Consider the following 72,089-nt stretch of genomic DNA (forward strand, 5'->3'; position numbering starts at 1 on the left):
AAGGAAAAGTAGGAATAAAAAGAAAATCTGTGTGTGGAAGTGATGGTGTGATAGAAGTGGATCATTTCCCTAGAACTTTAGTTTGAGAGCCGTCAGCTATGGTAACAAATTTATGTGAGAGACAAGGACAAACTGATTGCAGTAGATTTTTGTTACATGTGAGATGCTCGAAGGCCCTTGAGTCAATTATCCAGGATGAAGACGAGGTAGATAGCATACCTGAATCGGTGGTGGCAACATCAATTGAGGAGGAACTTGGAGCATAACCCATCAGTGTTTTCATTTTTTTGGAATAAATCATACTCATCATCGGTAAGGGTTTTCTTTTCTGTTGATATAGTAGCCTGGTCCTCCTTTGTATCACTTATTAAGGCTTGATTAGCCTTTGTCCAATCCGATTTTTCATGGACTTTATAACATGTCTCTATAGTGTGGCTATATCTTCCACAATAGGTGCATTCCTTGTAATAACACATATCTATAGTGTGGCCATATCTCCCACACTTAGTACATTCTTTGTCATATGTTCTAACTGAATTTCCTTCCACCTCTTCCTCATCCTCCTCTATTATTTATGCCACGGTCGGATGATGTTCCCCTATTCTCGGAGTACATAGCGTACTTCAGTAGTAGAAGAAGAAACATCTAGAATACGGAGTAATGTGACACATACATCATCAAAAGTGGGAATAGCAGAAGCGCAAAGAAGTTGACTTTTATCAACTTCGAGATACAGTTTAATGTTTACAAGGCATGTGGCAGTGACTAAGACTTCTTTCTGTTTATCTTGGACAGAGACATTTGTGGAGGTAGGTTGAGCTATTTTCCATTCTTGAAGAAGGCCTCTAAAGCGAGCCAAATATTCATGGATATTTTCTCCTTGTTTAGTGTTAAGCATTCTTTGGAGAATATCATATGGCCTGAGTAAATTATCAGAGCTAGAATACAGCTTAACACATGTCTTCCAAATTTGTTTAGTAGTATCAAGATGAATAACATTGTTGGAGACAGGTTCTTCCATGTTGTTGATAAACCAACTAAAAACCAAAGTATCATTTTTAACCACTTGTTATAAAAAATATCCTCCTCAACAATAGGTGGTCCACGGTTGGTGAGTTGACCAAGAAGGTCTTTTGTTATAAGAAACCTATGCACCGATGTGGACCAGCTCATGAAATTTGATACCCCTCGCATGGGTATATCACTCTTGTGACTCATTTTTCTTAAGCCATAATAGGCAATTCAATTTAAAAAAAATCTCCAATAAAATACTAATAAAAAAACCGAGTAGAGTTCTTCAACCAACTCGGTTAATGGAGATGCTTAACATAGAAACTAAGTAGTCATATTTATGAAATTCAATGAATAACCTATCATAATAGGCTCAATACCAATCTTCTTTATCAAGGAATCTTGTTCCCACATAATTATAAATTTTTATGCATAAATCTCTACATAAACTGGTCTTGGTAAAAATAAATTTCCAAACCGATAAAACTGCCTTGGTAACTTCTTCTGATCCAAGGTGCATATATTTCCATAATCTTATAAGATGAAGACAACCATAAAAATATCTCTAAACCATCTTCTAATATCCGAAAACCAAGAGTATGAATCAATAATATAACAAACAAAGAAACTTATCTCATGAGCTTCAATCTTGCTTCATAAAGAGTCTTCTATGAGCAGTTTTGATCATACCTTCTTAGAGCATTCTTTTGGCGTGGGGATCCTAAATTTGATGCTCTGATACCATGTTGAATTTAGGACCCCTTTACTGATATCTAGAGCAAGGTGAGAGGGAAAAAGAAAAGGAAAGGGAGAGAGATCTCTCGGGTAGAGAAGAGAGAAGAAAAAAAAGGAAGAAAAAGTTTACGCCAAAGAAGAACTCTTCACGAGAGAGAAATGGAGAACTACTTCACTTTGATAATTTATTTTCGAGTACAACCACCTCTATTTATAAGTAGAGGAATGTAGTAGTGTCCAATTACAATTAAACTACCTTCTCCTAATTCAAACTATAACTCTTAAAGATAAGTCTATCATAACAAAATAACTCAACATAATTAGAAGACTAACATAACTCAAGCTAAACCTTTTCTATGAGTACGTGACCATAGGATAAATATGCCAGCTTTTGGTCATCTTTGTGGGTCCCACTTGATCTTCCACCTCATGTGATAAGAATACCAGTTTGTGGTATCCTTGTGGGTCCCACTTGATCTTCAAATCTTCCAACTCATTCCAGTTCGTGCTTCTTATCTTCCAACTCCTGGTAGCTGATGTGATGACTCCTCTTGGCATCTCACATTCTCATGGTGAGTCCCACCAACTTGGTGGGTCCCACATTGTAACACATTTGACCAACAACATGCTTGTAACTGATTGAGAACACATTTCTCTCCAATGCTGTCAGTTCAGAACCTATAAGGCAATTGCTCATCATGTCTACCACATCAGTAGTAGAAAAAAGTATAAAAGTGATAATTAAAATCAAAGCTTCATAAAACAAAGATCGTTGGTCCTATCTGAACACAAAATTTATTCATTTGAATGAAAGAATATATAGTATAAACAAATAAATGAAGACACAAATAAATAACGAGCTCCCAACGCTTCACCCTATGACCAGATTCTATTATCTCCTCTACAACGGGTAGTCTCAGCAACACCACCCAATGTCTCCTACAGTATATTACAATGACTCAAAGAGGTCCAACCATGATTTGGCAAAGAAAAATATCCAGAGGAATAAAATTATGGCATACAAGGAGATAAAAGTTGTGTCTACGGTTTCTAGTAGAAAGAGACGATTTTTTAAAAAAAAAAGGCTCAAGAAAGAGAACCAAAGTTAAGAGAATTGGATTGTTTTTTTACAAAAAAATAGAAACTTAATGGATAACCATGACCTAGCATCTCTAAACCCAAAAAATTATCTAAGGGAGAGTAGCATCTCCGGTTTCGTATCTTCCAGTTGTGTAGACTAACATGTGCTTGCTTGAAGGAGGCCATGGCTTGCGGGCTGAGAGCGGCCTGGGGTAGAGGAGTCAGCGTTGAGGCCGAAATATCGGAAGAGAACGTTCCCCATTCTAGTAACTTTTACATGGATGTTTAGTTAAACAAGGAAGGAATGACAAATGATGAAGGCGAGTAAGAGGTGAGGGTCAATGAGGCTAGAGAATGATGATTGCTTGTGAAGGTGAAGGGAATGAGAGGAAACGATGAATTTCCATGAATAGAAAAATAAACCCTTCGCCATTGATCAAGTGAATGTGTTGATTGAATGGTGGAGGTTTCATTTTTGTATCTTTTGAACCTTAAGACATTTCATATCTGATCAGCCCTATATATAATCCAATATGAAAAGCCATTTGGTGTGAAACATGCGAAACACTATCTCAACCCTTTTCATGTTTCACACCAAATAACCTTTCGTATTGGATCAACTATGATATATATATATATATATATATATATATATATATAGATAGATAGATAGATAGATAGATAGATAGATAGATAGAGAGAGAGAGAGAGAGAGAGAGAGAGAGAGAGAGAGAGAGAGAGAGGTTTTCTTTGTATTGATTATAATGCTTCAAGCTTATTTCTGCATTTTACCTTCCTATTTTTATTTTATTTCAAGTGATTCAATCGTAAAAATCTAATATTAAATTTAATTTTATTATAACTACTCATGTTTATTTTCTATGCGACATGAACTGGTCTATGTTGTTTTCATGCGTTCTGTAATGAGGATCAAATTGATGTCATGAACGGATACTGATGGAAATTCTTGCCTGGTTATGACTCAAAAAAGAAGCTATGATAATCATTGGTTGCATGCTCCTAATTAAAGTGGGAATTGAATTCCAAGAGAACCAATAATGTAATTACAAGTTTCTTCATCTTTTATTTCACTCGTGACACTATTCTATTTGTCGCCCATCTTTCCTTGGTTTGAGTCGGAGATTCAGAGTTGTCTCCATGCAAGTTTAACTAAACACATTGTTTGCATAGTTTCCATCCTTAGTAGAGATTAACACTATAAAATAACTCATCTCTTTGTAACATCCTACATGGAACACAACATTTTATATTCTAATTCTCATCGGCAAGGACGTTTCCTCACATACTTTGGTTTATCGATTGCCAGATCTTTGATTCACCAACTCTCCCGTGAAAGAAGCTCCTATCTATTTATTTATTTATTTTGAAGCATGGCATGACACCCCCATAAATGGCCTAAGACCTTCCATGGTGAAGGACTACCTTTGCTTTGTGTTATGCAACCATGTAGACTTTGGTGCATAGATGTTCAATCTAATGTCGAGGGTAGTACATACATTTAGAGCTAATGGGTGTTGGCAAGGGCCGATATGATTTGTTTTACCTTCTTGATATTTTGTTATGAATAGTCTATAGAGTGATATGAGTCTTGCTATTTGATAAATAGAAATCTGAATTGTGTCTTATCTCCCAAAACCGAATCTCCCGAGTAAAAAGCCAGATCAACCTAAGTTTTGTATGGAGGTGAATCACCGAACATTCTCATCCAGTCAAAAAATCGTTCGCTTTTTACTCCAATCGGTTGATCTCCCTTTTTTCGTTCTTCCTCCGAATCAACCTTCGCACCAGTTCCGATGGGAATGGCACCTTGACAAGCAGAATGTCTTTCTGTCGTTTCTCGTTTCGAATGTCAAATCATACGTAGGGTTTTCTTAATGACTGAAGGAGCTGAAGAATGCACTTCTTTCGAGGGTTTAAGAGCGACGACGACGATGGCGGGTTGCTCTCGACGCCCAAGGTGAAACACAAGAGCGTCGATAACCTGTTCGTTAATTTTCTTGCGAGAAGCATCAGCAAGAGGAATACCTCCTCTCCTGAGCGTGTACCGCGGAAGAATAATGAGTTCGATAAGCCGAGTATCCTCTCCCGAAGTAGAAGCACCACCAAGGGTCTCGAGTCCATTGTCGACCGTCTTGCTCGGAGCCGGAGCACTGCCAAGAGAAGCAGCGATGAGGTGGAGAGCAAATCCAGTAGGAGCAAAAGCACCAACAAGAGGATCGACTGGTTTGGTGGTGATGGGGGTTCGTCCCGAAGCAAAAGCACTGCCCCCGTGAAGAACGATGCGGCTACTGATGGTGGCTCGTCGAGAAGCAGCAGCACTAGACGGACTGATGCGGTTAACGACGGTGGTTCCTCTCGAAGTAAAAGCACCACAAAGAGAACAAACGACACGAGCAATGACAGCGCCTCTAACCGGAGCAAAAGCACGACCAGGCGGATCGATGCTGCTCTCGATGGCGGGTCCTCACGCAGCAAAAGCACCACCAGGAGGTCCGAACCTCAGCTGCAAGAAACATTGTCGCGGAGCACCAGTAGGAGATCACCCATACCCATCATGTTTTCGAACTCGACTGGCCGAGGGAAGCCCCCAGCCATGGAGAACACACTCGAATGCACTTTGGAAGAGCTCCTCTTTGGCTGCGTCAAGAAAGTCGTCATTGCCAGAGACATTCTGTCTTCTAATGGGTACGTCACTAAAATCAGTCCCCGGTCGAATTCCATTGATCATTTCATCCCCTCTATTCCGTTACCTGAATCATCTCTGGTCCTTAGGGATCGCCTCGCCGGGGTAACATTGTTTGATCTATTCTCAGAGGTATGACTTAATTGTCTGTTTTTCTTGACAGGTTGCTCATCCAAGAGGAAGAAACTTTGAAAATCAAAGTAAGGCCAGGGTGGCGGCATGGCACAAGAATCACCTTCGAAGGGAAAGAAGACGAGCGGCTAGGAACAGTGCCAGCAGACGTAATCTTCTCCATCGGCGAAGCTCGACACAAGCTGTACATGAGAGATGGAGACGACTTGGTGATGTCCATAGAAATCCCTCTAGTGAAAGCACTCGCAGGTTGCAATCTCCCCATTCCTCTTCTCGGTGGAGAGAAGATTAACTGCAAGATTGATGAGATTATCACCCCAGGGTACGAGAAGATCATAAAAGAACAAGGAATGCCGACTATAAAAGACAGGGAGAGCAGAGGAGACTTGAGGATCAAGTTCCATGTGGCTTTCCCCGGGAACTTGACTAGGCGACAGCGGTCGGATCTGTTTAGTCTTCTTAAGGATAGTTGTTAATTGATAAATATTTATTTTTTAAATTATTTTGTTTTACTCGTTTTTCTCCCCATATTTATCTTATAAGGTTTCTGTTCAGATAAAGCCTTGAGGAAATATACACAGTTTCATGCCAAATTTCATACTTGTCTGATCTATCAAACCTTTATGATCTTGAGGTTAACATAACAATGGGAAATGAGCAAACTTGACATAGAAAGGATGAAATCTCAAATGTTCAATGCCGAGACTATATGACTTGAAGTGATATTATTTTATCCAAATCCCTTAGTAGGTATTACTACAAAAGTAATTGATTCATATATAAAAGGACAAAATTATAGAGCCTGTTGTTGCGGTAGGGGAGAGTTCAATAGAAACCTCAATTTTCTCTAAAAGAAAGGCCTGGTTATATTTGTTGAGTTTCTGGAAAAGAAAAAAACTTCACTAACTTATTGTAATCTGAGTACATGAGTCGCTACTTATAATGGAGGAAAATAGTAGAGTCGAATTAAAATTAAACTATCTTTGTCCCAATTATACTCAAAGTTTAACACTTAGAGATAAGTCCAAGCATAATTAACCCACTGAACATAAATAGAAGATTAAAATAACTAAAACTCTTCTGTGAGACCTCCATCTATAATAATTTTAGCTATGTAAGACTTCTTATTGTGAGAGTCATGTAAGGCTCTTCTGTATTTTCTTTTCAACAGTCCCCCTCAAGTTGAAGTTTACAACTTGCAATGAAAAAGATTTTTGGTCTTCAATTTTCTTTTGCTAAAAAAAATTCTTCATAAATACAAAAACTTCATCTTTTGTGCTTCCCTTTTCTTGAATATTTTAATCACATAAACATTACCACTTCATGTGGAATAAAATACCTCTTTCTTATACTTCTTCTTGTACTTCTTCCCCTCAAGCGTATCGATGTAATCTCAGTTTGAAAATTTTATAATTGTATTTCTTATCTCCTCCATCAAGGTATCCCGAGGATAAGAACTCAATCAGATACAAACTCTCAAAAAATAAGATAAATGATGTTTGCATAAACTGGACAAAGAAAGGATGAAATCTCTAATGTTCAATGCTGAGATTATATGACCAAGAGTGATATTATTTTATCCAACTACCTTAGTAGGCATTACTAGTATAGTGATTGATTCCTATATAAAAAGAAGAAATTATAGAGTTTGTTGTTGCGGTAGGGGAGAGTTCAATAGAAACCTCACTTTTCTTTATAAAAATTGATAAATTTTGAATTATTGGGCAATGGGAGAGAGTTTTACTTCACCTAGAAAATATTCATTCTCACATTGGCATACGGATGAGTGAAATTGAATAGTTCATAAAAAAGGTAAGTGACAACGATGTCATAATCGATTTAACCTTATATTTGGATTAAAAAAAATCAAGTTTGTCGATCCAGATCATTTTCCATACATTCACACCAATGCAAGAATAATTTCTTTAGAGTAAATAAATAAATTATTGTAAAACGAACTCCTACTTTTTAAGTGATTTATTTTGTTTGTGTATTGTTCCTACCTAAGTATTTCCATTACAAAAATCGGACATTTAAATGTTCAATTTTGTCATTACTCCAAATTTTGTATAAGGATGAAATTTTAAAAATGGAAGTACATTTCATTGTTAAAAAAAAAATAGAGACAACGAATCTCCATTCATCATTAAATAAGTTAATTACAAGCTAAAAATAAATTAGTGACAAGTTAAATTTTTATCAGAAAGACTAAGGGTAAGTTAATTTTCTTGTTTTTAAAACGTTCTTCAAATTGAATTTCTTTTAGCAAGAAAATTATTCCATCATTAAAAAAAAATTTAATTTTTTTTTTTAGTTATTTTTATTTTTCTTATAAATAGATAATAAAATTTAAAATTATTAAAATTATTTACATGAGCAACACACTTAACAACATTCAATCAAAATAAAAAACTTAAACATGGTGGTGCAAAAAACATATCAATATTAAAATTACAAGTAAATTATTATAAAAATAGAAAATATATAACCTTTGGATTTTTTATCTCATAAAAATTACCTCTTCATGTGGAATAAAATACCTCTTTCTTGTACTTCTTCTTGTACTTCTTCCCCTCAAGCGGATTGGTGTAATCTCAGTTTAAAAAAATATATAGTATTTATTATCTCCTCTATCAAGGTTTCCTGAAGATAAGAACTCAATCAAATACACACTCTCAAAAAATAAGATAAATGATGTATGTATAAATTGGACAAAGAAAGGATGAAATCTCTTATGTTCAATGCTGAGACTATATGACTAAAAGTGATATTATTTTGTCCAACTCCCTTAGTAGGTATTACTACAAAAGTAATTGATTCATAAATAAAAGGACGAAACTATAGAGCCTATAGTTGCGGTAGGGGAGAGTTCCATAGAAACCTCAATTTTTCTCTAAAAGAATTGGCAAAATATGAATTATTGGGCAATTTGAGAGAGTTATACTTCACCTAGACATTATTCACTCTCACATTGACATACAAATGAGTGAAATTGAATATTTCATTAAAAAAAGGTCTGGTTATACCTGTTGAATTTTTGAAAAAGAAAAAAAATCACTAACTTATTGTAATCTGAGTAATTAAACAATTGAATATAAATAGAAGACTCACATAACTAAAACACATTTGAACTAAAACTCTTATGTGAGACCTCCATCTATAATAATTTTAGCTATGTAAGACTTCTTATTATGAGAGTCATATAAGACTCTTCTATATTTGCTCTTCAACAGTCCCCCTCAAGTTGAAGTTTACAACTTGCGATGAAAAAGATTATTGGTCTTCAATTTTATTTTCTGAAAAAAAATTCTTCATAGATGCAAAAAAATTTCTTTCGTGATCCTCCTTTCTTGAATATTTTGATCACATAAAAATTACCACAACATGTGGAATAAAATTCCTCTTTCTTGTACTTCTTCCCCTCAAGGTGGAAGGTATCGGTGTAATCATAGTTTGAAAAAAAAATATAACTGTATTTATTATCTCCTCCATCAAGGTGTCCAGAGGATAAGAACTCAATCGGACATAGACTCTCAAAAAATAAGATGAGTGATATATGTAGAAACTTGACAAAGAAAGGATGAAATCTTTAATGTTCAATGCCGAGACTATCTGACTAAAAGTGATATTATTTTATCCAATTGCCTTAGTAATTATTACTACAAAAGTAATTGGTTCCTATATAAAAAGAAGAAATTATAGAGTCTAGTATTGCGGTAGGGGGAGAGTTCAATAGAAACCTCACTTTTCTCTAAAAAAATTAACAAAATATGAATTACTGGGCAATGGGAGAGAGTTTTACTTCACCTAGAAAATATTCACTCTGACATTGGCATACATATGGGTGAAATTGAATAGTTCATAAAAAAGGTAAGTTACAATAAGGTGGCAAGATGTCATAATTGATTTAAACTTATATTTGGATTAAAAAAACCAAGTTTGTCCATCCAGAACATTTTCCATACATTAATAGAATACTCTCTTTAGAGTAAATAAATAAATAATTCTAAAATGAAATTCCACTCTATAAGTGGTTTATTTTGTTTGTGTATTGTTCCTACCTAAGTACTTCCAGTACAAAAATCGGACATTTGAATGCCCAATTTTGTCATTACTCCAAATTTTTTTTAAGGATGAAAATTTAAATATGGTAATAAATTTCATTTAAAAAAAATAGAGACAACGAATCTCCATCCATCATTAAATAAGTTAATTAAAGCTAAAATTAAATTAGTGACAAGTTAAATTTTTATCAGAAAGACTAATATTTTTTTGTTGTTAAAACGTTCTTCAAATTGAATTTCTTTAGCAACAAAATTATTCCATCATTAAAAAATTTATTTTTATTTTTATTTTATTTTATTTCTCTAGTAAATAGATTATAATAATTTAAAATTATTTAAATGAGCAACACACTTAATAACATTCTATCAAAATAAAAAACTAAACATGGTGGATCAAAAAACATATTAATATTAAAATTATAAGTAAATTATTATAAAATAGAGAACATATATAGCCTTTGCATGTTTTTGAGGGCGAGCTCTTGCCCAAAAAATACTTGAGGCAAAAAATTAACATTCGAGTCAAATTTTGACTAGATGACCCAAAGAAGCTTAAGAATTTTGCTAATTCAAACTCAAGGACAGATGTCAAATACTTACAGAGAAATCTATTTCTTGCTCAAAGTGCTTCTTCAATTTCTAATGAGAATCCAAATATTTGAGTTGTAAAGAATTTTCTACTATGGTTTCAAACTTAAAAGATTAGACCTAGTTCAGACACATAAGTCATCTCACCATTTAAAACACAATATTATTTTTAATTTAATCCTTGCTCTAGGTTCATAAATGCAAAATTCATCATTCAACCATAGACCTACTTGGTTTTTGAAGATAGATGGCAACCAACTACACATGCACGAGATTACTACAAACAATAATATGCACTATCTTGTCGTTCCCCAGGATTTTCTTTTTTCATGGGAATTGTTGATTGCCTACAGGTTTCATCAATGGTTCTTCATCGTACTAAGTGACGTTATAAGGAAAAAGTGAATTAAAAAAATTCTTGTCAGCAAAAAAAGCATGAAGGACTCCCACCACACAAGAGAGTTAAGACTGACTCTAGTCCCTATAGGCAATAATAGGAAAAGGTCTTGTCAATAGGACAAAGAAAGCACCAGTTCATTTCCTCTTGCGTATCTAGACAATAATTATGTATTCTCTAGGAGTGAGGACACATGGTACAATTTCATCATAAAGACTTCATATGGTTTGAAATAAGCTCCTACAATATGGTATGGTAGGCTGAGTTTATTTTTTATTATGTTAAATTTCTAGAAAAGATAAATAATTCATTGACTTGATTCTAGCTGAGTACAATGAACTTCTATTTATATTAGAGGAAACATGGATAATCAAATTATAGTTAAACTACCCATATCCTAGTTACACCCAAAAGTCAAACACTTAAAGATAAGTCTCGAAGTATTTAAACAATTGAACAAGAATGAAAGACTAACAAAAAATAAAACTCCTCTAAGTAAAACATTTTTGTGAGACACCCTCCCATGAGATTCCTGAAAGATCCTGCCATATTAATTATTATTTTGTGATATTTCTTTTTATGAGAGTCATGTTAGACACTTTCATACCTATTCTTCAATACTCTCTCTCAAGCTGCAGTTCATAACTTCAGCTTGCATGGAAAAAGATTCTTGGTCTTCAATCTTCTTTTGCTAAACAAATTTCATAGATGCAAAACTTTCATCTTTTGTTGTCCCCCTTGATTATTCTTGTCACATAGAATAAAATACTTATTTCTTTGTGCTTCTTCTACAGTACAACAAAACTCCATACACTAGTCAAACGGTCATAGTCTGAACAAAACTCTGCTCAATTTCAAAGGTTGATAAAAGGCCTAATTTTAGGCATAAAAAGAGATTACTCACTTTTTAAAGGTAGCACAAACAAAAATCACCTATTGGGTGAAGAATAAAAGGCTTGACTCAAGCTGAATGTTAGTCACACTCCTATACTTTATAATTAGAGGGACATTAATTTGAAGTAACAAAATATTGATAAATCGAAGAACTACTAGAGGGACACATAATTCGGGTAGAATGAAGCGATAATGCAACACTCTACTACCAAAACTTACCCTTAAAAATATGGATAGGAAGCAACAATGCAACAATCCACTTTGAAATATGTTTCTAAAGTATAAAATAAGGATTTGCTTATCAAATGAATAATGAGAGTGAACCTTTTTTTTTTTTGAAAAAAGTAGGGAAAACTATAATGGTAGAACTGTAAAAAATAACAAACAAGTTTAACCAAGTATGACTTTAAAGAAATTTCTGGTGGGAAGCATAATTTTTTGAGATTATAATATGAAAGATATGTAACCGATTTGGACAAGCAAGCCCACACTTAGAGGATACCCTGAGCCAAATTGCCTTGTGCGATCTCTCCTCAAAACTAAAGTTAGTAATTTTACTAGAAACGGGTATGAGAACACATAGACCGTTCTAATTTTGTTGGTTTGAACCATATAATTTCAAGTCTAACTCAAAGTCAGAGTTGGATCCGAACTCGAACCTAGAGTCGGACCTAAAGGCGGACCCGAACTTGGACCCAAGTCTCCTCCCCAATGTCATCTATATGGGCCAAATCTGATTAAGGAAGTCTAGACAGGATGCCTCCCCTTTCCGTTGCCGATTCTACCTTTAAGCCTTTTCTCCTTGTCCCCGGGAACACCCAACTGGAAGAAGCCCATGATGAATCCACTCCATAGTATGATTGAACTCTTGCACACCTGGAATTCAGGGACCATGCCATGTCCAAGAAACCTACAAGCATCTTTTTCGTCATAGGCCTCGTGATACTCCTTTGCTTCTCTTTTGACAATCGTTCAAGTTCAACCTCCTTTTTGGCTGAGTTGACCGGGGCAGATTTTGCAGTAGGACTAGGAGTGGCATGTTAGGAATTAGACTCCCTAATTTCAAACTAACAAAAACAATAATAATAAACACAAAGGAAAGAAAAAACACAACAAGATTTATATAGGTTCGCCTCTAGGTGAGACTACGTCCTGTCTTTCGCCGTTGCAGTAATCCAATATGAAGATGAAATAGTTTACAAGAAAAATTGCACACTTACAAGTGTTTCTCTCTAGTGAAGAATTTTTTTTATCAAAAGAAAATTGAAGACCAAGAATCCTTTTTATTGCAAGCTGAAGTTATAAACAACAGTTTGAGGGGGAGTGTTGAAGAGCAAGAATGAAAGAGTCTTACAAGACTCCCACAGTAAGAAGTTTCACAGAGATAGAATTAATATGGTGGAATCTTACATGAGTCTCACAGGAGGAGGTCTCACAAAAGAATCTCAGTTAAAGGTTTTTAGTTATGTTAGTCTTTTATTTATGTTCAGTTGTTTAAGTATACTAGGACTTATCTTTAAGTGTTAGACTTTGAGTGTAATCAGGACAATGGTAGTTTAATTGTAATTGAATTCTACTTTTTTTTCTATTATAAATAGAGGCTCATATACTCAAATTACATCAAGTTATTAAAATTTTCTTTTTTCCAGAAATTCAACAATTTTGAAAAGACTAAATGGCATCTCAAGATAAATTTCTCCTTCCCAAAGGACAATCCAAAAATTGTCCTCTTTATTTCAATAACTATGGATATTGGAAGGTAAGAATAAAATTCTTCCTTCAATCTATGGTGTTGACGTAGTTTGGGTGGTATTCTATGTGATTATGAGAGTGAGTGGCATAAGTTGTAAATTGTAGTTAGTTAAGTTGTACTTTTTAATTTTATTTTTATGTATTAGGGCATCCATGCCCCACTTATATAAATAAAAAAGAGAAGGGGAAGAGTTCATTCATGTGCTCTCTCTTAACCCCTAAAGTTTCTCTCCTCAACTTGTGCTCTTGCCTTCTCCTTCTCAACTTCTCTTCTCTTCTTCCTTCTTTTGTCTTCATCTTCTCAAACCAAGTTATCCATGGATTAAACCCTAGAATTCTACATGGTATCAGAGCTAGAATTCTAGTGTTTAAAGTAAAGTTGATAAAGTTATGAATGTTTAGTGAAAAGGAAACTCAATTTGACCTTCAAGCAACAAAAGGTTCGACTAGTTTTGAAGAGGAGCAAAAGGTTGAATTCAATTCAACAAATTCTCTCCATAATAAAAAAAAGTTTCACATTATGAGGGACTCAATTAAAGTTTTTGACAGTCATAAAGTTGATTTTACTCAAGCCTAATCACCCCCCTCAAAATTCGTTTTTTTTCTTCAAAAATAACTTTTTTTTGGTCATTCACACGAGTTTCCTTCATTCCTTGTTAGTTTGACTTAATTTTTATGCTAAAAATTCCTCCTTAGGAATTCTAAAAGTCCTCTTGAAGCTCTCCTTAAGTTCTGGTTTGTCGAAGGAGTGCTTGCTCAATTAAGTGTTTAAAATCCTAAGTTAGGGTTTGAAGAATAGTTTTGGAAAATATTCACTAGTTATAGTTTATATTTGATTGCTTTCTTACCAGCACCTAGTTCATTTTTTCCTTTTTTAATCTCCATTGGTTATTGAATGATTAGAATTTTGGTTTACAATCTCAAGCAGCAAACAAAAAAATAAATAAATAAATGGATCATGCTTGTGTGATCTATTGGTTGGTTTCTTTGCTTGTTACTTGTTGATTTTGATCACTTGAAATTACATAGTTTTGCATTCCACAACTTAAAATATTTGTTACTTTTGATAAAGTCTTATTGTCTTTCCTCCTAAGTTAGCCTAAGGTGTTGGTTTTCTTGAAGAAAAAAGTATCTTTTGTAAGTCATAATGTCTGAATTGTCCAATACTTTTTCACCCTCTATATATGTTGATTTCAACAAAGGTGATCGCTTGAGGATTACTACGATTTCACTTAAAGGCTTGAGGAATTACTTGTCTTGGTCCCAATGTGTGAAACATTTTCTGATTACTAGAGACCTTGTTGAGTATATAACTCAACCACCTATGCATGTGGATCAGCCTACTTACCATAACGGGTAGAGGGAAGACACACTAGTTATTAACTGGTTGATTAATAGTATGGAGGAACATGTGATAAACAATATGGTGCATGTAGAGACAGCCTAAACAATCTGGGACAAACGTTTTGAATTATATTCTACACCTGATAGTCTACGAAAGATTTATGATATTTTTTAGGAGATGTGAAACACAAAGTATAAAACAATCTTTATAAGTACTTTGCGAGATTCAAAGGGCTGCTACAAGAGTGGAAGGTTACAAAATCATATGAATTTGAGGTTGCCACATAGGAAAAGTAAGGCAAAACCTGGTCTTAACTACATGTCTTGCTAATCTACCACCCTACTCGGATGTTGCCAAGTCATAGGTACTTAACTATGCTAAAAAACCTTCTTTTAATAATGTATGTGCAACCATGCTACGAATTCCAATTAAGGAGTCCGATAGTCAACTAGAACAAGTGGAAAACTCAGCTATGTTCTCCCAAGGGAGTGTGAACCATGGTTCTGTTAGAGGTAAAGGAAGAGGTTGAGGTGATAATGCTCCTACCTTTAAGACTGGTGGTTTGCAAAGGAAGTGTACCCTTTGTTGTGACAACAACCATCTAATTGAAAATTTTTGGAACCTACATGGCAAACCATCTTACTTCAAGGTTAATCAAGCATCAACCTCTACTACATCTACTAATTGTGAAGCTGCCTCAAAGTCCTCCAGAGGAAGATTGACTCTATTAGAAGAGGATCATAAATTATTTCAGAAGATTAAAAGTATGATGGCTGCTCCCCAAAGCAACACAACCGCCACAATTGCTACTACTGGTACATATTCCTTTCTCTCATACTCTAGTATTTTACCTTGGATCATTGACTCTGGATGATTCTCGAGAGTTACATGGTTATATTTGATGAACGATAGGGCTAAGGAATTTCCTATTTTCACCTCCATTTGTGCTATGGTGAAAAATCAGTTTAAAAATAAGGTCAAAATCTTTTGGTTTGATAACGCAAAATAAAACCTTTCAAATTTTTTAAAAGGAAAAAAGGTTCATTCATCAATCATCTTGTGTTTATACACCTTAACAAATTGGTGTTTCCGAAAGAAAATATCAACATCTTGTAGAAGTTGGCCGAGCTATTATATTGTCTATGAATGTTCCCAAATGTTATTGACCTCATGCAGTCCTTACTGCTTGTTTTTTTATTAACTGTATGCCCTCTTGTGTGCTCAAATGTGCCACCCCGTTCTCCAAATTGTTTCCTAATTTAGTTGTTTTCCAGTTGGCACCTAGGGTATTTGGGTGCACATCTTTTGTTCATCACTTGGGGCCTCCCCCAGGGAAATTCCTTCCGCAGGCTGTTAAGTGCATTTTCTTCTGGTATTCCAATGATAAAAAAAAAGCTATGTGTGTTACTCCCCATCCTTGAAGAAATCATTCATCTTATTCGATGTTTCCTTTTTTGAGCATTAACCTTTTTTTTTTGCTAGCTCTCATCCTGGGTTCTCATCATCTAAAGGGATACCAAAGCCACTTATTCTAGTGGATTATGATTTTCAAACTGTGGACCAGCCTTCTGAAGACCCTCGCTCTACACCCATTGATTAGTCACCTGTGGAGTCTTCAGATGATCCCGAGGTATGTTCTCCTCCTTCATCTCCAGTAGTTTATAGACCTCCTTATGATACTAGGGCTGTTGCTCTTTCCAAAGAGCCCTACTCCACTACTGTTAGACTTCCATCCACTTCACACCCTATCTCTCATTATGTTTCCACTCACCATTTGTCTTCGAGTTGTGTTTGTCCCCATTATCTTCTTCCACCAATCCTACCTAGTATGAGGAAGCTTTCACTACTCTAAGGGGAAATCTGCAATGATGAAGAGATTTAGGCTATGTACCACAATTACACTTGGTATTTGGCCACTGTTTGGCCAGGAAAAAAGGCAATCGGGTACAAATGGGTTTTCTCCCTAAAGTATAATCCAGATGGTTCTGTTGTTAGATACAGGGCCCAGTTGGTTGCTAAAGGTTATACTCAGTCTTGTGGTGTTGATTATGATGAAACCTTTTCTCCTATTGCCAAGATGAACTCAGTTAGAGTTCTTATTTCTCTAGCAGCCAATTTTAAATAGGAGTTACATCAGTTAGATGTCAAGAATGCTTCCTTAAATGACACTCTCTAAGGAAGTCTACATGTGCCAATCACTTAGTTTTGTGGTTAAGGGGGAGAAAGTATGTCGATTGAATAAAGCAATATTTGGGTTGAAATAATCTCTGCAAAGTTGGTTTGATGAATTTACCATTGGGGTTAAAAAAAATATGGTTTAAGAGGTGTGAAATTGATCACTCAGTGTTTACCAAACATTCCACTAAAGACAACATTATTATGGCAGTATATGTGGATGATATTGTTATGACAGGTAGTGTCCTTAGTGGCATTCAACTAGTAAAGCAGGACCTTAATAAGGAGTTCCAAACCATGGACCTTGGGCTTCGCAAGTACTTCTTTAGGATTGAAACTCTTCAGTCTAGACATGGTATAATCCTAGCACAAAGGAAGTATATACTTGATTTGTTGAAGGAGAACGGGAAGCTTGGATGCAAGCCTATAGAGACACTTATGGAACGTAATGTTAAGTTATGTGCAGGAATTAGTAGTGATATTGATGTTGGTCAGTTTCAACAATTAGTTGGAAATTGATCTATTTCACTGTCACAAGACCAGATATTTCCTATTTAGTTAGTGTTATCTCAATCGCATTGGGAATCATTGGAAATAATCATTTGATATCTCATGAAAAATCCAAATCAAGGGTTGCTATATAAATGTTATGGTCATGCAAAAATTGAAGGCTTTGTTGATGTTGACTAGGTTAGGTCCCCTGATGACAGAAAAACCACCTCTAGTTACAAAACAGTTGTTGGGGGCTAGCTAGTCACCTGGAGAAGAAAAAAAAACAAAATGTAATGGCTAGATCGAGTGCAGAAGCAGAATATCGAGCTATGCTATTTGCAATAAGTGAATTGTAATGGTTAAAACCATGCTTGACTATGATTGGGTTCCGAATAACCAATCCTATATAACTTCACAGTGACAATCAAGCAGTTATCTATATTGCGACCAATCAAGTGTTTCATGAGAGAACCAAGCAAATTGAGATAGACTGTTATTTCATATGTGAAAAACTTCAACCCAGAATAGTATCTTTGAAATATATCCATTCAAAGAATAAATTGGCAGACATCTTCATGAAGTCTATTGTTGCAAAGTCACTCACAGATACCTGTTCCAAGCTAGAATATTTGATGTTTTCTCTATAGCTTGACCAAGACTATTGAAGTAGTTTGAGTGGTATTCTATATAATTATGAGAGTGACTGGCTTAAGCTATAATTAGTAATTAGTTTAAGTGTTGTATTAGGGCATCCATGCACCTCCTATATAAATAAGAATTTAATTCTTACCTTCCAATATCCATAATTTGTTCCATTGAACAAAGGAGGTTGATTGACATATCGTCTTTCGCGAAGAAGCAATTTATCTTGACATGGCATTTAAGCTTTTTCAAAATCAAGTAGAATTTGATTTCAATTAAGTGCTTGGCTTGCTATGATACAAATTGTTGGCTCAAATGGCTTCTTAAGAGGTGAGTGGATTGATAATTTCAAATTAAAACTATAGGTAAGACGTGTAAATAAAAATTATGCAATATCTCAATTTTCACACACCATATGGGACAAAAGAATTTTTGTTATCGATGTTCCCTTAATGGTATTCACCACCCAAGAACCCTTGTTTGGGAAATTCCACTATTTTAAAGCTCTAATAGCTAGAATTCACACGACAACTCTCTTTAAGCTACAGGTAGCTCAATACACGTTTTTTTACAAACTCAATCTCTCCAAGAGATTGGCTGGATTCTATCTCTAGCTAGGCCTTTCGATATAGATTGAATAGGTTCTAGGCGAACCTTTCACAAATTGAATATAAAAAAAGGAAGACTCATACCCGAAACTTGGAGAGTACCTTCTCCTTGAGAGATCCAAGCTTCCACTTTTTTTCAGCACCAAGTAAAGTGTTTGGGAGCTTGTCTATGATGATATTCAAGGAATATGTAGAGGAAAAGGACTTGAAAATACAATTGGGTATCACTCTTTCACTTAAAGAACACTTTTGAGAAGCATTGCAAGATTGAGAATAAAGGCTCCATTAGCCAATAAATTCTCATTTATTTCTCTATGTGTGGTTTGGTGGGGTATTTATAACTTTCCCAAGCCAAACTAGCTTTTTTTTATCTGTTTGCAAAAATCAGACCATTGATTGATGGATCTTAATGGCTCTTTTGTGTTAGGACGTGACTTATTGATTGATGGATTAATCGATCAATATGTTACCATTGGTCCTGAAAAGTTAAATTGATTTATCATTTCCAAGGTATAATCGATCGATCAAAATTCCCTCTAGCTATGCAATACAAGTATGCTCGATCAATGAACTTCCTCTGATCAACCATGCTTTGTGTCCTTGATTAGCAAAATTCTGCATGTCAATCAATCATGCTTTATAATAGAACCTGCTCTGATACCATATTAAATTTCTAGAAAAGAAAAAGAATTCATTGACTTTATTATAAATGAGTATAATGAGTATCTATTTATAATAGATGAAACAAGTAAAATCATATTACAATTAAATTACCCATCTCCCAGTTACACCAAAAGTCTAACACTTAATGATAAACCCTAACACAATTAAATAATTTAACATAAATAGAACATTGACATAACTAAAACACCTTGCACTTGGACTCTTCATTGAGACTTCATCCTATGGGACTCATGTAAGACTCCATGATATTAATTTTCGATCTGTGAGATTTCTTGTTGTGAAAGTCATGTCAAACTCTTTCATACTTGTTCTTCAACAAATTTCAATGTAATTAACAAGTCAAGGTATGCAAATTTAGAGGATTTCAAAGTCCAAGTTCAATTTGTAAAATCTAGTAAAGATTTGAAAATATTGGCTCAACTAGGGGTGGCATCGAACCTAGCCGGTTCGTGAGTGGCTGGGTTATGTTCGATTTATTTGGATCTCGGACCGAGTTTGAGATCCAGATAAGGCTCGTTTGAGTTAACGCGCTGAGCTCGACAGAACCATGGTTCGATTTGAAAGTTCGCGAGCCAACTCGTTAATGGGCTCGAGAGTCGGGAGTGAGGATTCTTCCTCCCCTCGTCCCCCCCCCCCCCCCCCCCCCCCCCGCCTCTATGCGCGAAGACGATTTCGCACATGCGAGATCATAAGCAAGTGAAAAAAGACTCTTTCTTGAACTCCGGTTGTCCCTTCCTCATGACTTTTGCAGAAATTGAAAAGACATTTTAATAAAAATACGCTTCTAGGGACCATTAATGGTTTTTTCTTATTAAAAAAATCATATAATTTTCTAAGTAAGATTTTTCAACCAAGATAGGCTAGAAAACCGTATTAAAATTTTTTTAATAAGTGTTTGATAGTTGATGCTGTAATACTTTTAGAATTAGGCAATTTTCATAGCAATTTTGTGTTTGATATTTTATTTGATTAAAAATTTATCGATAAGTATAGTAATATATTAGATTGATTATTAATTTTTATTTATTTCCCTAGAAAAGGCAATAAGAGGTCCATTTTACTTTCCTAAGAAAATTTTAAATATTTCTTGTAATTTTCTAGTAAGTCACTAATAGTAATAGGATTTTATTTAAATCTTTTTTGGAAATATGTATCCTAGGAAAAATATTTCTAGTTTTTCCTAGAATATGAGTTTTTAACAAGGGGCACTAAGGAGGCCATAGTAAATTTATGGCCAGATTCAAAAATTACAAAATAAGCTAGACAATATTTGGGGTAAAAAAGATTAATATTGGTGCGTTCGAATCCATTATTGAGATTCAATCCTGAACCTCCCCTATAATTTTTTTTTAATGTATGCATAATTTTATATATAATTTATTTGACATATATTTTATATTGAGTATTAAATATAGGCTAAGCTCTAACTCGGCTAGAGCTCGAGCTCAAACTCGGTTAAAATTCTTAGGCTTGAGCTCGATTACAATTTTAGGCTCGAAGCTAGGGTCCGCTCAAGCTCAAGTTCGAAATATTTAAATAAAGCTTGGCTCAAGCATAGGAAGGTTTGAGCTCAGCTCGATTCCATGTCACCCTTATGCCAAATTTTAAGTAGAGGTCATGCCCGATTTTATGTAGATGTCATGCCCAATTTTATGTAAAATGTATGCATAATTTTATATAAAATTTATTTGACATATATTTTTTGAAAAATTTTATGTGTATGTTGGAGCTCGAACTCGAGACATGTATTTTTTGAAAAGTTTTAAATGAATATTGAAGCTCGAGCTCGGTTAAAATTATTGGGTTCAAGCTCGATAAAAATTTTAGGCTCAAGGCTGGGCTGGGCTCGAGCTCGAGTTCGAAATATTTAAATCAAGTTCGGCTCGAACATAGGTAGGTTCGAACTCGGCTCAGCTCAATGCCACCCTTAGGCTCAACTGAAAAAAAAAAAATCACAAAGAAGTAGTAGATTTTAAAATGATAGGTCAGAGTTATTTTTTGAACTTTACTAATCAAATTAAAGTCGAAGTCACAAGTGTGTCCTTAAATTTACAAGTAAAATGATGGATTTTAAAATAACGGTTTGATTTGTGCTAAGCCCAAAAAATCACAACTTGATCAATATTGTCAAACATGAAAATAGAAGTTCAAACACTCACTATTAGAGTAGAAATTGATTTGAAAATCAATGGACAACACTTCCAACATGAAAAATTAAGCTAAGATAACCAAAGATTTAAAAGTAATAGCTCTTTTGAAAACTATGACAAATTGATCTTCAAATCCCCAAGTTGACCTCCAAAGATGATTTGAAAATGTGGTGATGGTTTGGGAAATAGGTCTTGGCTAGTGTAGCAAGCTTCATCGATCACAAATAAGACAAAATTTTAATTAAATAGATTGAGACCCAACATTCTAAAAAATTAGTCCTTTTAGTACAATAGGGAACTTTTTTCTCCATTAAAAAAACCAATGAATATAATGCTAAAAAATTATGATAAGACACATAAAAAATTTTCTAATTTTTTATTTTTTGTGGTATGGTCACTTAAAAGTGACATGATTTGTTGCTACTAAATCTGAATCAAAGCTTGAAAGGTCGACTCTGCACTTTTTGGGCTCACTTTGTTTGAATAACAAATCTTGTTCAAACGAACTTTTCTTCTTCCACAACAATATCTTGTTCTTGCTTTCTCATTTTACAACTTTTTGATCAACTTGTTTGATGAACTTGTCTTCTAGGAGCTTCGAAGTTTGAAACTATCTTGATCAACATAGCTTGTTCAATCAACCTTCAATTCCTTGTTGAAACCTAAATTTATTCAAACAACTAACTTTGTTCAAGCAACTTCCTTGGTCAGTTCTTGTTCGATTAACATTAATTTGCTTAAACAACTTATCTCCAGTATTTTCATTTGAAATTTCTTTTTCTAACAGTGAAATGCTTCTTAGGCCAAATAATAATTTGATAATCTATTCATCATCTTTCTCTAGAACATGACTAGGTTCAACAATCTTTATCCACCAAAGTTATCAACATTGTTTATGAGGACTCTTTAACATATGGCCCAGCGGTTCATGGCCTACCAAATCGTCTGTAGCACATTCGTTGTCCGTCCGTGAAGTTCCGCTCGACTCAGAAGCGAGAACGAAATACTTCAGATGGGGCTGTTCTCTTTGCCGGCTCTGGGCGGCAACGCCTGCCACTGCTCCGTAGCCTCCGTTTCCCCGACAAACCCTCTAAATAATTGTAAAAAATGCTTCCCTGCTCCCAGGCAAGGACCCTTCACTTACACGAGAAGAAGCCTTGCACTTCCATTAGTCCTCTTCACTTTCTCCACTCCAACGCTTTTCTCCCTTGCTGCGCCTCCCTCTCCTCCTGAAAATTCGGCGGCTGGTTGCTGTTTGGAATTGTACACTGACCGAAAGGAGGGATTCTCTCTCCTCAGACCTTCGGCTTGGATCAAGGTCCTCTAGTATCTATCCTCACTTTATAAAATTTGGGTTTTTCTTCACCAGAGTTAAGTTTTAGTTTTTTTTTCTTAAATTTTGTTTTCAGGTTGATAAGGCGGGGGCCACGGTTCTGTTCGAGGAGCTCACTGGGCGAGGCAACAACATTGGGGTGGTTGTCATCCCCGTCCGTCTCACGTCTCTTGGCGAATTTGGTAGTCCGGAATTCGTTGCTGACAAGCTCATTCAAGCGGAAAAACGCAAGGTATTTTTTTCCTTTGTTGGTCATTCGTTCAGGGATATAATACAATTTCTATTTGCCTGCATGTGGCAACTGTAGGTGAACTAAACACTGGTTTATTGAAATTTTGAAATAGTTTTACTACCGTTAATGGATAATGGTGATTTATATACTAACAAACGTACCAATCCGTGTCGAAAATTAAAGGGCGATTTAAGTTCTGAAGAAAGAAGTATAATTCTGTTGTTTTCATGCATTTCCCATCTCCCCATTTATTTGATCAGTATTTGAAATTGTCGGAACTGTGGAAGGTGGAGCTGACTTACAGTTTTAGGAAAAGTTTTGCTTTTCCGTGTGACATTTAAGCTGTGTTAAGCTTGAGAAAGCCTAAGAAAGTATATCACTCCTGAATGAGGTCTTAACATTTGAGTTGCTTATAGTAACTATTGGTCTTTGGTGTACTTGAAAAGTTGGGATGGAAAGTGAAATCCTCAAGTAACCAATAGTCACTCAGATGCTGAGTGAAAACTTGCAATCCCTAGTAGAGTTGCAAGTTCTTAGACTTGCAATGCGTAGTGTGCACAAAAATTGGAATGTTGGGGTGTAATTTACTTCACTGAGGAAAGTAAATCACCCTGTTTTTCACAAAGGTATGAAATGTGAAATTCCACCTCTTGTATATTTTACTTTTTATCTCAGGTGCTGTTTTTAAAATAAAAAGATCCGAAAAATAGAGGTTAAACCCTCTGCCATCGGCAGCAGGAGGTCTTTCCTTCTTTTACTTTTGACCTCTCTTCAGTAAAAGGTCCTCCTGCCATCATCTTCATTACCTTTTGTGCAGAGAGCACTGGTAGGGGGACCTCCTCCTCCCCCCTTCTAGTCTCCCTCTTATTGGAAGAAATAGGTAAGGGAGGAAGAGAAGGTTCTCCCCCCCAACCCCTGAGCATTGCTTTTGGCACTGAAAGCGGCGGCAGGGATGATTGTGGGGGGGTATTTAATCCTTGACTTAAAGTTGTAAATTATCATATATTTGATATTTTAAAGTATTTATGTTAAATTAAAAATAAAATAAATACTTAGAAGTGTTTTATGTTTAAATTAGTTTTACATTGTCTTATCATATGAGGCATTTTAAGTTATATTTACAAAGAATAGGATTAATGTTTAAGGAAATCTGACACTAGTTTTTCTAACCAAAACTGGTTCCAAATCCAAATATTTAAGAAGTTAATTAGGAAACTGTGTATATCTTCAAAAATTTTCAGTCTCAAGTTTCTGGACAACATCCAAGATTTGATTGGTCAAATGAAGAAGGGACATGAGTTACCATCTGCTACTGTTTAAGCTTTGATCTCTTTCTTGTGTATGATGAGTTCAAGGAATAATGCATTTCAATATGGCTTCCTTATTAAATCCTTGGGGAGTTAGCTTATATGCTTAAGGGTGCTAAAGATAAAGAAGTAAAATCTGCCCCTATTAATGCTTGGTTACTTCGGAGACATCTGATAAAATGGGAACGATACAGAGAAGATTAGCATGGCCCCTGCACATGGATGACACGCACAAATTGAGAAATGCTTTGTTACTTCTTTGGCTCCTCAGTAAAGGAATTCATTCAAGTTGTACTTTTGAACTGATAATGCCTGGTTGCTTCTTTGGCTCCGCAAAACCATTCAGTTAGGTTGTGCTTTGGATCTTATAAATTCTGTTATTTTTATAGGAGAGTACGAAAAATGCTGAGGTGGTATCCTCTTCAGAAAGATCAGGTGCAGGAGGATTGCAAGTCTATGAATTTGAGTACAAAGTAGACAGTAGCAGGGGAGGCATGAAAAGGGTTTTCTCTGCTGCTTTCGTCATGTCTAGCCGGCTCTATCTCCTCAACATTTCCTATTCTGACCGTCCAGAGAACCCCATTGACTCCCAAACTAGATCCATATTGGAGGAAGTGCTTCACTCATTTGATGTAGCCACTTCATCAATGTAAGACAGGTTGGTAACTCTCATTCTTGGGCATATCATGTTAGTACAGGCAAATTTCAAATTTTTGCACTTTAGAGCTTATCATATCAAGTGCATCTCATCCACAAGCTGAGGAACTGAAAACAAAGCTGAGATAGGCATCTCATTGGGTTCATATGATCCTAAGGTACAGCACTAGAATGAAGCAGAGTTCAGAGATAGTCATCTTACTGCTGATCATGAAACCTAAATTGCTTCTGCATAATTGCCTTGAGGTTGCCATTGTTGTCATCAAGAAGTATCTAAAATAACGAATACTGCAATATAGTGCCATTGTTGTCATTAAAACCAAAGTTAGTAAGTCTTTACCCAATTAATATTTTCTTGATTTTTTTCAAATATTAACCATGCAAGATTACAATTGCAGAGGAACGGAGCACAAGTTAGGTCTAACAGAACAAATGTGTCGTCTGTATAACATGTTAAAGTTGGAGGAAGACTAGAATCGAAAAAAATCCGAAACATCAAATCCGATTCCGACCTGATCACCGTTCTCACGATCCTATCCCTGTCTCGTCCCCCTTAAACCCGATTTAAACCCGATTTAAACCCGATTTAACCTCGTCTTTGTAAGCTTGTGATAATGGCGAGTAATATATCAATTGGTGGCCAACTAAGGAAGCACAAATCAAGCTAATTACTTCACACTCAATTTTATAACAATATAAAATGACAAATTGGCCTTTTTTCTTTGTTGAAAATACAAATTTGAATCAAATATTAGTCATTCACTATTTAAAATGACAAAAACTGCCATTTAATAAATTTTAATTAAATAAAATAGAATATTTCTATCAACTACTCTTTCTTTATTTATCTGAATAAAAAATACCATTTTAAGTTTATTTAGCCTTCTTTTAAGGTGTTTCATCACCCATTTTCCCTTATAAAATCAATAAAAGTCTTCAATTTATTTTTAATAATTCATTTATTCTTGGGTAAATAGGAAAATGGGTATCAATTGACTAAAATGAAATTAAAAAAATTAAAAAAATCACAAAAAAAAAAAAGTGTAAATTTACCTAAAACCCATTAGAAATTATTGTAGGAATCAATTTCGACATATGTTATTTCCCATCTATGATAACAATACAAAAAATACAATTTACAAATGATTTCTCTTCTTCCTTGAAGGCCACATTGTTCTTGCAGTGACCAGTCCCTTGAGGACCCCAGAAGCGGGTTTCTGGTTCTAAAGGCACCAGGATTTGTTATTTTTTCAAGATCGACATTACTGTCTGAATCACTTGAGCTGCCAGGAGCACAGTCCCAACTAGAACAGAAATGGCTGGCCATGGACTCACAAAAAACTTTTGCTTCGTGTGCAGAAGCAACTTCCTCAACATCGTTCGGCGGTTCCTCAAGTTTATCTCGTATTGCTCGTTAAGCTGCTGTTGAACACCATAAGACCAGCTGCTCTTATTCATGGTAACATACTGGGACAGATCGCCGAAGATCCCAGTCACATCCCTTTCACTTCCGACTGCTATTTCGATGGCTCCTATGGACAGCAGAAACCTGCCATCATCTTCCGAGTTTATGAGTCCAGTCATGAAGCAGAGGTAGGAGTCGACAAAGTCGCCGGCTCCGTCGTGGTGCCGCTCGAAGGCCATGAAGTTGAGGAACATAGAGAAGGAGTTACGATCAATGAGAAGAAGAGGAAGATGAAGGACTCCGTTTCTTAACTGGAGATGCTTCAGGCAGCTGTTTGGGCCCTTTTGCAGGTTGATTCCTGCGCGCTTAAGCTCAAGTGCTGGTAGAGTTACATGCTTCGTGTGGCTTGTAGGGTTGGATCCTCTGAAGCAGGGGAAGAGGTCCTTGGTCAATCTTAGTCGCCTGGATGGCCTTTGCTGGGTGGGAAGTCCTGGGGCTGCCCCCCCTAGCATTCTCTTACGAACAACGTCTAGAACATGGAGGGCATTTCCCAAGCTAACATGTGGCAGGTTATTCACTAGATGTGGTTCAAGAATCGTAGTTAGTATGAGATCCGCTATGTCTTCATCCTTCTGCCCATTTCATATCCATGATTTAGCACTTACACATCAAATTTATTTGCCTTAAATAAATTGATAAATTTTTTAAATATTTATCAAAAAATATTTTTTACATAAAATATAATCAAATATGAATGTACACATAAAATTATCTTTTGAAATAAATATCTCTACGAAGATCATCGAGATTTTTATCGGTCGATATCGTGATACTATGCTAAATAGACCAAGCTAGTATTGGGTCTAGTTTCTTCCAATCACACAAAAATTATATGACACCTACTCAGTGGGAAGATAGGTTTCTTTGTTCTATCTTCCCATGTGATTGAAATAGACTAACCCTATTTTTAGCACTCAAAAGAGACTTAATGAGATTCATATGTCCATGGTCTAGAGTAAGGGTTACTCTCCACTAGTAACATGGGGAATGTAAATGAGAAGATAACATTTTTTGCCCTTTTTTGGTTCTTTAGCAAGAGGTCTCATCATGGACCTTAAAGAGGGGGAAGGGGTACATCTCCCTTCCTATTTTGTTTATTTTAATTTTGAGTTAATGGTGCTCTCTCCCTTCTCTCCCTTTCCCCCAAGGTAGAATTGATGGACACATGGTTTCCCCCCTCAAATCTGAATTACATTTGAACAACCTTGTTGTTCGGATGTCTGAACAACAAGTAAATATGTGACACATAGTCACACTTTCTCGCAAAGATGGAATGTAGTGAAAACTCTTGTGACTATGTGTCCCTTTTTCATTACACATAGTCACACTTTAAAACTTTACGTATAAATGTAGCGTGCTTATAATATTATCCCTTGTTTGGATATTTGAAGTTAGGTCTAGGTCTATCCTATAATGAGTAATTGGAATTAGGTGGTCTATATCTATGAATGTGGGGATCAATGTGGGGCTACTTTTAACACTCTACCTCACATGTAGACCTATTTTTAGGACCCCTATACAACAAATTTTAGGATGACTGAGCACGCATATGTACCCACTATGATACCACATTGAAGTTAAGTCCATATCCATCCCAAGAGACTAGGGGTCTGTTTGGAATACCTAGAAAAGAGAAGAATTTGACCATTATTATTCCCAAAAATAGTTGGTGAAAATGAGATAATGAACAAATTCCCCTTTTCACTAATTATTTTTGGGAATAATAATGGTAATTTTTTTTTTCTTTTCCATGGGGTTCCAAACAGAACCTAGAAGTTTTGAAGACTCCTTTTCAAACTGATTTACACCACTATCTTTCTTATTTTGGATGAGTTTGCGACTTTTCTTAAAATCGATATCCATCAAAGGTGTTCAATATCTCTCTAACCTAATTATAAAGGGACAGAATTTTTAAAAGGGGTTCCCAATCAAAGTCTGAAACAAGCTAAGCTGATTGATCACAAGAATGAATCCCATTCACTTGACCATTAGTCCTACTTCGGTGACAAATTAATGATCTAGGTGGGATTTTGCATTTTGTTCTTCTATCTTAGCAGAGTTCATCCTAGTTTAAAATGGAGAGAGAGCAATGGTCTGTGTTCATCAACTAAATCTCTAACTTTCCTAACCCCACTGATTGAACATCTGACCTAATGCAGATCATCTGCTATATGGCAACGAAAGAAAAACATTGAAATCATTAAAACAAAGACAGAATGGCTAAGAAAATCTAACCTGGAGTGTACTCGTTGCCACCTCTAATAACTTCTTCAAAACCAGAAAAGGGAGTTGATTTTCAATCATCATCAAGTCTCTCTTGAGATCAGACATTATAGTGCTCCGTCTAGAAATCCCAAAAACCGGATCATTATCTGCGTACTTGCCAGTAGGAGGTCTGAGGATCTCCAGCATGAAACACCCATCCACGATCATCAGTTTGAGAAATTTGATGTCATCCCATGTCACGTCCAGCTGCCCGTAAGCGTTCTTGAGCTCAGACACCAGAGGGTTAAGGGCATTGACATACAGATCGAAGGGTTTTCTATGGAATTTCAAGAATCGACGGAGAGCTCTCTGCTTATGCTCCTCCATAGGCTTCAAATGTTCTGCTCCATGGTGGTAAGGGCCGATGGAAACCACCTGAGGTTCAAACTGTTTAGGATAATCGCCCTTGATGTGTCTGGGTACTTGGTATATCGACTGCTTAGCCCAGATTTGTGCTTCCACTACAGGCTGAGGCAGTGTTTTGAGGCTTTCTGTTATTTCTATCACCCAATCGTTTACACCGGCCACTGAAACCAACAGGTACAAAACGTTAACATCACTGTCTGTAAATCATTAAACCTTACTACGATCGCATAAAATCTTTCATTGAAAGAATGCATGATCTATCGTTGGGAAAGATGACTTCAAATTAGTTCAGTCCACTTACTTTGATTTGCTGCTGCTGAGTTACAACTGGCGGCTGGGAGTAAGAAGGGAAATGGGGAAGACGACGTGTACAAGGACGATTCTGGTCAGATCAAACAGGCAACGGACGAGTAGAAGTGGTCTGCTTCTATGATGCCACCCAGAGAACCATTTTAATTAATTACTCTCTTGTTATAAGAGTGAAAGCTTGCAGGATTTCAAAAGAGAAAAAAAATAAAAAAAATTGCAGAAGAAGACTGAAAACCATAATTTGATATTGAAACTGCCGATTTGTGGCCAGAACATGGATCAAGGAATTGTAGAATATAATCTCGCTTGAAAAATATTCAAGTTTCGAAAGGTAATTAAACTACAGCTTGAAGTGGTCCATCGAATCGGTGGCCGGTGAGAAATGTCACACCGCTCATGATTTATATGAACATGAGAAGCAACTACAGGTTTTAGGAGTTCACGACGAGGTCAATTCTCTATAAAAATAACCTTAAAACCATTCAAGGTAGCTGTCTCGCTCCTACAAGTAAACTCCTGCTCTGTCATTATTGGTGGAGAATTCTATTTTCCTGGTTGGTCTGGAATTAGTTGAGGTCAAACCTTCTAATAAATCTCATAGGTTCGAGGAATCTGAGTTAGGTTGCATAAAACTGGGATTCGCCTCCGCTGTCACATATATATAGGAGTTGCTTATAAAAGAAAGACGACTTCAATTCTCATAAGATGCCATCACCAGTGCTGAAGGAAGGTTTCTTTATCTTAGGAGATTTTACTTTGCAAGAACAAGATAAGAAATAGTTGGAAGTCTAAGATATTGATTAGAGCATCTGGTAAACTGATGACAGATATAAGCACAGAGAGTTGAAGAGTTGACTTGGGCAATCTAACATGAAAAAGGCAATGTATGGGTAATTACTCGTCTGGTTTGGTGGCCTATCCAAAATAGACACCTTGATTTAGCTTAAACATGATATTGGGTAGAATGAGAAGCCTCAACCATAAGTCTCCAAAATTATCCAAAGATATGAGTTGGATGTAAGCCAAAGTCCCAACCATGATTTTTTTTTCTTGCCATTTTTCTTTTTTCTTCTTCATATTGTAGTTAATTTTTCTCGTGGAGACAATTAATACAAAATTTGGATATTTAGTTTGAAATGCTTTTTTCGGATTTCATGTTTTCTTCTTCCAAATTACTCTTGCCCATTCTCCATGAGATTTGCACAAATTTAGGGGAGGGGGAGGGGGTGTCTCTCCCTGCTCACCTCTCTTTGCATTAGATAGACGAGTATGGGGGGGTGGAAGCTCCTTTGTTGAAATAGAAAGAAGGGAGAATCTCCTCCCTCTTCCACTGAGGAGATGACAAAGGCTCCCCTACCTTTCTCTAACATAGATGGTAACATTGCCACTTCATCTAGAAAATAAGAGGGGAAAAAACACAAACAAAGGGAAGGAAGGGCTTCACCTTGCATTCCTTCCACAAAGCTGGCTCCTTCACTATGCAAAGATTGAGGCTGGAGGGGCCTCACCTTCCTCTCTCCCTAGCATGGTTCAAGGGGAGGCGATGTGGTCTCCCTCTTTAAATAAAAAATAAAAATATAATTTACTATTTTTAATTTATAATATTTACTAACAATATCATCTTAGTTATCCATCCATCTCTCTCTCTCTCTTTCTCTCTCTCTCTCTCTCTCTCTCTCTCTCTCTCTCTCTCTCTCTCTCTCTCTCTATCTATCTATCTATCTATCTATCTATCTATCTATCTATCTATCTATATATATATATATATATATTATTAAAGCAACAGGGTCGAGAGAAATTTAGAGTTTGCCTACTTGGCAACTCCTCTTGCTCCATCTGGCTCTTGAGAAAACATGCATTCAAAGAAAATTGAGAGAGGGGGACTTTCAATGGGGAGAGGAAATCTGAACCAAAAGATTGGATAGGAGTGAAAGAGGAAAGAAGCTGAGTGTAAGTTGATAGTAAGAGAGAAATTCGATGGAAGCCCCAGGGAGTGCCGAAGTCATTGAAAGAGTTTCTAGGTAAAGAGTTGTTGTTGCTCATTTGCCTGGACTCAGGAGAAAAAAATTAATGACATTATCAAGAAAGAATATATACGAACATGACAATATTCATCTCTATCCTCTTCTTCATCCTTGGCTCTTCGGGGCACAACATCTTGAAAGTTGGCGAACTACTACTAACAATGACTTGAAGAAAGCTTACAAACTTAGGGACGTACAAAACCAGTACAATGAGGGAGCACTCAAGGCTGGAGTTCTACCCCCTTTTTACTGCTTTGAGAAGGCCCCAGTTTAATTAGTTTTTATCTATGGAGAATATCGCTGACCTAAATTGGCCTACATCTTGTTAGAAGATATGGTTAAGCTTCAATGGTATTAATATAATAACCCTTTATTTTTGTCTCTCATTCACATCTTTTAGTGTGAAGGGTATAGTTGTAATTATTGTATTCTTGACCACTATAGATAGAGCTTAAGGGGGAGGATTAGGTCATTCCAACGAGCCCTGATCTCTCCCCATCTTCTTCTCTATGTGCTCCTCCTTCTCTACTCTAGTTGTCCCTTAAGGGGGAGGATTAGGTCATTTCAATGAGCCCTAATCTCTCCCCACCTTCTCCTCAATGTGCTTCTCCTCCACTCTGGTCGTCCCTTCTTTGTCTTCTTCTTCTCTTAGTTTCTCCTTCTTCTTCTTTCTCCTCCTTCCTCACCTCTATCACACGTGACCCTCAAGATCATAGATGGCGGAGTCTTGAAATCAACATGGTATCAGAGCAGCTTATTTCAAGAATCCAAGGTGTAAGATTCAGTTTGAAGAGTTGAAATCATCTTCTTTGGTTTGTGATGAAATTACTTGGAAGTCTGTAGAGCCCTAATCTATCTCCACCTTCTCCACTCTAGTCATGTCCTCCTTTTCTTCTTCTTCTCTTCTCCTTCTTCTTCTTCTTTCTTCTCTCCTCCTTCCTCACCTCTATCACACATGACCCTCAAGATCATAGCTGACGGAGTCCTGAAAACAACATGGTATCAGAGTAGCTTATTTCAAGACTCCAATGTGTAAGATTCCATTTGAAGAGCTGAAGTGGTCTGCTTCTATGATGCCACCCAGAGAACCATTTTAATTAATTACCGTCTCTTGTTATAAGAGTGAAAGCTTGCAGAATTTCAAAAGAGAAAAAAAAGAAAAAAATGCAGAAGAAGACTAAAAACCATAATTTGATATTGAAACTGCCGACTGGTGGCCTAAACATGGATCAAGGAATTGTAGAATATAATCTCGCTTGAAAAATATTCAAGTTTTGAAAGGTAATTAAACTACAGCTTGAAGTGGTCCATCAAATCGGTGGCCGGTGAGAAATGTCACACCGCTCATGATTTATATGAACATGAGAAGTAACTACAGGTTTTAGAAGTTCACGATGAGGTCGATTCTTTATAAAAATAACCTTAAAACCATTCAGGTAGCAGCTGTCTCGCTCCTACAAGTAAATTTATGCTCTGTCATTATTGGTGGAGAATTCTATTTTCCTGGTTGGTTTGGAATTAGTTGAGGTCAAACCTTCTAATAAATCACAAGCATAGGTTCGAGGAATCTGAGTTAGGTTGCATAAAACTGGGATTCTCCTCCGCTGTCAAATATATAGGAGTTGCTTATAAAAGAAAGACGAATTCAATTCTCATAAGATGCCATCACCAGTGCCGAAGGAAGGTTTCTTTACCTTAGAAAGGAGATTTTACTTTGCAAGAACAAGATAAGAAACAGTTGGAAGTCTAAGATATTGATTAGAGCATCTTGTAAACTGATGACAGATATAAGCATAGAGAGTTGAAGTGTTGACTTGGGCAATCTAGCCTGAATAGGCAATGTATGGGTAATTACTCTGCTGGTTTGGTGGCCTATCCAAAATAGACACCTTGATTTAGCTTAAACATGATATTGGGAAGAATGAGAAGCCTCAACAATAAATCTCCAAAATTATCCAAAGATATTAGTTGGATATAAGCCAAAGTCCGAACCATGTTTTTTTTTTTTTCTTGCCATTTTTCTTTTTTCTTCTTCATATTGTAGTTAATTTTTCTTGTGGAGACAATTAATACAAAATTTGGATATTTAGTTTGAAATGCTTTTTTCGGATTTCATGTTTTCTTCTTCCAAATTACTCTTGCTCATTCTCCATGAGATTTGCACAAATTTAGGGGAGGCGGAGGGGGTGTCTCTCCCTGCTCACCTCTCTATGCATCAGATAGACGAGTGTGGAGGGTGGATGCTCCTTTGTTGAAATAGAAAGAAGGGAGAATCTCCTCCCTCATCCCCTCCTCTTTCCGACAATAAAAGAGGAGACGACGAAGGCTCCCCTACCTTTCTCTAACATAGAGGGTAGCATTGTCACTTCATCTAGAAAATAAGAGGGGAAAAAACACAAACAAAGGGAAGGAAGGGCTTCACCTTGCATTCCTTCCACAAAGTTGGCTCCTTCACTATGCAAAGATTGAAGCTGGAGGGGTCTCACCTTCCTCTCTCCCTAGCATGGTTCAAGGGGAGGCGTTGTGGTCTCCCTCTTAAAATGCAAAATAAAAAATAAAAATTAAAATGTAATTTACTAATTTTAATCTTTATTATTTACTATAAATGTCACCTTAGTTATCCATCCATCTCTCTCTCTCTCTCTCTCTCTCTCTCTCTCTCTCTATATATATATATATATATATATATATATATATAATTAAAGCAACGTGGTCGAGAGAATTTAGAGTTTGCCTACTAGGCAACTCCTCTTGCTCCGTCTGTCTCTTGAGAAAACATGCATTCAAAGAAAATTGGGAGAGAGGGCTTTCAATGGGGAGAGGAAATCTGAACCAAAAGATTGGAAAAGAACGAAAGGAGAAAAATCAAGGAAAGAAGCTGAGTGTAAGTTGATAGTAAAAGAGAAATTCGATGGAAGCCCTAGGGAGTGATGAAGTCATCGAAAGAGTTTCTGGGTGACGAGTTGATGTTGCTCATTTGCCTGGACCCAGGAGAGAAAAATTGGTGACATTATCAAGAAAAAATATATATGAACATGACAATATTCATCTCTAACCTCTTCTTCACCCTTGGCTCTTCGGGGCACAACATCTTGAAAGTGGGCAAACTACTACTAACAATGACCTGAAGAAAGCTTCCAAACTTAGGGATGTGGAAAACTAGTATCGTGAGGAAGCACTCAAGGCTAGAGTTCTTCCTCCTTTTTACTGCTTTGAGAGTGCCCCAGTTTAATTGGTTTTTATCTATAGAGAATATTACTGACCTAAATTGGCCTACATCTTGTTAAAAGATATGGTCAAGCTTCAATGACATTAATATAATAACCCTTTATTTTTGTTTCTTATTCACACCTTTTGGCGTGAAGGGTATATTTATTATTATTGTATTCTTGACCACTATAAATAGAGCTTAAGGGGGAGGATTAGGTCATTTCAACGAACCCTAATCTCTCCCCACCTTCTTCTCTATGTGCTCCTCCTTCTCCACTCTAGTCATCCCCTAAGGGGGAGAATTAGGTCATTCCAACGAGTCCTAATCTCTCCCCACCTTCTCCTCAATGTGCTCCTCCTCCACTCTAGTCGTCCCCTCTTTTTCTTCTTCTTCTCTTCTTTTCTCCTCTTTCTTCTTCATTGTCCTCCTTCCTCGCCTCTATCAGACGTGACCCTCGAGATCATAGCTGACGGAGTCTTGAAATGAACATGGTATCAGAGCAACTTATTTCAAGAATCCAAGGTGTAAGATTCAATTTGAAGAGCTTAAATCATCTTCTTTGGTTTGTGATGGAATTACTTGGAAGTCTGTAGAGCCTTAATCTCTCCCCATCTTCTCCTCTATGTGCTCCTCCTTCTCCAATCTAGTTGTCCCCTCCTTTTCTTCTTCTTCTCTTCTTCTCTTCTCCTTCTTCTTCTTCTTCCTTCTCTCCTCCTTCCTCACCTCTGTCACACGTGACCCTCAAGATCATAGTTAACGGAGTCCTGAAAATAACATGGTATCAAATCAACTTATTTCAAGACTCCAAGGTGTAAGATTCCATTTGAAGAGCAGAATTCATCAAATTTCCCTACTGAGATCAGATTACGTATCAGTTTTGGTACATGTCTCACCTTGTGAATTTTTCACACTAACCCGTTTGTAATCCACAAACTGACATTACCAATACCGACAATATCTAAACGTTCTCCATCAGCAAAATACACCTTCCCGTGAGCAACATAATTCTCCATGATCTCATGGTGCAGAGTGGGGTGAAAAGAAGCTCTTAAATCTAACACCCAAGAGTCAATAGGACTATCAACCAACAAGAGTAAACCATCTTGTACTTCTACAGTCACTGCATTTGCAACATCATTTTTCTTTTCATCCTTCTTCGGTGCTCGCATTTCTTCTTTATGTGACCAGGCTTGCTACAATTCTAGCATTCCACATTCCTTCTGAATTTGGACTTGCTTCTACCATTCCTTGCCTTCTGTTAGAAGATAGGCTCAAGCCCACTAGTTCAAGGCTAGAAGCCCACACGTCAAAGGAGTGGCAAAGTGGTTATTTATGGTATGTTCTGTTGAATTTATAGAAAAGAGAAATACTTCATTGACTTCATTAACTTATTATAATTAGAGTACACGAACCTCTATTTATAATAGAGGAAGGTAGTAGAGTCCAATTATAATAAAACTACCATTATCCCAATTATACCCAAACTCTAACACTTAAAGATAAGTCCTAGCATAATTAAATAACTCAATATTGATAAAAGACAAACATAACTCAAAATAGAACTCTTCTAGGACGTGACCATAAGATAAAGATACCTTTGTGAATCCTTCTTGATCTTCAAACTTATGTGATAAGGATGTCAGTTTGTGGTAATCATGGTGGGTCCTACTTCTTATGTGCTTAGGCCCATCTTGTGGGCTTTCCTTGGTCGTGTGGCCCATCTTATTATACTCTTAGATATGTGGGCCTTCCTTGGTCGTGTGGGCTTGAGCCTATCTTCCAACACTCCCCCTCAAGCTGGGGGTGAGAGAACAATGTGAACTCCCAGCTTGTTGTAAATGATGTATAAAATATTTTTGTATAAAATGGCACATTGTCCAATATGCCTTCATCTTCCAACACTCCCCCTCACGCTGTTGCATCCTTCCATGAGGCCCTGCTGGCATAATATAAGTGAGAGTAAAAATCACTCCTACCCGGTAAGACATTGCTCCATACTCCTGTCCTAATGCTAGATGTAGGGCACTCTCTATCTTCTATAGGTAGTGTGTCTACCGGCATTGTTCTTGTTGAATTTAGGATCCCTTTTCCATAATTTCGAGCAAGAGAAAGAAGAAAAGGGAAGAAGAGCTCTCAGGTAGAGAGAAGAAACAATAAAGGAGAAAAGAGAGGTTGCGCCAAGCAAAAAAAAGACGGAGAGAGTAACTCAAGAATGTGATGTGTAACTTGTTGAATTCTGAATTACAACTCTATTTATAGTAGAGGAGGAGGTAGAGTTCTTATACAATTAGCCTTTCAAACCTAATTACATTCCAACTCTAACTCTCTAAGATAAGTCTATCCAAACCAATCTACTAGAAGACTAATATGAGTTGAACTAGGACTCTTTCTTCATTCACGTGAATATAAGGGAGAAGGCCAGCTTGTGGCCTTATCCTTGTGGGTCCCTCATGATCTTCCAGTTCATCTTGATAAGATTGACATCTCATGAGATATTTGTGGGTCCCACTTGATCTTCAAGTCTTCTAACTCAATTCAGCTTATACTTCTTAATTCCTTAACTTGTGCTTGCTTGGGTGAGGACTCTTCTTGGTGTCCCACATCCACATGGTGGGTCCCACCAGCTCGAGCAGCATGGTGGGTCCCACATTGTAACAGCTCTGAAGTGTCTACCACCATGTCCCTCTACAGAACAACGACTCTAAAGTGGTAGGAGTAATAAAAACCATAGTGGGTTTATTTATAATGGTGTCCCAATCTGGACACCGACTCTCATGGTATCCCAACCGTGATATTTTTGAGAGTTAAATTTACCATGGTGTCCCAATCCGGGCACCAAATCTCATGGTGTCCCAACCATGATATTTTTGAAAGTCAACTAAATTATGGTATGGGAATAGGTACTAAGGCCACCTCTTCTTCAATAATAATGTCTCATCCAAAGAGACATAATACTAGCAGCTATAATGTAATACGACCATCTTCCAACACATATAATATAAATCAAAATAATAAATCTTGTAGAATGACCCATGAAATAATCCTAATCTGATATAAATAATTTTTCTTAGATGCATAAGCTTCATCTTTTGTGCTTCCCCTTTCTTGAATATTTTTGTCACATAAACTTATCCACAATATATGGAATAAAATACCTCTCTCTGGTATTTCTTCTACTTCTCCCCCTCAAGATGGGAGGTAATGGCAGTGATCCCAGCTTGAACCAAATAGCATAGATGCAACAATAAGCCCAAATAACGTAGATGTAGTAATAAGCCCTTAAACTAGGGAGAAATGAGATATTTTTCTGATATAGCAACTCAAACAGTGACACAAAACTAAGGGCATAAATTCGGATTTTTTAATACAACAGAATACTAGCATGACCTTGAGTCTTCCAATGTGAATATATCTTTAAATACAGATCAGATTGACATTTTCTCCTTCTGAAACTAGAATTAAATAAATTTCATTCAAGTATAACTTCTCTTCATAAAAAATAATTATCAGAAGATAAATAATTTGATAGATTTTGGTCTCTGTCATCTGGCTGAACTAAGCATTGTTTCTCCTTTTCTTCCTGCATGACCATTGACTCTTACAAGATCAATATCTCATTATAAAAATATCAGATAGAGAATTGGTTTAATAGGTAAGAAAATATACTTACATATATTTATTTTTATCTATAATTATCCATATAAAGTCCCGTTCTTGATAGCATAAAATACCTTGGAAGTTGAAGCTTTCTGCTGCGGCTCAAGCCTCTTTCGTAATTTGACCTTTTCTCCTTCAAATATCGATATCTCTTTGTAGATAACTCCGATTGGAAAAAATATTTTTTCCTTGGAAAGTAGACTCAAATATCTTTTCGTTAATATATAATTTTCAATATGAAAATGTTAGTATCGAGGTGAAAAATGCAAAACAATATACGGGTGTAGGGACTGAAAAAATAACTATGAACCTAGACTTAGGGTTTAGGGTTTAGAGAAAAGGATTTCATTATCTCATAGAACTTGCTCTGATACCATGTTGAGTTTATGGAAAAATAAATATTTCATTGACTTCATTAGCTTATTAGAATCAAAGTACATGAACGTCTATTTATAATAGAGGAAGGTAGTAGAGTCCAATTACAATAAAACTACCTTTGTCCCAATTACACCCAAACTCTAACAGTTAAAGATAAGTCCTAGCATAATTAAATAACTCAACATTGATAAAAGACAAATATAACTCAAACTATAACTCTTTTAGGACGTGACCATAAGATAAAGATGCCTTTGTGAGTCCTTCTTGATCTTCAAACTTCTGTGATAAGGATGCCAACTTGTGGTAATCATGGTGGCTTCTACTTCTTATATGCTTAGGCCCATCTGGGCTTAAGTCTATCTTCCAACATGATCCATATGGATGGCATGAAGGTGTAAATACATTATATTAATATGTCTTTTAATCTATTGAGTTGTAACCCTAAGGGCTTTGTAACACTATAAATAAGAGCATTGGCTAAGAGGTAAGGCATTCAAGCCTTCTCTTCTCTTTGAGAAATCATCCAACCACCATCTCTTCTCCCTTGACTTATTCTCTCCTTTCCTTAATCCAAACTCTCCTCTCTAATGTTCTTCTCCTCTCTAATGTTCTTCTCCTTTCTCCCTCTTCTCTCTCTGCTCTCCTTCTTCTTCCATGTTAACCTAGAGTCATTCTCATGGGGTCCTTACTTTTGCATGGTATCCGAGCTTGGAGGTTTGGATCCATATTCAAGTAGTTATGCCACCCATTCAAGAAGTTGTGTATAGAAGAGGAATTATGCCATAAAGATATAGGTAGAATCGGTTTTTTTCTTCATAGTCACGCTTTACGGTTTCAATTGTTTTCCTCTTCTTGAATTCTTGATTCACGTGAAGGCAAGATAATCTTCATAAACATTGTGAAGGTCTATTTTGTTTGACTAAAAGGATATTGTAGTCTTGATCATCTTGTAGAAAAATTACATGATTGATCATAGGTTGTTTTTTTTTTTCGGTTTGTTATTTGGATTCAGTTACCTTTATGTAATGAGAATCAACCATTGTTGGTATGGGATTCTATCATATGTTGTTTTCAATTCTATAATCTAACGTTACTAATGGGAGTGTGTTATGTTGTTGGTTATATGTTTGATGAAATTCCAGCACTCACTTATCCCTATTATTTTTGCGTTTGAACTTCAACAATTGAATCTTTTTTGTTTATGTTAAAGTATTTCCATGAGTTGGAATTTATTTTGCCAAGAAATTGCTCTCGGTTTGCCAAGAAAGGCTTTGTCCAAAGTTGCTCTCGATTTTGTGGTTGAGTTCGGATTAAGGATAAGAGTTGCATCTATTCTCTTCTCTCTATTTTTTTTATAAATATAAGAGAAGTTGAGAAGTGGCCGGTTCTTGTTATCATTTAAAAAAAACATCAATTTTTCCATGATTTGGTGTTTACTCTCATGAAAATATTCTCTACTTATTTTTGGTGGCTAATTTGGTCTACGTGTGCTTCAAATTACATTGTGTAATTGTTCTTTGAGCCCCTTTGACATTTGACCTCACTAGTATATTTGTGTCAACATGGAGAGTGAAAATATGAGTAATAAGAGTGACATACTCCGAATTACTACAATTCCACTAAGAGGTCTTCCCAATTATCACAGCTGGTCACAATCGGTATGGAGGGTTCTCATTACTCGTGACCTTCTCAGTCATGTTACCAAAATCCCTCCTCCGATTGATGAAGTCTACCGTAAATGGGTCAAAAATGACAACATGGTTATCAGTTGGCTTATTAACAGCATGGAAGAGTATGTCGCAAATAATGTGGTCCACTTGGAAACTTCCACGGATATGTGGGACACATGTGCTAAGCTCTATTCCAGTACCGCCTCTTTGCAAAGAGTATATGATGTTTTCCAAAGTATGCTGGCTACCAAACAAGGAGATTATATTCATGAGTTTTTGGATCGGTTTCGTGGCCTTCTCCAAGAATGGAAAATTGCTCCACCATACTCTACCGATATTGCTGTTCAATAAAAACAGTGTGAGGCCTTGGCAGCGGCCATTTACCTTACCAATATTAAGCTGTATCTAGAGGTGGCTAAGATTCAACTTCTTAGTTCCTCTGCCCTTCCCTCTTTTGATGACATCAGTGCTATGATTTTATGGATTCTTGATCCGTCTCCTCCTTCTCCAATTGATACTCTATCTATTATGTTCTCTGGTAATCGGGGTACATCATCCCCATTTCGAGGACACGGTGGAAATACAAGAGGAGGCTGCAATAGAGGTGGTCTAATGGGTTCGACCCATTTCCGCACTGAGCCTCGATTGTGCACTTATTTTGGTGGTCAGAACCACCTTGTGGATTCATGCTGGAAACTCCATGGCAATCCTGATTGGGCGACAACCAATCCAACCTCAGTTAATGTTGAGAAAAAGAAGGATATGACTGATTCTCCTTCCAGATATGTGACTATTTTTGCAGAAGACTATGCTACAATTTAGAAGCTGAAATCCTTATGGGATTAGTCCTCTACTCCACCAGGCCCTACTGCTGCCACTACCATTGCCTCAGGTATGCTTTCTTCCGCTTCAACCCCTTCCTCTTGGATCATTGACTCTGGAGATTGCGAACACTTGTCAAGTAATTAATGAAACAACAGTTAATCAAGCTCCACAACTTAACAGTCCTTACTGCTAAATATTGGAAAGGTTTTCTTATCAAAAGATTACTGTTTTTGGTTCTTAATGGTGCCACTCCTTATTCATATCTTTTTCCTAGTGATGACATGTTTTCTCTTTCGGTGCGTGTCTTTGGTTGTACTAATTTTGTTTATGTCACGTTTTCTCACACCACTAAATTGGATCTGAGAACACTTAAATGTATCTTTTTAGAGTACTCTCATACTCAAAAGGGATATGTATGTTACAACACTTCTCTTTGGAAAATATTGGTGTCCAAAGACGTGACATTCTTTGAAGACCAACAATTTTATTCACCTATATGTGCCCCCTGGGTTCTCTCCTGCTACTGAGTTCCCAAACCCTATTGTGTTGATTGATGACTTCCCTTGTCCAGGCCACAATGACGTATCTCTTTAGCCCATGAGGCCATGGCTGACACCTCACCTATTCCATCTGTAGATCTTCCTGAGGCATCTTCTTCCCCTCCTCATGCGTTTGGTCCTTTTGATACTTGTCCAATCACTCTTCGCAAAGAGCCTCAATCTTGCACATAAAATACCTCGAAAGTTGAAGATTTTTACTGTTGCTCAAACCTCTTTTGTAATCTGACCTTTTCTCTTTCAAATATCGATATCTTTTTTTAGATAGCTCCAATTGGAAAAAATCATTTTTCCTTGGAAAGTAGACTAAAATATCTTTTCGTCAATATATAATTTTCAATATGAAAATGTCAGTATAGAGGTGAAAAATGCAAAACAATATACGGGTGTAGAGAATGAAAAAAATAACTACAAACCTAGACTTAGGGTTTAGGGTTTAGAGTTTAGAGAAAGGATCTCATTATCTCTGTGGGTTGACCAAGTCAACTCACAGAACTTGCTCTGATACCATGTTGAATTTATGGAAAAGAAAAATATTTTATTTACTTCATTAACTTATTATAATCAGAGTACATGAACCTCTATTTATAATAGAGGAAGGTTGTAGAGTCCAATTACAATAAAACTACATTTGTCCCAATTACACCCAAACTCTAACAGTTAAAGATAAGTCCTAGCATAATTAAATAACTCAACATTGATAAAAGACAAATATAACTCATACTATATTTCTTCTAGGATGTAACCATAAGATAAAGATACCTTTGTGAGTCCTTCTTGATCTTCAAACTTACGTGATAAGGATGCCAACTTGTGGTAATCATGGTGGCTCCTACTTCTTATGTGCTTTGGCCCATCTTGTGGGCTTGAGCCTATCTTCCATCTTGTTCCATATGGATGACATGAAGATATAAATACATTATCTTAGTATGTCTTTTAATCTATTGAGTTGTAACCCTAAGGGCTTTGTAACACTATAAATAAGAGCATTGGCTAAGAGGTAAGACATTCAAGCCTTCTCTGCTCTTTGAGAAAACGTCCAGCCACCCTCTCTTCTTTCTTGACTCACTCTCTCCTTTCCTTAATCCATTCTCTCCTCTCTAATGTCCTTCTCCTTTCTCCCTCTTCTCTCTCTTTTATCCTTCTTCTTCAACGTTAACCTGGAGTCATTCTCACGGGGTCTTAACTTCTACATGGTATTAGAGCTTGGAGGTTTGGAACTCTATTCAAGTAGTTATGCCACCCATTCAAGAAGTTGTGTACAGAAGAGGAGTTCTGCCATGAAGATATAAGTAAAATCTGTTTTTTTTTTTTCATATTCTCTGTTTACAGTTTCAATTTTTTTCCTCTTCTAGAATTCTTGATTCACGTCAAGGCAAGATAATCTTCATAAACATTGTGAAGATCTATTTTTTTTTACTAAAAGGATATTGTAGTCTTGATCATCTTGTAAAAAAATTACATGATGGATCAAAGGTTGTTTTTTTTTTTTCGGTTTGTTATTTGGATTCAGTTACCTTGATGTAATGGGAATCAACCATTGTTGGTATGGGATTCCAGCATATGTTGTTGTCAATTCTATAATCTAACGTTACTCATGGGAGTGTGTTATGTTGTTGGATGATCGTTATATGTTTGATGAAATTCCAGCACTCACTTATCCCTATAATTTTTGCTTTTGAACTTCAGCAATTGAATCTTTTTTGTTTGTGTTGAAGTATTCCCATGAGTATGAATTTATTTGCCCAAGAAATTGCTCTCGGTTTGCCAAGAAAGGCTTTGTCTAAAGTTGCTCTCGGTTTTGTGGTTGAGTTTGGATTAAGGATAAGAGTTGCATCTATTATCTTCTCTCTGTTTTTTTGATAAATATAAGAGAAGTTGAGAAGTAGCTAGTTCTTGTTATCACTTGACAAAAACATCATTTTTTCCATAATTTGGTGCTTATTCTCAAGAAAATATTCTCTTCTTATTTTTGGTGGCTAATTTGGTCTACGGGTGCTTCAAATTACGTTGTGTAGTTGTTCTTTGAGCCCCTTTGACATTTGACTTCACTAGTTGATTTATGTCAAAATGGAGATTGGAAATATGAGTAATAAGAATGACATACTCCGAATTACTACAATTCCAATAAGAGGCCTTTCCAATTATGATAGTTGGTCACATTCAGTACGGAGGGTTCTCATTACTCGTGACCTTCTCAGTCATGTTATCAAAATCCCTCCTCCGATTGATGAAGAAGATGAAGTCTACTGTAAATGGGTAAAAAATGATAACATGGCTATCAGTTGTATGGAAGAGTATGTCGCAAACAATGTGGTCCACTTGGAAACTTCCAATGGATATTTGGGACACATGTGCTAAGCTCTATTCCAGTACTGCCTCCTTGCAAAGAGTATATGATGTTTTTCAAAGTATGCTAGCTACCAAACAAGGAGATAATATTCATGAGTTTCTGGCCCAGTTTTTTGGCCTTTTCCAAGAATGGAAAATTGCTCAACCATACTCTACCAATATTGTTGTTCAAGAAAAACAGTGTGAGGCCTTGGCAGCGGCTATTTGCCTTACCAATATTAAGCGGTATCTAGAGATGGCTAATACTCAACTTCTTAGTTCCTCTGCCATTCCCTCTTTTGATGACACCAGTGCTACGTTGTTATGGATTCCTGATCCGTCTCCTCCTCCAAATGCTACTCCATCTGTTATGTTCTCTGGTAATCAGGGTACATCATCCCCATTTCGAGGATACGGTGGAAATATAAGAGGAGGCTGCAATAGAGGTGGTCTAACGGGTTTGACCCATTCCCGCATTGAGCCTCGATTGTGCACTTACTGTGGTGGTCAGAATCACCTTGTGGATTCATGCTGGGAACTCCTTGGCAATCCTGATTGGGCGACAGCCAATCCAGCCTCAGTTAATGTTGAGAAAAAGAAGGATAGGACTGATTCTCCTTTTGGATATGTTACTATTTCTACGGAAGACTATGCTGCAGTTCAGAAGCTGAAATCCTTATGGGATCAATCCTCTACTCCACCAGGCCCTACTGCTGCCACTATCATTCTACCGTTCCTTAGTTTTTTTTCATCATCTTGCTACCTCCTTTGTGTCTCGGTTGCCTTCCATTGGAATCTCACCACCAACTCTGCTCGTCTCTTGCTGTCTGATTGCCGTCGAAAGGTTTTCTTGCTAGGCTACAACTAGTTATATTTCCACCAGATAGTATTACCATTACTTTACATTGCCAGCCAGATCATGTTTTTTTTTTTCAGAAGCAGATGTTTCGGTTTGGTTTACTGTTTGGACACTTCATTAACGACAGATACGTATCTCTTTAAAAAGCACATTTTTTTGATTCTCGTTGTTGTTTCCAAAAGTGTCGGCCCCTTTGCTAGTTAACACCAGGTTTCAGAAATTTCTATTTGAACGTTTTTTTGGAGGGAATTTGGTTACATGGAAAAACAAAAAGTAAAATGTAGTAGCACGGTCGAGTGCAGAAGCAGAATACAGAGCCATGGCACACACTGTTAGTGAACTCATATGGATAAGATCTCTTCTCACAGAAATGTGATTCTACAAAGAAGCTCCAATATATCTATACTGTGACATTCAAGCAGCAATACACATTATTGAAGTGGATTGCCATTTTATACGAGAAAGGTTCCAAGCTGATTTCTTATCTCTGAAATATATATCATCAAAAAGTCAAGTTCCAGATATTCTCACCAGGCCGGTCACTTACAAGATTATGCCTACCATATACAACAAGCTGGGCATTTATGATGTCTTCTCACCCCCAGCTTGAGGGGTAGTGTTATAATGTGGGACCCACCTTGTTGTTTGAGCTGGTGGGACCTACCATGAGGATGTGGGAAACCAAGAAGAGTCCTCACCCAAGCAAACACGAGTTAAGGAATTAAGAAACAGAAGCTGAATTGAGTTAGAAAACTTGAAGATTAAGTGGGACCCACAAATATCTCACAAGCTGTCAACCTTATCAAGATGAGCTGGAAGATAATGAGGGACCCACAAGGATAAGGCAACGAGTTGGCCTTCTCCCTTATATTCACGTGAATGAAGAAACAATCATAGTTCAACTCATATTAGTATTGTAGTAGATTGATTTGGATAGACTTATCATAGAGAGTTAGAGTTGGAAAGTAATTAGGATTGAAAGGCTAATTGTATAAGGACTCTACCTCCTCCTCTACTATAAATAGAAGAGTTGTAATTCGGAATTCATCAAGTTACATATCTCATTCTTGAGTTGCTTTCTCCCTCTCTCTCTTTGCTTGGCGCAACCTCTCTTTGCTCTTTTATTTTTTCTTCTCTCTACCTGAGAACTCTTCTTCCCTTTTCTTCTTTTTTTTTTTCTTCTTTCTCTTGCTCGGAATTATAGAAAATGGATCCTAAATTTAACAAAGGATAAAGTTGTCTCTCCATATTTCAAAGGTGTAATTTTTTCTTTGTTTTGAATTTTCTTTGTTTTCTGTTTAAGGCTAATCTAAAGTCTGTTAATCTAGAAAGGAAAGCTTGCTAGAGCTAGAATTTAACCACTTAATATAAAGGAGAGATTTTTAATCATGTATTTGAACATACACGTAACTTAAAAAAGAGTTGGAATCTCTTTTACACAATTTTTTGCTAATTGAGCCATTAGTGAAAATTTTCCAAGCTAGGGTTTTTGCGTGGTGACTACCACTTGGGAAACATCGATAAAAAAAAAATTTCTCCTTTATGGTGTGTTTTTTATATTTATTTCACTTTAATTTGATTTTTCATTCACGCACTGAAATTTTTAATTGTAAAATTCTTAATTCATCCCCTCTTGAGAAACCATCTGGGCCTACAAATATATTTGCAAAATTGTTTGGCGTCAGTCAAAACACCCCATTTTACCTCTCTGGGAGGGTCTCAATGTTAATTATAAGGTTTAATCCATAGGGATTCGATTTGAGAAGAAGAAGAAGAAGAAGAAGAAGAAGAAGGGAGAAGAAGAAAGAAGAAAGAAGAGAAGAGAAGATATAGAGAAGACAACGTGTGGAAGGCACGAGTTGGAGAGAGATTTACGAAAGAGCTCAATAATCCTCATCACCCTCACTATATTACTTATATAGGTGGATTTGAATGCCCTAGTGCATACGTAAGTCAAAAAATAACTATGAAGTTATAACTAATTACAACCTATGCAACTCACTCTATTAATTACATGATATACCACTTGAATCTCTTCAACACTCCCCCTCAAACTGGTGAAAAAATATCAAATATTCCCAACTTGGTGCATGTAATTGTGAATGACTTTGCAACAATAAATTTTGTAAAAATGTTTGCCAATTGATTCCTCGAAGGTATATACTATATAGATATTATTCCATCTTGAAGTTTTTCCCGAATGAAGTGACAATCTATCTCAATTTGCTTGCTCCTTTCATGAAAGACTAAATTGATTGCAATATGGATAACTCCCTGATTATCGCAATGAAGTTGCACGTGCCTATTTATCAGGAATCCCAGCTTAGTCATAAATGGTCTCAGCCATAACAACTCACTCACTGCTAGTGCCATAGCCCGGTATTCAACCTCAACACTCGATCTTGCCACTGCATTTTGTTTCCTGCTCCTCCAAGTGACTACATTGCTTCCAACTGTTGTGTAATAACCAGAGGTATATTTCCTATCAACAGAAGACCCATCCAAATTTGCATATGGAATGCCTTCAATTTCAGTGTGCCCATGACATTTTTATAGAAATCCTTGTCCTGGACTCTTCTTTAAGTATCGAAGGATTTTTTCCAATGTTTCCCAATGTGATTGTTGAGGTTGATAAATATTTTGACTGGTAACACTGACTAAATAAGATATATCTGATCTCGTGGCTATAAGATAGATTAGTTTCCTACCTAATTTCTAAAATCAACCAACATCAACATCTTTCCTAGTTTCACCACACAACTTAACATTAGGTTCCATGAGTGTATCAACTGGCTTATATCCAAGCATCCCGGTTTCCTTCAACAGATCAAGTGCATGCTTCCTTTGTGATAGAATTATACCATGCCTAGACTAAAGAACTTCAATCCCTAGGAAGTACTTGAGAAGTTCGAGGTTCTTGGTTTGGAACTCCTTATTTAGGTCATGCTTAACCTGTAGAATGCCACTACGATCATTGCTTGTAATAACAATGTCATCCACATACAAAGCCATAAGGATGTTTCTCTTAGTCGTATTTTTGTGAACACTGAGTGGTCACTTTCACACCTCTTGAACTTGAGTGTTGTAACCACAATGATAAATTTATCAAACCAAGCCGAAGGAGACTATTTTAACTCATAAATTGCCTTATTCAATCGTCATGCTTGCTCCCCCTCAACCATATAACCTAGTGGTTGGCTCATGTAGACTTCTTTAGAAAGAATCTCATTCATAAAACATTCTTGACATCCAACTAATGGAACTCCCATGTAAAATTTTCCGCTAGTCAAATGAGAACTCGAACAAAGTTCATTTTTGCAACAAGGGAAAAGGTTTCATCATAATTAATACCATAAAACTGTGTGGCAACATGCCGAGCCTTGTATCGAGCAATAAACCATTTGAATTATACTAGAATGAGAATACCAATTTTCATCCAACTACCTTCTTTCTAGGTTGAAGAGGAAACAAATTCAAAATGGAATTATTGTACATAGCATGTATTTCTTCATCCATGGCATATTTCCACCTTGGATCATGTAGAGCTCCCTCATAATTGGTAGGAATAGAGGAAGATGATATTGTAGACAAAAAACAAGAAAAACACGAAGCAAAAAAATGAGTGGAAACATAATGAGAGATAGGGTGTGAAGTGGATGGAGGTCTAATAGGAGTGGAGTAGGGCTCTTTGTGAATAGAAATAGGCCGAGTATCATAAGGTGGGCCATAAACAAGTGGAGACAAAGGAGGAGCACATACCTCAAAATCATCGAAAGACTCCATAGGTGACTGAGCAAAGGGTAAAGAGAGAGGGTCCTCAATCCAAATATCATAATCCATTAGAGTAAGCAGCTTGGGCATTCCTATAGATGGTGTAAAACTAGGAGGAGAGCTAGTTGAGAAATAGGATTGATTCTCAAAAAAAGAAACATCGGTTGAGATAAACGTTTCGTTCAAGGATGGAGAGTCACACACATAGCCCTTTTGGGTTTTTAAATACCCTAGGAAAAATTATCCAAGCTTCACAACAACATTAATAGTAACAAATTGATTATTTTTTTTAAAGAAGCATGAGTTGAACATATCGTAGATAACCAACCAAGAACTTAATTCATTAGGTGAGATGATTCAATAAAATTATGAATGAATCGTATCAATAACCATCCTCTTTTCCAAGATCCATAACCGTGGTTATCTCAAGACAAAATAGAGGAAAAAACTTATATCTTATGAGCCAAAAAAACTCAATATCGAACCCTTGTTCAACCACACACCTTTACCGAAAGAACTTGATGAAGGGTTTGGTTAATCTAGCAACATAATTTTGGGATCTTGGTTAGATTTAGAATCCCATGAAGAGTATAGTAAAGGAACTAGGTCAATAGAGAATAAGGCAACGAGTGAGAGAGAGGGAGAATGAGTGTGAGAAGAAGAAGAAGAAGGAGAAAGATAGGAGAGGGAGTTCGGCTCAGAGAGTGAGAGAGGGAAGGAGGATTAGGTTAAGTGACGTCCTAATCCTCCCCCTCAATTTATTTATAGTAATGAGAGTTACCTTGAAGAGGGAGAAAAATCAAAAGTAATTTACATCATGCGACTACTCCGACCTTATCTTCCAACACAAGCATCACAAGGTTTCTCTCTTATAAATTTTTTATCCGGTAGTCCTCTCTCTAGGTTCTTTTTCACTAATTTTTTCAAGGACTCTATTCCTATATGTCCTAGTCACTTATGCCATAACCAAGATTCATCAATTTTTGCAATCGAACAAATAACACTAATTGAGGGTAAATTGACTGTATAAGTTGCATATTGATTTCTTTTTCTATGTCCCTCTAGAAATAGTTCATTAGTTTCATTCTTTACTAAAAAAGTATCATTTTCAAATGAAACCTTATTTAATTTATAACAGAATTGACTAATGCTAAGCAAATCATACATCAACCCTTCAATAATACATTGGATATGAAAGAGGTTGAGGTCCTGATTTTACCAATTTCTTTTATAATACCTTTGCTATTGTCACCAAAAATTTACATGACCTCCGTCTTTGGGATTGAGTTCGATGAATTTCTTTTTGTCACCAGTCATGTGCCTTGGTTCGGAGACATACTTATACCATAAGAGATTTTACCCTTAGAGAACCATTTAAGTTAAGTCCCCTTTGGGATGACATTTGGGGTGCTAAGTAATTTGGGCTTCCATGTTTGTTTGCCCAAGTTCTTTTGTGTTACCACAACCTTTTCGGTTGATTTGGGTACCCAAGTTTGTTTGATGCCATTTTCATTCTCTACATTGTAAATGTGGGCACAATGACCCAATTCATTGCAATAGTGGCATCTAATGTGAGAAATGGGAGTGAACTTCTTATTTTCCTTGTTTTGTTGTTCCCAATTTTCCTCTTAGCTGTAGATTTCAGAGATAGATGTTTAACTTGCTATCCTAAATCCAAATCCAAACTTTTCTTCTCAAAAACAAGTCTATCACACGATAGCTTATCTATCAATCCAATTTGCCTTGAGGCATTAGTCATGTAGCTTTCTTTTGCCTCCTTCAAGACAAGTAGCTCTTCCTTGAGCTTTTCAATCTCACGTAATTGAGCATGTATTACATTTTTCTTTATACTTATTTAGACTATGAATGAATTTTTCCAAAAGTAATTCAAGTTCATGCTCATGGTCTGAGTCACTTACCTCTTCGAAAGTTGTAGATTCAATATAATTTTCTTTAAAAGACATGAGTTCTATGTCACTTTCTTCTTCTTCTGAGTGGCTAGACTCTTCCTCCATAGCATCCCAAGATGAGATCAAAACTTTCTTCTTTTGGTTCTTGGGATCATTGCTTGGGGAAGGGGTTCTGTCTTCTAATTTAGGACATTTGTTCCTTTTATGTCTTGGTTTACCACACTCAAAATAAATATCATTTTTCTTTGAAATTTGTCATTTTGAGTTCTAAATTGGCGTTTTCTAAAGTTTTTCTTCTTTCTATAGACTCTTTGAAGGTGTCTAGTGATAAAACTTACTTCATTTCACTAGAACTACTTTCAGCACGTGCTTTGGCCTTAAGATTCATGTTCTTCTTCTTAGGTTACTCTCCCTCTATATCATTTGGTTTCATCTCATATGTGAGAATAATTTCTAGTAGCTCTTCCAAGCTTATAGCTCTAAAGTTAGCATTTTCATGAATAGTTGTCATCCTCATGTCCCATAACCTTGGAAGTGTGTTATGCACACAATAACATTATTATTTTAATTATTTTTTTCAATTTAATTTATTTTATTTCAGTTAAAGAATTAATAAGCCATAAGGGCATTTTTGGAATATTTCATTTATAAGGGTATTTTTGTAATATTTTATCTTAAATCTTGTAAGGGTGAACCCTGGAGAATGAGCTCAGGGGTGTGCGTTCTCCTTAACGAACCTAGAGTTTTCATGCTTCCCTTTGCTTGATTTTCATCTTTCTCTTCTTCCTCCCTACGAATCCATGTGTCAGATCCGGGACCATTACAATTGGTATCAGAGCGGGAACACAATGAGCAATTCTTCATTCCAAGAAAAATGTATTGCCATAATCGATTTATTGGAAGAAATACGTGAAGGAATGCGTAGACGAGAAAATTCTGCAACAAAGAGGTATCTAGATGTTGCAGAAAAGAAGGTCATACGACCTAAATCCTCCGAGCACGAAAAAGGCACAGAAGAAAAGGCAGCAGACGCTTTATCGGATGGGAAGACTGGTCACGAGCCAGATAAATTAAAAATTTCCCGAGCAGGGAAATCATCATCCTGTTGTTCACCAGTCGAAGTCGTTGTGGATGAGGGTACGACCTCAAAACCGAATTTGGACTCAAACCTTCAGCAATCAGATGGTGGGAACCCAGATTTTTGGAAATCAGAGGGGTATTCCTCAACCCCCTTCTCACGGGAAGCCACACGTCTTCCACAGGTGACGCAAACAACTCTGAGACACCTCCCTCTCAGAAAATTGACAAGTGGAGAAGCCCCCAAGGGGTGATGTTCGCCGTTGGACAAAGCCTAGCGCAATGCCTTTCTGTCGGGGTCCGTCGTTCTGGCAACCGGCATGGCGAGGAGAGAAAGGAAGAAAGGCAACGAGAACAAGGGGAGCTAGAACGCCTCTCAGATCATGTGACAAAACATTCCCCAGCGGTGAAGCCACGACGTCCTCGTGTTAGTCACCAGAGAAAGAGGAGGTTCCGGCAGGGCCGTCAGACAAAATTCCGGGGGGATTTGACTTCCGGACACCAACTCTCACTCTCAACCCACCTCTCGGCAGAACAGAGGGAAACCAATTTCCAAATTGGGTGGGGTAAGTATCGACAACTTCAATTTTGTATTCAATCTTTTGCCAAGATAGGAAAATTTGTGCAACTGTGTGATGAAGTGGCTGCAATACAAGATAAAAATTTTTTGGGGATTCCGGGAAGGGACAAAAAAATCCAATGGATGTTGTTTTATTTGTGTATTGCTGAGAACAATAGTAGTGTGCATGTCCCTTATCCATTTGGCAACCTTGTGTTTAATCTTTTGGATGATTTGTATGCTACTCGTCCATTGTTTGTCAAAATTCTTCAACTTGGTGTGACTTTTGGTGAGGAAGATTTGAAAAAAATATTTGGCGAGTATGGAAACATTACGAGTGCTGTAGTAATGAGAGAAGGAGATGGGAAATCCAAATGTTTTGGATTTTTTAACTTTGGGAATGCAGAAGATGCTGCTCTAGCTGATGAGGAACTTATCATTCTGATTATAAAAGGAAGTTTCTTCTCTTAAGATATTCAACTCATTTATTATATGATTGAACTTGGAGTTCATCTCAGCAATTGATTCACTCGATTTTATTTTGAATTTATCATATTGGGCTATCAAGAGACTGATTCGAGAGTCTTTTACTCTAACAGTTCCTTCATGTGTGACTGCAAGTTTTTCCCAAATTTCCTTAGAGGTCTTACATGTGGACTCCCTATTGAACTCGATTAATCTTAAGGCACATAACCAGAGGTTTATTGCCTTGGAGTTTGTTTTGAGTTGCTCCTTGTCTTCCCTAGTAAATTCACTAACTTCCTTTGCAACAGAGATCAATTTTGAATTTTTTTGGGCTCAAATGGGGCCATTCTTGGTTACATGCCAAATATCCAATCCATGCATTGAAGGAAGAACTCTATTCTTACCTTCCAATATCCACAATGTTTATGAAGAAGATGATAATAAAAAAATTAAGGTATGAAATTAATGGAAGAGTACCTAGTTTTTTGAATGTGATTACCCTCCTTAGGATCAAATTGTATCCTCTAATACTATGAGAAAATTTAAGCCACCATGAATGAGTGAATGAATGAGTGTAGGAATGAGAGAGCTTTAATTCATTCAAGACCAAAACCCAAGAGAGAGAGAGAGCCAAGGCAAGGGGACGATTTTTTTATGTATTGAATGAATGAATGTAGAAGAGTTACAATGGTTTAAACAGGTTTTTCAAAAGCCTTATTTTAGAAATAGAATCTCAAGGTTGTCCTCTAGGTAGGTGCCATCTAGGTGTCCTAAAGAAATTATATAAATCAATATAAATCAATGTTTATTCATTCCTTTTTCTCCCTTTAATGTTAGATCTTGATTTCCTTCATGTTGTTGCTTGATTTGGCCTTAATCTTCTTCATTTGATGACGTGATTTGAGATAATTTGTCTCCTTGATTGATTTGGGTAGATTGACCATGATTTGTAGGAGATCCTTGAGTAGCTATGGAAGGTTGTAGTGGGAGCCTTATATCAGAGATTGTAAGGATGGATATGTCTAGAAGCATGCATGGGGTCATCCTCTTTTGTGTAGATGAGGTGCACATCACCCTCGCATGGTTTTGCATGGGTGATGTGTCCCCTTTTGCTTCTTGTGCTACCTTTGCATGAGCTTGGTTTTCCTTTGTATATATGGTCATTGGTGTAGTTTGGAATAATGTATCCTCTTGTGCATGTCTTTGTATGTTAATATGTCTTTGTTGCTTATCATTATTCTTATTTTAGAAATAACATAATTGATGTTGTAAACATACTCAATATACCTGTTCATCTAATATCATGCCTCCAGTCTCATGCTTGTGCTTATCGTTATATTAAGGTAAATATAATAAACTAATTAAATAGGATAAGTTTGATGTTGATATGAATTGTCATGTGATAGCACAAATTTTCATGCATTTTATATTGGGTCCTGCATTTTGACAACACCAAACAACTACACACGCCTTGTATAGAGAGCGTGGAGGTTACCCCATGACACTCTCTACTCAATATAGAAGGGTTTCCCACGAGGACTAGCAGTGGTTGTGCATGAACATGTTTCAAGGGATTAGATTTCTCTAAAGATTGTGATTTAAAATATTAATTATTTTTTATTTTACTCATTTCTAGTTTCCATTTATAGAGACATTCCAGAGTAAATGGTGAAAAATGTTAGCAAACCAAATGTTAGACATAGTACAAATTGTCTTTTGTGTGTATCAAAGAGAAGATGGTATGTATATTTGGAGTATATTTTTTTCAAATGTACTACTAGTAGAGTATATTTATGTCAAAGAGTAAATATGGAAGAGTCTTACATAACTTTCACAGTAAGAAGTCTCACAAAGTCATAATTAATATGGTGGAGTCTTGGAGGAGTCTCATACAAGAGTCTCAATTAAAGGTCTTTTAGTTATGTTAGTCTTGTATTTGTGTTAAGTTGTTCTATTATTCTAAGACTTATCTTTTAGTGTTTGGGTGTAATTAGGATAATGGTAGTTTAAATATAATTGGATTTTACTTGTTTCCTCTATTGTAGATAGAGACTTATTGTAATCAAATTACAACAAGTTAGTGAAGTATTTCTCTTTTTTAGAAGTTTAACATGGTAGCGGATCTGTGAGTTGACTCGGTCAACCCAGAGAAATAATGTGATCCTTTTCTGATCTATCATCTCTAGTAGTTTAGGTTCGTAATTTATCTTTTTTCTTTCTTTCTTGTCATAGTACTTGTTATTTCTTAGCATTTGTACCTCCATAATGAACTTTTCATACTATAAATTATATATTGATGAAAATATTTTTGACTCTAGTTTACAACGCAAAATGAAGTTTGGCTATTGGAGTTCTCTACAAAGATAAATAGATTTTAGAAGCAGTAAAGATCAGACTGGAAGAGAGATTGGAGGAGCATAAGAAAGCTTCACTTTTTGAGCCATTTAAGCCGTCGAGAATGAAACTATATATAGAGATTTATATGTCAGAATAAATATCTATAATTCTATTTTCTACCTTATCAAACCAATTCTCAATCTGATTTTTCTAGAGGGAGATATCAATTTCACAAGGGACAATGGTCATGCTGACCAAAGAAGAAATAATACTTAGTTTGACTACATTAAAGAGTTGGAAATCTATTAGACTGTTTCTCAAAAATATGTATGTTTTATGAATAAATTTATACTTGTACGAAAAGTATATAAGTCTAGTTTCAGAAGGAGAAATTTTTTTGTCAATCTGATATATATTTAAGGAGACATTCGTATTGGAGTCAACAAGGGTCAAACTACAGAATGAAGCAAATCAAGAAGTCATAAAAGATTCAAGAACGAAGATTTTTATAGCATATTAGGTATAAATTTAAATCTCTTTAAGTCTAGTTTGTTGAGAAAAAAACCATTTGTGATTCTGAATTATATTTTTAGAGTTATCAATATCAGAAGTACCAAAGGTCAATTTTGCCAAAAATCTCTCCTTAGTTTCTTATTTTCTCTCCATGCATTGACGTGGATTGAGTTTATTTTCTCCTAAAATCCAAAATTTTTAGCTAGATTTCTCTTCTAATTAAAGAGTTTTGGTCAGACTTAATCACTCCATGATGTGCTCATTGAAGGTATGGAATATCTTGCTTTGATGTTGTTTTCAAGTTTTGCATTTTTGTTACTTGATTATGTATCTTCTGCATAGTTAACTTTGAGAAATTATGGTCACTCCAAAAAATTATACTTAATCAAATTTATTAATCTATACCGTTATAGTCTTCCCTAGTTTTTTTAAAAAGGTCACTTTGGAAAAACGACTATTGCATAGTCACCTCATTCCGATTAAAGTTGTTTTCTCTAGTATTTCTTCAGTTTTTATCTTGTGTTTTTATCACTTTAGAGCAATACCTAGATCCACTACCTAAAAAGTATAAGAGTGTGCCCAACATCCAACTTGAGTCAAGTTTTTTGTTCTTCACCCAAGAGGTGATTTGTGTTTGAGCTACCCTTCTAAAGTGAGTAGTCTATTTCTTAAGCCCTAAAGTTGGGTTATTTTTTCGCCTTTAAAATTGAGTAGAGTGTGTTTCAGACTATGACCATTTTGATTGGTGTATGGAGCTTTGTCATACGGCTAGGAGTGATTTTCCTCTCCCACATTATGTTTTGTCCAAGTTGGGTCTCTATGTCCTTTTTATCCCCAGTTTGAGAGGGAGAAGTACAAAAAGTACAAGAAAGAGGTATTTTGTTTCACATTTTGTGGTAATTTTATGTGACCAAAATATAAAAGAAAGGGGGAAAACAAATGATGAAGATTTAACATCTATGAAAAAGTTTTATCCAATGAAGATTGAAGACCAAAAATCCTTTTCATTGTAAGCAGAAGTTATAAACTCCAACATGAGGGGCAGTGTTTAAGAGCATATACGAAAGAGTCTTATATGACTCTCACAATACTAAGTCTCACAGAGTTAGAATTAATATGGTGGAGTCTTACAGGGGTCTCATAAGAGGAGGTCTCACAGAAGAGTCTCAGTTAAAGGTGTTTTAGTTAGGTTAATTTTTTATTTATGTTTAGTTGTTCAATTGTTCTAGGACTTATCTTTTAGTATTTAACTTTAGGTGTAACTAGGATAAGGGTAGCTATATTGTAATTGGATTCTACTTGTTTTCTCTATTATAAACAGATGCACAATTATACTCAAATTATAACAAGTTAGTAGAGTATTTATCTTTTCTAGAAATTCTACAATTTACATGCATGAATCCTTCTAAATGTATAGGGTACAAATTACTTGAATATTGAACAATTTTGGATTACCCATCAGTCCAAGTATGGGTGGATCGACGGATTTGAAGAACAATATGGACGTATAATTATAATTTTAAACTTCTTGTAAGTAATATTTTATTTTAAGCAAAAATAATTCTAACTGACTTATGTTATTTTTCATCATAGGAAGAGATGAAGCATTTGGTACGAGAGATACAAGAGGCTAGAGACTTGGTTGATGAGAGTGTCATTATGCTTCGGCTTTGCGGAGCTAGGTCTGGCTACAAGGGGTTGGGTTTCACTCAATCAATAGTAGGATGGCCTGACTATCTTTATCTCAATTGACTACAGGTATAAAGGAAGAGTTGCAGGAAATTAACGAGGCGTTTTCTCAAACTCAAGAGCAGCTAAGTACTCTATGGAATGTGTTAAAAAATAACATGAAGAACCTAGAGGGCAAGATGCATTAGTTCTTGTAGTAGATGGACACTTAGAGGCAACCTCCTCCAAATCCTCTAATGGATGGTTTATAGTTTTTATTATTTTTATAATATTTAATTTTTTCTAATTTAAAAAAATATATATTATTTTTTATTATTTCGTAGTTTTTATTATTTTTATATTATTTAATTTAATTTTAATGGATTATTTATTAAATAAGGAAATTTTAATTTTTAAAAAATTAAAATTAATTAAATATAAAATTTTCATGCTAATGAAATTCACAATTCACTGACAAAGGTTGCATCTTTGCTAGCGAATTTAAGAAATTCGCTGGTGGGGGTTGTACTTCAGAAGCACCCTTTACCAATGAATCGGTAAAATTCGTTGGCAGTAGGTGGACACTTTGCTAGCAAATTTGAGAAATTTATCGGCAAAGGTTCAATTTTTTAGTCAACGAAATTCAAAGCTTGTTGGAAGGGATTTTGAGATCGTTGGCAGAAGTGTCACCTAGTGGAAATGCACCAACAAATGTTACCAAAGAATTTTTCACTAGAGAAGGTTCTATCAGCAAGTTTTTGTTGGTAAAAGTCTTATTTCTTGTAGTGTAAGTTGTTATTTATTGTGATAACATCACTTGGGGTTAGGAGTAGGTTTTTTTGCGATTTGGTCATGTAATATTTGGCTTTGGGTTTAGTTTGAAAAAAAAAGAAGTAATCCTTGTTATGTTGTAAACTAATATAGATTTGGTTAAGATGATTAATAGTTGTTGTTGAAAATCCCTTCAAGGGGTCTACTTGCTTGTACCTAGTTACTATTGATCGTAAGTCTCAAGTATTGGACTGGTGTTGTAAGTTGGACACAAGACGGAGATTTCTCAGGTGTAGATTAGTAATTTAAAAAATCGATTGTGAGCAACTATAAAACTCCATGTGTTCATCGTGGTAATTGATGAATTGCTTGCTTTGTTTGTTTGAGAATTAGAGATTGTAATTGAAGTTGTAGTTAATCATTGAAAATTTGATAAACTTATTTACCTTTCTAGGTTTTTTCTCCTTTTTATTCAACTTATCAAGAGATTATATGCACATTACAATAATACCCTTTCTAGAGCTTTGCTTAAAAGAATACATCTGCCTGTTCCAAAACTTTGTCCATCTAGATGAAAATTTCTCTTCAATTCCTTCCCTTTATTTTATGAAATTTCAGAGGCTCTCTGTAATTACCATTTCTAAACTTCATCTCTGGAACTACAACGAAACTATTTTCGGAGCAGCCGAAGACCAAATCCATTGTTTGTAAAACCTACTTATATTGGAATTGGGCAGGGTTCGGTCGCCGAAACTTAGAAAATTTTAACAGTAGGCAGATTGGCAGACCAATTCAGTAGTCTAAGCTGAATTGCAATTAACACGATATTGAACACTTGTAAAAAAAAAATGTTTCAGCTGGTCAACTTTCTCTTTCATTGTTTTTTCCGTATAAAGTCTTGGATCCGGATTAGAACACCAGAAACTTTGAACTTTTTTGCAAAGTTTCCTGCATTCCTGGAAGTTTTTCCCTCCTCTCTCAATCTTTGTCCAACTCTTAAAGATCAAAACTCCATAAATCTTGTGTGTTCTTCCCTCTTATTCATCAATGTTCTTCAAATATTTTCATTCTTTTGTTTGTTCTATTAGTCTTCATCCTTCTTAAGTATCTCGTTTCCTCAAAAATTTGTTCATTTCACTCCTGCATATTTCCATTCATTTGTTTACGTTCAATTGTTCTTCATCTCGAGTCCATATATTCTGCATAAAGATGGCGAATGTTCTGGGCGAAGGCCTGATAAAGCGTGTAAAGCTTCTAATCCAGAGTCTGATGTCGTTGCTGGCAGAGCAAGAGGAAAAGCTTTCAGCCTCTTCAAAAGAAATAGAGCAAATCAAATATAATCTGGAGAAGCTGAAATACTTCATCTTGGATGCGCATGATCGAGAGAGAACTGATGAAGACGCTCATGCATTGCTGGAGCAAATCAAAAAAGTTACTTACGATACAGAGGATGTCCTTGACGAGTATCTTTTGAGCTTCTCAAAGCCTTATGGCCATGGCCCCGTAGTTTTACTTCTGAAAGCTGGTAGACTCATCCGTCAAATGAAAGCCCGTCATCATATGGAAAATCAACTCGCAACTATCAAGAACTGGTGCGAAACCTTGGATTACAGAAAATATAACTGCAACATGCAAGAAGAGGAAAGGAAAGACACCTCTTCCATGGAGCAGAAGCTACTTTCCGTGAAAGAGCCGCTTGAGGAAGGGATTGAAACGCCTGTAAAAGAGTTGACAGGATGGTTGGTGCAAGAGGAAGCACGAGTTACTGTCATCTCAGTGGTGGGAATGGCTGGCCTGGGCAAGACTACCATGGCCAGGAAAATCTACGGAAGCGAAAGGGTAAGAAACCATTTCCAATGTTTTGCTTGGATTTCCCTTACTCAATCCCCTACTGTGGACCATCTTCTTAGAAGCGTGATGGAACAATTCTATACTTCCAGCTACAGTGAACTTCCGCTTGATATATACTCCATGAAAGAAGACCAGATTCTCCTCAAACTGAAGGAGTACGTCAAGGAAAACAGGTACTTGATTGTGTTTGATGATGTATGGGGCATATACATGTGGGAGTTCCTCTCTCAACGTCTACCGGAAAACGAAAATGGCAGCCGGGTGATAGTGACGACGCGCTCCACTGAAGTGGCATACGGTTGTGTGACAACTTATAAGCATGTATATAATCTTCAACCTCTTGATTGGAACGCCGCCTGGGATCTTTTCTGCAAGAAGGTTACTGGAGATGCTGATCCCTCTTCAGAACTACCAGAGAAGTCCAAAGATCTGGTGGAAAAATGCAGGGGACAGCCCCTGGCAATTGTTACATTAGCTGGTCTTCTAGCCACCATGGACAGAAGCTCTGCAACATGGGGGAGAGTATCTTCCAGACTTGGGTCTCAGCTACAGAGGAATATAATGACGAAATTTCTTTCTCTCAGTTTTAGTGAATTACCCTCCTATCTCAAACCTTGTTTCCTCTACCTTGCTTTACTGCCCCAGAACTTCACAATAAGGAGAGGAAGACTTATTCGGCTCTGGGTAGCCGAGGGATTCGCGCAAGCTGTTCCAGAAAAGAAAACACAGGAAGAGCTTGCCGAGCATTACCTGATGGAACTCATCTCCAGGAGTTTGATAGTCGTCGTCGAGAAGGACAACGCTGGACGGATCCGGACTTGCAGAATGCATGAGACCGTTCGCGAAATGGCTTTATCGATAGCTAGAGAAGATAACTTCGGCACAAGTTCTTCCAGTTACAGCAGTCAATCGTCTCGCAGCATTAGGAGCTTAGTCATTGACGGCGATTGCGAGCACATTCTCGAAAGCGAGAGCTTGCATTACCTTCGCTCACTTCTCCTTTTCTCTGCTCACCCGTTTCAGGATTCATCACCCCGACTTCTCTTTCGAGAACTGAGGTTGCTGAAGGTATTGGACATGGAGGGTGTAGCCTTGGATCGGCTTCCGAATGAGGTCTGCAACCTGTTTAATCTGAGATATTTAAGCTTGAGGAACACAAAGATTTCTGCACTCCCCAAGTCTATCGGAAAGCTCAAGAATCTAAGGATTTTGGACGTCAGACGATCAAATATAAGGGAGCTGCCAAACGAAATCCTAAAGATTCGAGACCTAAGCCATCTTCTAGCTTGGCTCCAACAGGGTTTGAAGGTACCTCATGGGATAAAAGTTCTCAGCAATCTAGAAAAGTTATCATTAATTGATGGAAGCTCTCTCCATGGAAATTTTTCAGAATTAGGTTTCTTGACCCAGTTAAGAAGGTTGGGTATTTCAAATATTCGACAAACAGATGCAGAGAATCTGTGTGCGTCTCTCCAGAAGATGACCCACCTTCGTTCCTTGCATTTAATTTCACAGGAGATTTTGGATTTAAGATTTCCAGCTACTCCTCAGCTTCTTAGCCTTCAATTATCTGGGCCTCTGAAGATGTTACATGTCTGGGTCTCACAGCTTCAGAATCTGGTGAAGTTATCTCTGAGTGGTTCCAAATTGAAGACAGATCCACTTCAACCTCTCCTCCTTTTGCCGGAACTGTTGGTGTTAGAGTTAGCTGAAGAAGCATGTGAAATTCAGGAATTAAAGTTCAACGAAGGGTTCAAAAGCCTGAAACATCTGAAACTCTGTAGCCTCAGTAAGTTGCATTTGGTGAAAGTGGAGACGGGAGCACTGCCCAAGCTTGAAGAGCTTCACATTCAGAAGTGCAATCAATTAGAGAGGATTCCAGAGGGCATCAAGTGGCTTGATAATCTCAAGGAGCTGCGATTGGTCTATATGCCCAAGGAATTCCTGAAGAGGCTGCAGCGAGATGAAGGTGAAGACTGGGAGGAAGTAAGTAACATCCCAGTCATCCGATCCAAGTTCTCTGTGGGAGGCGATGTCCATGAAAGCATTTCTTCATCGTACTAGGTCCAGAATCCTCTCAATCTCATACCCAGCAAAGGTTTGATTTCAAGTTTATTTATTTTTCCTGTTATTATACTTTGGATTGTGATTTTAACTCTTTCTTCTTTGCTTATAGCAGTAAAGGTATTGCTTTTTGCTCAAACCGTAAGAAATGGAGAATGGATAGAAGAAGTAAAATTGAAAGAGGGAAGACAGTAAAAAGTCATAGAAATGAAATTGAAAAAAGTCACAGGAGAGGGCTGATTCCATTTGGTGCCAAACATACCAAAGGTTTTTTTCAGCCATCCAATCATGATCAACGGCTATCTCAGCCGTGTCTTATCAATGGAGGGAAGACAGTAAAAAGTCATAGAAATGAAATTTTAAAAAGTCATAGGAGAGCGTTGATTCCATTTGGTGCCAAACATACGAAACGCTATTTCAGCCATCCGATCATGATTAACGGCTATCTCAGCCGTCCGATCAATGGCTATTCTAACCAATACAAACTGATACTTGTGCCTTTTAATGAAGTTAATCATCATGGACAATCTACAACATTTGGTTGTCGGTTATTGAAGGATGAGAAGGGGGATTCAATTATTTGGCTATTTCAGCAGCGTCTCATTGCTATGTCAAACCAACACCCTCGTTCAATTGTAACAGATCAGGATCCTAGAATAGTATATGCAATCAAAATTGTATTTCCAAATACTTTTCACAGGTATTGTATGTGGCATATACTAAATAAAGTTGGTGAGAGAATTGGTCTTGTTGCTCGTGATGAAAAATTCCAGCATGCTTTTGCAAACCGTGTATGGAACTCTGACACACGAGAAGAATTTGAAACAAAATGATTAGGTAATAATGAAACATTTCAGTTAGATCATAATGATTTGTTGCAGAAAATCTTTAGTGAACGGAGTCAGTGGGTTCTTGCATATTGCAAACACATATTAATGGCTGGAATGCGAATGACCCAAAGGAATAAAAATGTGAATTCTTTCTTTGACTCTTACTTCAATAAAAAGAAATCATTAGTTGAATTCATTCACAACTATGAAGCCTCCATAAGGAAACAAAGGCACTAGGTGAAGAAGGCCAATCATGACACATCTTATACCAAGCTTCAAATGATTACCCAATTCAATGTTGAGAAGCAAATAGCAAAGGTATACACAATGTCCTTATTTTTTATGTTTCAAAAAGAACTGGAAGAGAATCTAAAGTTTGGTTCACAAAGGGAGGAAAATTCAACATACATTGGATATGGGTATCTTCTGAAAAGAACGGCCTCAAAGAGTTTCATATGATCCACATCAACAACTTGCCTGTTGTCCTTGTATGAAGTTTGCGATCGGAAGGTATCCCTTGTAGGAGCATCCTTATTGTTTTAAGAAATAAGTATATTGATCATCCTGAGCATTACATCATAAAGAGATGGACATAGTATAATTTTTAGTTTGGATCATAATGGCTATGAATTTTGAGGTGATATAGGGCCCTCAAAACCTAATAGAAGTAGTGAGTAGGGACTTATTTGGGCCGATTGCTTATATATAATAAATTGTTCTAATGAAGCATATCCTTTCGCAAAAGAGAAAATAGTTGCCCTTCACCAGTAGTTACTTGAGTTCCAACTACCTGAACTAGTGAAAAATGAATTTGGGAATGAGAAAAGTAAAGGTAATTCTTCATTCTATCCTCCTAAGATTTCGAAAACAAAAGGTAGTGGTAAGAGATTGAAGGGAGGTAAAGAGAAGAGCATGGAAGAAGCTTCTCTTATATATATATATATATATATATATAGAGAGAGAGAGAGAGAGAGAGAGAGAGAGAGATTTTATCAAGATCATACCTATCATGGACCTATAAAAATGGTCAACTAAGATACTTCCATTCCAATCAGAAAATTTGGAAATAAAACAAGAATGATGTCATGACTGTAGAAAGAAAGGGAGTGACTCCTCTTCATGTAATTGAACAAGAGGAAAATTAATCTGCTCAATAGAGGTTGATTCTCAAGGTTCAAAGATTAAGAGCGAGAATGTGTTAAATAAATTGGTTTTTTGCCATCTCCTAAGTTTTTAGTTTCAAACCTAAATTTTGGATTAAGTATGCAATACCTGGGTCTAATGACAATTAATATTAAAAGTAATCCTAGTGTCACTATTAACAGTATCACCATGACTCGCACCCTGGCGGCGGAAAAGTATTTTCTAATGCTCAACTCTAAATTTGACTTAAGCAAGAAGATAATTCCTTTGCATGTTTATGTCACTCTCTTCAATCAACTAAGAAGATTCCTTCAAAGTGAAAACTATGATTTCATATGCTTTCTTTATACGAAAAAAATGAGCAAATTTGAATGAAATATTGGAAAATGTTTTAAAATTGTAAAATCTTATGCTACTAAATGCTTTAAAATACATGACAACCAAAATTGACTCGTGCATCCACAAGTTGCAGCTGGACATTATTCATGTTTTTGCTCTTTCTTTATCATATAAAATATAATGAAGCTAGCATGATTCGTCTATATAAGCTGACTAAATGAACAATGTCCAGATGCAGAGCTAGCGCAGACTACAACATAAACACGACAAGAAACAAAAAAATAATGACAACTTCCAAGTTTTGGTCCGGGCAACTGGTATTATATTTATGTCTCCGGCGACTAGTCTATCAATACGATTAAAAACTAGAAGAGGCAGTTTGACTTGATAAAACAAATCGGTGTAAAAAAAGAGAACTGAGATATCATCAGATACGTACCTACGTGGGAAAGATTTTCTCTGAATATTCATTTCCATGAAACTTCCCTCGAAGCTCTTGTTTTCCTCTTAATTCACGGTGGCGTGGCTTCTGCATTGATTCTTGCCAGGGGGATCGTCGTGAAGCAGGGAGGGAAAGGACTGTCGCTTGCAGTCGACGAAAAGTCAGTGTCGATCGGTGGTGGAAGAAAACAAACCGTGTCTTTGAACCACTGAAATGCATAGATGGGTTCGTCACGGAAAGATAGACCCATTTTTCTAATGAATTCCTCATTGTTTCAGTTATCTAGCCCAGTTACGATATTACAAGTTGGTGTTTATTAGTGAAAACTTGAATAAAAACCTAGATGCTGCGATAGTCTTACTTGTTCACCCTCTTGGATTGCGTCAAAGGTGTTCGAATCTTGTATAATACAGGACGATGCCAACCAAACAATTAGTAAACAGCAAGTTTTGCAAGGTTCGACCATGTCCAACCTCATTTTCCTCCATTACAGGAGATACAAATATTGACAAAAATGGGAATGATGAAGAAAAACTTTATAAAAGGAAAAGAGAGCAAAAGACAAGAAGATAATGTCATTAAGAAACTCCACTATGTTCGTGGTAAAGTAATTCTTTCAGATGACCTCCTTGTTGCCCTAAGGTCTTTTTACAGTACCAACATCTTTTTACAGTACCCAGAATGCCACTATTTATATGGGGAAGTTTGATTACAAGAACACTCAAAGGCTCTCTTCAAAGTGAGAATATGTGTGTGCCTTGCATGTGTAATGATAGTAGGAGGTGCTTGATAGATGTCATATTCTGACATGAGAACTAAGTTAATTATAATAGAATAACCTTTATAATTGTGTTATAGGTGGTTATTTATTGGTTTTCAAATGAAATGAGCATTTATTGAATTTGGCATTAATCACTGTCGATATTGCATAGTTTTCTCTCCTGAATTATATTTCATTGTTTTTAAGGTTTATTTCTTCCTGAAATACTTTTTATAGATTTAATTATGGAATTTCAGGAGAATTTTGGTGGAGAAGGAGATATTTACCAAAATGCCCTTAGTGAAATGGAGGTGATTTTTAGGTCAAATCGTTTTAAAATAAAGGAGATGGTATTAAAGGAAAACAGGGGCGTCGAAACAGGGGAGGTCGAAAGGGGACCCAAGAGGGGGGACCCGAGAGGGAAAACCCGAGAGAGGAGCGTGAAGAGAAGAGAGCGTAAAGAGAAGAGGAGGAGAGAAAAACAGAGGACTTTGACTGGAAACAGGGGAGGACCCGAGAGGAGTTCCCCACCGCTGTTCGCCGGCCAAGACCTTTCGCCACGCCACCGTCGTCCACCGCCGTCCAGCAACTGAGAACAAACCCGAGGAGAGCTCGAGAGAGTCTCCGTCGAGGTGAGTTCGACAGTCGCTCGCCAGGCCGGGAGGGGATCCGAGAGGGCTTCTCCGGTGCCACTTCTTCTTTCCGACCATCCTCCGGCGTCGTTTACATATTCCGACCAGTCCCAGAGCCATTCCGACTCCAACCGAGACTCGAGAGAGCCGGTTAGAGAACGTTAGCTCTGTGTCGCTCTTCGCCGGACGTTACCTCCGTCCGTCGGCTTCTAACCGTCGTCGCCGGCGTCGTCTCTACCTCCGGCCACTGACTATTGCTACCCGACGCCACCAATTTCCGGAAATCACAGCACCCGTGAGAACGAGTTGCTGCCCGAGCGAGAGGAGGAAGAAGGGGAGTAATTCGTCATTATTGAATTTGAGTTTTTATATGGTTTGAACTTAGGTTTTGAATGTTAATTGAATTTGATTTGATAATTAATTTTATTTAAGACTTGTTTTCTTGATATTTGATTAAATTAGTTAATTAGGGTAAGATTATAATTGAGGAGATTTTGGTATTTTGATCCGATTTCTGTCTTCAACTCTAGGCGCCCGAGAGGGGCTAGACGCAAGGATTGAGAAATCCGGATTCGTGGTTACGTGGCGCTCGAGAGAGGCACGAATCACGGTAAAATCCAGAGTTAACGTTTCCTGGTGTGCAAGTAGTTAATTAAATATATTGCTTGATAATTTAGGATATAATTAGTGTTTAGTTCATATTAATTCATCATATTTGGTTAGGCTAGTTGACTGAAGAATACACGAAATTCAATCCTCCCTGTGGATATGACCCTCGCTTACTGCTAGATTACATGAACGATTCGTACGCTTGCGAGATATAAAAGTCGATGTAACTAAAATTCTACATCAAGTTTTTGGCGCCGTTGCCGGGGAGGCACGTATTAAGTGTATTTCTTTGTTCTCCATGGTCTTAGGTTAGATTTATTTTTATTTTATTTTATTTTTTATTTTTATTTTTATTTTTATTTTTATTTTTATTTTTATTTTTATTTTTTATTTTTATTTTATTTTTTATTTCATTTTTTTATTTTATTTTTATTTTTTTTATTTTTATTTTTTGCTTTCATAATTTTAGCTTGGTGATTTTGTATGGAATTGTTTTTATTTCTTCTAGTTAGTTCATATTTTTAGTAGTGAGTTTGTTAGCTTAATTTGATAGTTCGTTTTGTTTCTTTTTGTGTTTTTATGCACGGGCGCCGTTCCCTAGGTGGACCATTAGCTCCCTTTGTTGAAAAGGTAGAACAGATTTGTAGAAAAACACCCGAATTCAAAGTAGGAGCTACCATGGCCAATCAGGGTGAACCATTACAGTTACCTGCAGCAGGGAAGCTAAGATCCAGGTGGTCCGGTCCATTTGAGGTCACACAGATGTTTCCTCATGGCGCTATTGAGATCCGCAATCACGGAGACGGGTCGATCTTCAAAGTTAACGGTCAGAGGCTCAAACCGTATCTTGAGAATGTCCCCACACCAGAGGAGGTGATGGTGATTTTCTTGGAGGAACCTGTCCTTTCATCTTGAATGCGTCAGAGTCTTGCTGACGACTATAAACTTAGCACATTGTGGGCAATCCCCACGTTTCTATCCCTTTGTACATTACAGTTTTATTTTTATTTTTATTTTTATTTTATTTTTTGGTTTATTCATACTCTCTTACCGGCTGAGAGCATAAATGGTTCCGGTAGTCGATGACCAGACTTTTGGTCCCTAGTTTGAGAGGTCTGTACTCAAACAATAGTTCTGGGATTGACCAGTTCGATCTTGAAGTATTGAATGAAAACCTTATGGTGAGTAACTTAAGGACTTGTGTTCAGCGCGTGATTCCTGCTGCCTTCAGTGGCCAGTCACACGGAGATTTCTTCAAAGTGTGATGTGGGATAGCGGTTTCATCTACGGATGATTACCTACGGGTACGGCTGATACGAGTAAACCTTCTTCGAGGGAGACTATGTATCATTCCTGGGGGTCTTTATTATTATTTTTTTTTTTTTTTTTGTAGTCGTTATAGTGTTTTAACTTTTCCCCATTGAGGACAATGTCAGGTTTAGGTTTGGGGGGGAAAACGACTCTTTTATGTCTTAGCAATAATTTTCTTTTGATTTCTGTTACCGGTTTTCAAATTACTCCTCTTAGTATGTGGTTAACATTAGTAGAGTTAAAATAAGTTGTTCAAATGTGTTTCAAAAATTTTCATAAAATTGTGTAGAATATGCCTAAGAGAAATCTGATATCATTTGTTGTGATTCATGAGAATTCAATGGGATAACTTACTATTGCATTAGACTTGGAACTTAGTTGCAAAAGAGAACATGTAAATCTAGTGTTGATCTATGTTAGTCTAAATAGTCTTGTATGCCTGTTTGAACTCAATCTTTTTTATACCTCAGTGAAATTCCCTGTTGTAATGTAAGAATGCGAAGGGAAATACTCTTGCTTGCAAAAGACAGATAACTTCAGAAACAGCCTGGGCAAACCCAGGGTCATGCACCAGAACAGTTGGTTACTTAAAAATAAGTGCATGTGCAGTGAAGATGAATACAAAATGGTGGTAATACCAAAAGTATTCAGTGAAACAAAAATTACGCTGGTAATAGCAAAAGTGCGCTGGTAATAGCGTAAAATGGTTTTCAATCTGGAAGCAATGAGTTTCTTAACTTTGAAGATGAATTGTAATTTGAAAGAAGTTGCAAGTCAAGACTGAAATTGGTATATTTCTTTTGGTGAGATTGTCAGACAACAGGTTTACTCTACTATTTTCTCTTAATTGTGATGTGACCAGGATTTTATTGTTATTTGTTGCCTCTTTGTTCTATTGAAGTAATAGCTTATGGGTCACATTGGTTCAGGTGGAGTAACAATGAGTGTATTTGGATTGATAATAGGCTATATTTTACACAGGTTTTCAAATTTCGCAAGATCTCATATGATTTTCAAATATTTTACGATACTAAGTGTTAGTCATATGCTAATGAGGAGTAAATTTTCTTCAGTTTTTTTTTTTTTTTTTTCTTTTTATATTATTGATTTAGATGAATTTTGTGGGTAAATTCCATGCAAACCCTCACGAGACACAACTCGTCCACTACTGTAAAGTAGGGGTTTAACGGCTTGTTGCATGCGCTAAATGCAATCGTGTTCTCTACGAAAGTGGTATTTTGTTTTCCTAGGCTTAATTTTGGTTCGATTGTTGTTTTGCTAGGGACTAGCAAAGATTTAGGTTTGGGGGTGTGATAGATGTCATATTCTGACATGAGAACTAAGTTAATTATAATAGAATAACCTTTATAATTGTGTTATAGGTGGTTATTTATTGGTTTTCAAATGAAATGAGCATTTATTGAATTTGGCATTAATCACTGTCGATATTGCATAGTTTTCTCTCCTGAATTATATTTCATTGTTTTTAAGGTTTATTTCTTCCTGAAATACTTTTTATAGATTTAATTATGGAATTTCAGGAGAATTTTGGTGGAGAAGGAGATATTTACCAAAATGCCCTTAGTGAAATGGAGGTGATTTTTAGGTCAAATCGTTTTAAAATAAAGGAGATGGTATTAAAGGAAAACAGGGGCGTCGAAACAGGGGAGGTCGAAAGGGGACCCGAGAGGGGGGACCCGAGAGGGAAAACCCGAGAGAGGAGCGTGAAGAGAAGAGAGCGTAAAGAGAAGAGGAGGAGAGAAAAACAGAGGACTTTGACCGGAAACAGGGGAGGACCCGAGAGGAGTTCCCCACCGCTGTTCGCCGGCCAAGACCTTTCGCCACGCCACCGTCGTCCACCGCCGTCCACCGCCGTCCAGCAACTGAGAACAAACCCGAGGAGAGCTCGAGAGAGTCTCCGTCGAGGTGAGTTCGACAGTCGCTCGCCATGCCGGGAGGGGATCCGAGAGGGCTTCTCCGGTGCCACTTCTTCTTTCCGACCATCCTCCGGCGTCGTTTACATATTCCGACCAGTCCCAGAGCCATTCCGACTCCAACCGAGACTCGAGAGAGCCGGTTAGAGAACGTTAGCTCTGTGTCGCTCTTCGCCGGACGTTACCTCCGTCCGTCGGCTTCTAACCGGCGTCGCCGGCGTCGTCTCTACCTCCGGCCACTGACTATTGCTACCCGACGCCACCAATTTCCGGAAATCACAGCACCCGTGAGAACGAGTTGCTGCCCGAGCGAGAGGAGGAAGAAGGGGAGTAATTCGTCATAATTGAATTTGAGTTTTTATATGGTTTGAACTTAGGTTTTGAATGTTAATTGAATTTGATTTGATAATTAATTTTATTTAAGACTTGTTTTCTTGATATTTGATTAAATTAGTTAATTAGGGTAAGATTATAATTGAGGAGATTTTGGTATTTTGATCCGATTTCTGTCTTCAACTCTAGGCGCCCGAGAGGGGCTAGACGCAAGGATTGAGAAATCCGGATTCGTGGTTACGTGGCGCTCGAGAGAGGCACGAATCACGGTAAAATCCAGAGTTAACGTTTCCTGGTGTGCAAGTAGTTAATTAAATATATTGCTTGATAATTTAGGATATAATTAGTGTTTAGTTCATATTAATTCATCATATTTGGTTAGGCTAGTTGACTGAAGAATACACGAAATTCAATCCTCCCTGTGGATATGACCCTCGCTTACTGCTAGATTACATGAACGATTCGTACGCTTGCGAGGTATAAAAGTCGATGTAACTAAAATTCTACATCAGTGCTTGGCTGTAGACATCTTGAAATATAGTCCCAGTAGAAGAATGGTAGGAAGTATTATAGGCACATTCAGCCAGATGTAAGAATTTCAATCAGGTAGATGGTTTCAGCCCTGTAAAACATGGAGATCATTTTTGAAACACTAATTGAGTACCTTAGTCTATCTGTTTGTTTGGGTAAGATAAGACTTCTCAACATGGTTAACCCCTGCAACTTAACTGAGTAGCCACCAGATATAGGTAGGCCCTCGATGAAATCCATCAAACTATCTTTCTACATAAGATTGGATTGGTTATAAGCATTGATGGCTCTGTAGTCCACAGAGGACCTCCAAGAGCCCATCTTTTATTCTAACCAAAAGAACGGGAGATGAGTAAGGACTTGTACTAGGTCACATAATACTAGCTTCCAACATTTCACTAACCAACTTCTCGATTTCAGCCTATTGAATGTGAGGGTATCTATAAGGATGAACATTGACTCAAAAAGTCTAAAATTGAGCTGGACATAACAACTTGATAAAATGAGTGTGAATGGAGTCTAATTCGTGCGAATGTGATGATATCCTTGTGATAGTCTAAAATTGAGCCACCATTCATAGATATACTGCCTCAATTACCAACTCACTTCCCACTGCCTCAAATTGTAGTTTAGTCCCATTATGAGAGAAACTTTCAATCCACCATTTAACTAGGGTATCTATGTTGATGTCAACCCTTCACTAGATTAGACAATTTCTCAAACTCCTTTTGATATTCTTAAACTGTTCCCATCTACCTTGAGTTAGCTCATACTCCATCTAAATTTTCAGACTCTGGACTGAAACAAGTAAGAAAAGCTTCAGAAAACACTGGCCTACTAGGCTACACGTAGTCTGTCATAATTGTAAGATCATTGTAGTGTAGCCTCCTCTAAATAGTAACTGGCAAGACTTACTTTCTGATCTTCTTTGTGCCATAATAATTAAACCATTGTCCCACCTTCTTAATCGAGCAGTGAGCTCATCATAGTCCCCATACTTGAGATAGTATATGCAAATTACTCGTGCACTAACTGAAGAATTCTTACATGCTTCTCTAATAAAAATTTTACACATCACCATGACTTCCTGATGGATTCAAATCGGCCATACAGTCCCCACGAACCTTTGAGTTGTTTTTGGCCGATTCTCTGAATAAACAACTGATGGAAAGCTTCCAATCTCTAATTCATAACTACGAATTCTCCTTTGATAGCTTTTTGTCACCCTCCATTTCAGTCTATTTTTATCATAACTCTTCTATAGATTGGCTCCTGGTAGATGTACTTGGATGCTCTTTTTCCAAACATTATCAAATCAGGTTGCAATGTCACACAACCAA

The 72,089-nt window shown here is 36.7% G+C and overlaps 5 protein-coding genes and 1 non-coding gene across 6 annotated transcripts; 5 read left to right on the forward strand and 1 right to left on the reverse strand.

Moving 5' to 3' along the window:
- The first annotated feature begins 4,741 nt into the window (after positions 1–4,741).
- On the forward strand, positions 4,742–6,138 carry LOC137946635 (uncharacterized). Its single transcript, XM_068792962.1, has 2 exons — positions 4,742–5,532; positions 5,694–6,138. Exons 1-2 carry the CDS (start codon positions 4,742–4,744, stop codon positions 6,136–6,138), a joined length of 1,236 nt encoding a protein of 411 aa, XP_068649063.1.
- Positions 6,139–17,081: 10,943 nt separating this feature from the next.
- LOC137946636 (uncharacterized mitochondrial protein AtMg00810-like) lies at positions 17,082–17,396 on the forward strand. The gene has a single exon (XM_068792963.1). It carries the CDS (start codon positions 17,082–17,084, stop codon positions 17,394–17,396), a length of 315 nt encoding a protein of 104 aa, XP_068649064.1.
- A 5,044-nt stretch (positions 17,397–22,440) lies between these two features.
- Positions 22,441–25,254, forward strand: LOC137946946 (psbP domain-containing protein 2, chloroplastic). Its single transcript, XM_068793234.1, has 3 exons — positions 22,441–22,771; positions 22,863–23,018; positions 24,715–25,254. The coding sequence occupies exons 1-3, from the start codon at positions 22,466–22,468 to the stop codon at positions 24,976–24,978; spliced, it is 726 nt and encodes a 241-aa protein (XP_068649335.1). The 5' UTR covers positions 22,441–22,465; the 3' UTR covers positions 24,979–25,254.
- LOC137947126 (U6 spliceosomal RNA) lies at positions 24,481–24,583 on the forward strand. The gene has a single exon (XR_011111174.1). It is a non-coding gene; the product is annotated as a U6 spliceosomal RNA (small nuclear RNA).
- A 970-nt stretch (positions 25,255–26,224) lies between the features above and the next one.
- Positions 26,225–35,791, reverse strand: LOC137946637 (UPF0481 protein At3g47200-like). The gene is made up of 3 exons (XM_068792964.1): positions 35,566–35,791; positions 28,683–29,239; positions 26,225–27,019 (listed from the first exon to the last, which is right to left on the reverse strand). The coding sequence occupies exons 1-3, from the start codon at positions 35,789–35,791 to the stop codon at positions 26,225–26,227; spliced, it is 1,578 nt and encodes a 525-aa protein (XP_068649065.1).
- A 23,388-nt stretch (positions 35,792–59,179) lies between these two features.
- Positions 59,180–61,885, forward strand: LOC137946638 (disease resistance protein RPM1-like). Its single transcript, XM_068792965.1, has one exon. The coding sequence runs from the start codon at positions 59,180–59,182 to the stop codon at positions 61,883–61,885; it is 2,706 nt and encodes a 901-aa protein (XP_068649066.1).
- Positions 61,886–72,089: the final 10,204 nt, after the last annotated feature.

The sequence above is a fragment of the Aristolochia californica genome, unplaced genomic scaffold (genome assembly GCF_029961685.1).
Source record: "Aristolochia californica isolate CCGP_79_NKW_82.1479 unplaced genomic scaffold, dmAriCali1.0.hap1 SCAF_12, whole genome shotgun sequence".
In the NCBI taxonomy this organism is placed as follows: Eukaryota; Viridiplantae; Streptophyta; class Magnoliopsida; order Piperales; family Aristolochiaceae; genus Aristolochia; species Aristolochia californica.

Coding starts and splice junctions, on each gene's coding strand:
- LOC137946635 (XM_068792962.1), top strand. CDS start 4,742: ATGCACTTCTTTCGAGGGTTTAAGAGCGACGACGACGATGGCGGGTTG. Junction 5,533..5,693: donor GACATTCTGTCTTCTAATGG/GTACGTCACTAA, acceptor TTTTCTTGACAG/GTTGCTCATCCAAGAGGAAG.
- LOC137946636 (XM_068792963.1), top strand. CDS start 17,082: ATGGCAGTATATGTGGATGATATTGTTATGACAGGTAGTGTCCTTAGT.
- LOC137946946 (XM_068793234.1), top strand. CDS start 22,466: ATGGGGCTGTTCTCTTTGCCGGCTCTGGGCGGCAACGCCTGCCACTGC. Junction 22,772..22,862: donor GACCTTCGGCTTGGATCAAG/GTCCTCTAGTAT, acceptor TTTTGTTTTCAG/GTTGATAAGGCGGGGGCCAC. Junction 23,019..24,714: donor TTCAAGCGGAAAAACGCAAG/GTATTTTTTTCC, acceptor TTATTTTTATAG/GAGAGTACGAAAAATGCTGA.
- LOC137946637 (XM_068792964.1), bottom strand. CDS start 35,791: ATGCGAGCACCGAAGAAGGATGAAAAGAAAAATGATGTTGCAAATGCA. Junction 29,240..35,565: donor TTTAGATATTGTCGGTATTG/GTAATGTCAGTT, acceptor TGTTGGTTTCAG/TGGCCGGTGTAAACGATTGG. Junction 27,020..28,682: donor TGGCAACGAGTACACTCCAG/GTTAGATTTTCT, acceptor TGAAATGGGCAG/AAGGATGAAGACATAGCGGA.
- LOC137946638 (XM_068792965.1), top strand. CDS start 59,180: ATGGCGAATGTTCTGGGCGAAGGCCTGATAAAGCGTGTAAAGCTTCTA.